Source organism: Muscardinus avellanarius (genome assembly GCF_963383645.1).
Source record: "Muscardinus avellanarius genome assembly, chromosome: 13".
NCBI lineage: Eukaryota > Metazoa > Chordata > Mammalia > Rodentia > Gliridae > Muscardinus > Muscardinus avellanarius.
In genome coordinates, this window is record NC_137799.1 from 29,866,461 (window position 1) to 29,927,408 (window position 60,948).

Here is a 60,948-nt window from a genome sequence, read left to right on the forward strand (position 1 = left end):
AGAGAAATTCTTGACTGGTTAGTAACTGAAATGTTTCCATGCCTTCAAGCTACTACAAAAGCTGATTATGTGTTAAAAGGTGGGAATGTAGAGCTTTCTTTGACTAGGTTTTTGAGAGAAGATTTTCCCTACGGATTTGTAACATTTAGGATTAAAGAACTATTCATTTTCCAGAAGGCGAAACTAGTGAAAAATAGAAAACCCTGCAGTCTTAGGATCGTGATGAGATGGGTGAGATTTTAGGCTGAAGTGTGGGAACTCATTCCAAGTGTGTTTTCCAGATTTAGCTTTGGTACCCAATCCACCCAATCCACTGCTGACCTATGCAGTATCCTGCCCATTCTTTGTGGCTTAGGAACAATGGTTTGGAGTGGCAAATTTAAATGAGGAGGAGCACAACCTGTTAACTACTAGCATCCTTAAAAAAAAAAAGAATCACTCTAATTAAAAGCAGTCAAAATACTTGAAATTAGAGACTCTAATTTCCTTTCTAGCAAAAAAAAAAAAAAAAAAAAAAAAAAAGTCCTGAAAATTACAAAATACTTCAGCTACATTTAACCATTGTTCTGTTTGGTGAAACAGACAACTCCTACAAGTAAAGATCTTTCTGGAAGGAAAGACCTTGAGACACAAAGAGCCTCAAGAGAGGTTGCTGGGGGAAGGGGAGGGACCCTTTGGAGGCAGGCATTTAGCAGATTGGTGCTGATGGTTCCTGGGAAAATAGAAGGGTAAAGTAACAACGAGATGCATCTTGAACTTAGAAGAACCGGGCTCCAAAGGCTGATGTCAGACATGGAAGGTTTTATTTTTTGGAGATAAGGCACTTTCCAGATATAAAGGTATGAAGGTAGCCTAAAAATTCTGTATAAGAAGGAAACACTCCTTTTTTAACCCCACTGTCATTTAAGGATTTCAATCTGAACACCAAGAAATGATCTAGGGAATGGCAGAAATATCCTAAAACTTAGTTTCACTGAGGCACTGTTTCCTGTCAAGCATCTCAAGTGGGTCATAGATGCTGCTGGTGATGTAGGCAGTGAGAGGAACACTCTCGGGCTTACACCTCAGCTGCTGCTTGCTCATGCTGCTCCTTTCTGGTCTTATTTACAATGATAAAATAAGGGGTTAAAATGATGGTTGCAGCAAAGCCCTTTCTAGTTTTTAAGATTCCAGAGCAGGATGGTTTTTATTGAGTTTTAGGTTGTTCTGAGGCATGATGGCAGATAGTCTGTACCTGCCAGTCACGTTTCAGGGTTTGTAGCTAAGAAATCAGAAAAACCTGCTATCCCCCTGCTCTGTCATATTTTGAGAACTGTTGTTTTATTCCAGGGGCCAGATGTCACTGGCTGCAGGAGAGGAAAAGTGCTTTGTGCGTAGAGGACAGACTGGCCACTTGGTTGTCAACTAAGAAAGACTTTGCTTCTCAGAATCTCTGGAGACTTCTGTGTGCCTAACTACCAACACGTCAATTGCAAGGCTTCCAGATAAACCAGGCAAACTGGAACAGAAAGTGGTCAAATCAGGAAGAGGACTTCTGGAATACTCAGGAGAGGAAAGAAAAGTGACCTGATGAGGTATTGATGGTGGATACACCTAACTCTAGGTCCTCCGACACTCAACAGAAACGTTAAGCAGCACAGGATGAAGTATGGTTGAGTCAGTATCAGAGGCAAGCCTAGCTCTAATTTCCCCAAGAGAAGATGGAACCAAAGAGCCTATAAAGCCAGGAGGAAGATGGGAAAGGCATTTCAGCAGCCTCTGGTCTATGCAGGGAATGCTATCGAACCTCTTGATGGGGCCAAGATATCTTGGGTTTTAGACACTCCCAGACCTCGTATGCCAGAGACAGTCACAAGAGAAATAACCTGAACAGGGTTGGGTAGACTCTCCTGGCAAACAGTAGGAGTCTCAATTTGAAATTGGGAGAAATGTGAAGTATATAGATTTTTAATATTTATTTATTTATTTGTTTACTTTTGTGGTACTGAGGATTGAGTCCAGGGCATTCTGCCTCTGAGCTATATCCCCAGCCCTCTTTTATTTTCATTTATTTAATTATTTTTTGTGGTACTGGGGACTGAAACCATGGACATCTACCGCTGAGCTACACCCAGAGCCTGATTTTCTTTATTTGGAAACAAGGTTTCACTAGGTTTCTGAGAGCCTCACTATGTTGCCAAGGTTGGCTTTGAACCTGAAATCCTCTTGTCTCAAGTACTGGGATTACAAGTATGTACCACTACGCCCAGTTTATTTTATGGTACTGGGACCTGAACCCAGGTGGCATTCTACCTATAAGCGATACCCTCAGCCCTATTTTTTTTTTTTTTTTTGTACTGGTGGTGGAACCCAGAGGCTTTCTACCTCCAGGCTATACTCCCAGACCAATTTTCTATTTTATTTGGAAACAGGGTCTCACTAAGTAGCTGAGAGCCTCACTAAGTAGCTGAGGCTGGCTTCGAACCTGTGCGATCCTCCTGTCTCAGCCTCCCAAACACAGGGATTACAAGCGTGTGCCACCACGCCCGGCTTCAGCCCTATTTTTTTAATCTTTATTTTGAAACAGGCTCTTTCTATGTTGATGAGAGTCACTACTTGCTGAGGCTGTGATCCTTGCCTCAGCCTCTCAAGTACTACGATTACAGGCATGTGCCACCATGCCCAGCTTATTTTTTATTTTCAAACAGAGTAAGTTGTGGAGGACTTAAGTCGTTGAGGCTGACTGTGCACCTGCGATCCTCCTGTCTTAGCCTGCCAAGTACTGGGTTTACAAGCATGTACTACCATGCCTAGCTTATATTTGTGAAACATGGTCTCGCTAAGTTGCTGAGGGGCTTATTATATTGCTGAGGTTGGCTTTGAACCTGTGATCTTCCTGTCTCGGCCTCTCAAATACTTGGATTACAGGTGTGTGCCACCACAACTGGCTTACACTTCTAAAAGCTGAGCACAAGCAAATGGTCCTCTCATGTAGGGTGGATTTTACCTAAGAATATAATTATCACTTGCTATATTGCTTTGGGGCATAAAAATAAAACACGAATTTCATTTAAAATTTGAGTTTGTATTCTGCAGGCTGATTTTTCTAGCAAAGGGAAAGATGATTATGTCCCCTGTCAACTTGAAAACAAGTTTGCTGGTAATCTAAAGATTCGTGAACACTTGCTTATGTATAAAAAGACCCAATGATTTTGCATTGAGAACACATCCTTAGAGAGATAGACTGTCAACTATCATTCATCAAAGAACATTTTCGTGTTGTTTTTAAAATTTAGAGTGGGGTGGTTGTAGGTTATGTAACATTCCCCAACTTTGTTTTGTGAAATTCTGTCAGCTCATTCCCTCAGATGTTGTTTTCCATTTCTCAGACTCCTTTTTCATGTTCAGTTTTAGAAGAAAGTCTGCCAAGCTAGTCTGAAAAGCAGTTCTAAGTACCACAGATAAGACACAGGACTCAGTTTCCTTTCCCAAAGAAAAAGATAGCAATGCTTGTTAGGCCTGAATTGTCCTTTACCATTCACTTAGAATACACCCTTCAAGTAACTAATGAGGAGCTGGGGGAGTCAGAGCCATGTCAGCCCACTTAGGGATGTACCTCAAGGGGTAAAGGAAGCTGAAGGGTTCCAGAGGGGGTGATACTTGATGAATAATACTTGTAATCCCCTCGCTTGGGAGGCTGAGACAAGAGGATTGCGCAGGTTCGAAGCCAGCCTCAGCTACTTAGTGAGGCTTTCAGCAACTTAGTGAGACTCTGTTTCAAAATAAAATATAAAATAGGGCTGGGAGTATAGCCTGGAGGTAGAAAGCCTCAGGGTTCCACCCCCAGTGCCACCAAAAAAAAAAAAAAAAAAAAAAGAGAGAGAGAGAGAGAGAGAGAGAGAGAGAGAGAGAGAGAAGGAATAGCAAGGTTTTGCCATTTAAATGAGTAAACAGTCCAAAAGTTATGGAGCTGTGGTTGATGAATAAATACAATGAAGAGTATACTTAGAAAAACTAAGAGTTATTTCTATTAATACTTTAGGGCCAACATTAAAATCGGGAGTATATAAGGACAAATTGAGAAAATATAAAATGCCCATGAGTAGCTTATATTTCTACCTAACAGAGTGGTTGGGAATGAAATAAGAAAAATGAATTTTGTGAAACCATGATTCTTCTGACATCATGTCTGGTAGTGTGTTCTTGTTTGAATAACCTGTCAACAAGTGCCAGCAGGTCAATGAAAAAATTCTCACAATGGCTGGGAGTTTAAACATCACATACAAGTGTTGGCTTTCACCTCACATCAAATATGAACAAAGTAAGTGTATAGAAATATACTTATCTTGACAAGGTTTGAAATAGGCTCTCACCTTCCCATACTAAACAATGCCCCATGCTTGAAATCCATTCCACATCAGAATGCTTGTAAAATATACCTGCTACTATCTTTTTTTTTTTTTTTTATGCCACCTAAAGTCTGATCACTTGAAATATTAACTCAGACTCTATAGTCTTTTTTTTTTTTTTTGCGGGTCTGGGGATGGAACCCAGGGGCATTTGACCTCTGAGCTAGACCCCCAGCTCTATTTTGTATTCTTCATTTTCAGTTGTGAAGGGCCTCGCTGAGTAGCTGAGGCTGTCCGCGAACTGTGATCCTCCAGTCTCAGCCTCCCAAATGCTGGGATCACAAGCGTGTACCACCATGCCTGGCTAAGACGCTATAGTCTTAATGGTATCACTAACATACCTGTTTTTTTTTTTTGGTGGTACTGGGGGTGGAGCCCAGAGGCTTTCTACCTCTGGGCTATACTCTCAGACCTATTTTCTATTTTATTTGGAAACAGGGTCTCACTAAGTTGCTGAGAGCCTCACTAAGTAGCTGAGGCTGGCTTCGAACTTGTGCAATCCTCCTGTCTCGGCCTCCCTAGCACGGGAATTACAAGGGTGCGCCACCACGCCTGGAGCTAACATACCTGTTTAAATGCTGAAGACAGGTATATACTATTATTATTTTTTGAGCGTTTTGTTCCTTCGCTTTGCCTAATAAACTCCTCTTCTGGTTTAAACATTACTAAAAACCATTACATCATATTCTGCTTCAGCTTTTCAAAGCATGGGAGTTTTCAAAGGAAAACTGGGATGCTTACCAAAGGGACAGAAAAGAGGCAGGCATCTGATCATTCATCTCTCTTTCTCCACTGTAACTGAGTATTTTACCTGGCACATTGAAACTTCTCAAGAAATACAGAGAAAAATAAATCAGAAGGTTCAGGAGTTCGGGCTCTTTCTAGCTTCAGATTTCATTTATTTTTTTGGCTCCCACTTGGGTTTGACATGCACTTTTTTTTCCTTCTTGGTGATACTGGGGATGGAACCCAGGGGCCTTCTACCTCCAGGCTACATTCCCAAACCTATTTTATATTTTATTTGGAAACAGAGTCTCTTAAGCCAGCTGAGGCTAGCTTCGAACCTGCATGATCCTCCTGTCTCAGCCTTCCAAGCACGGGGATTACAAGCGTCTGCCACCACGCCCAGCTGACATGCACATTTTTAAACAGTTGCCAAGGTTTTCTTCAGTAGAAAACTTCTCGTACTTCAACCTAGTATCTCAGTATAACTGGATAACCTCATCCCACTCAGAGATAGGCCAGACTCCATTGGGCTGCACGTTGGGGGGGGAGTTCTTCCAGTCCCATGTCTTTACGGGAATTTTCCAGGTCTTACCATAGTTGGCTTCAATGTATTCGAGGGTTTCACAGGGCACATGGACCTTCATGTCCACAAACTCCGTCCAGCACAGTGTAAACTTGGGAAACAGGTATCTATAAGTAAAACAGAAGCAATGTGTGGAGGGGTTTGTCTTTGACAGTGCAAGGCTGAACTAAGGAACCCAGTGGCTCGTGAATTCTCAGCTGAGGTACAACCTTCTCCCACAACATAACTTTTTTTTTTTTTGGTGGTACTGGGTCGGAACCCAGGGGCTTTCTACCGCCAGGCTATACTCCCAGACCTATTTTATATTTTATTTGGAAAAGGGTCTCACTAGTTGCTGAGAGCCTCACTAAGTAGATGAGGCTGGCTTCGAACCTGTGCGATCCTCCTGTCTCAGCCTCTCAAGTGCAGAGATTACAAGCGTGCGCCACCACGCCCGGCTCCACAACTTTGAATAGACTGAGTGGACCCTAGTCCACTTAGGAGAGCATCCCTTTCCTCTTCTAATGTTAATGCCACCCCAGTTTCTTCTCCTATTTTCAGTCTACATGGTTGACAAGGGGTCAGCCTCATCCCTAGACTCTGGAGATGGGTTAAAAAAAAAAAAGGAAAACCCAACCCTAGACAGTAAATTATAGTGACTGGTTCAGAGATGGGAAGATACTCAAGTTATGCAAATCAAAGTCTGGCCTGGAATTTCTGTTAGGATCATGCGGGTCTCTTTCTTTCTTATATAATCTGGGTTCCCAAGTTGACTCAAGTCCCATCCTCAGGCTGCCCCTTTGGTCCCACATCTAACATCATCCCACTTGTAGTTTTTGGTTTTTCTTTCCTATCAAATGCTAAAAAAGAACTTTAAACCAACCTAAGAAATTATTAGCTATAAAGGACTTTACTATATACATTGCAGAACAACATCAATTAGTAAAGGTACGTTTTAGGAATTAAACTAAAACATGTTTATTTTTTTTCCTTATCTTTTGGTACTGGGGATGGAACCCAGAAGCATTCTACCTCTGAGCTACACTTCTCGTCCTTTTTATTTTGAAATAGGGTCTCACTAAGTTGGCCCAAGGACAGGGATTACAGGTGTGCGCCACCACACCCAGCTCAAATCATGTTTCTTAAAGATATCTTGGATTAAATTTGACATATTACAAAGTAAAGCTAAAACTAGGTCTGTTTGATGTGTTTATCTTTTAGCCCTATATTCTCTGTTGGTTTTTCTGACAAATGTCTCTTCTCTTCACAACATGAGAAGAATGTTCAGTAATGAGATCTGAAATGGCAACAACAGAGTCCACATAAGTTTAAAATACCAGAAGATTAAAGGAGAAATGGGGAAAAGCCAGATTTTGTTATAATCATATTGTAGAAATAGGAACTGAGATGTTCTCCAAAGAAAGACTGGTTCTTATTTATTTGCTTCTGAATATCATGTTTTGCCACCAAATGAACGTGAAGCCATAAACGAAATCAAGAGGCCAAACAAATGATAAAGAAAGCAACAAGTGCCTTCTACAAAAGCCAATGGGTGCTGGCAGCTAACGGACAGTCCCAGCTAGCTTCTGTGAAAAGATGGCCACAGCAAATCTCATGGCTGAGAAGAAGTAGGATATAGCTTACACCTACCATCTGCTGGTCCCAAGTTGATTCTGCACACTCATATTCAAGGACCTGCTTATTTTGTCATGAGACATATCCATCCATCATCAGCTTCCACCCTCCCCAGTCAGATGCTGGCCAGCAGAACATTCACCTGTCCTGTGCTATCCTAGCAAGTTGACACACTGAAAACCGAGTCGAGACAGAAATAATAGTCTACCTAGTAACAGAGGCCAGGAAACCTCTCTCTTAAGAATTAGCCTCTATGGTCTCATCAAAGGACTGAAAAGAAAGCTAACAGATCTAGCATAGAAAGGACAGAGAATACTACAAGTTTTACAAAAGCAATGTTTTGAACAGAGAGGGATTTATGAGCAAAAGCAAAACACTGAAAATATATAAACAATGTGACAATAACACAAAGACTATTTAACTCAAATTTCCCTTTTGTTCCTTAACAGAAATTCTCTAAATTCTCTGTGGTTTCCTTTTCCTCAATTATTTTTCAATCTACTCAGTAGAAAGAATACCCTAGCTTCCTAGGAGAAGAGGAAAGATAAACAAAGCTTAAAATGTGAAAGCTGATTGTAACACGGATTATAGAGGGAGGACCAGGGACACAGCGCCTGCCACGCACTCTGTCCAGGCTACCAGTAAACAACACTGAGACCAAAACACACCCGGTGTTGGCAATGTTACCTTGGGTACTAAAGCTATGATTAAGTTTGGCTAAGCAGTCTGTACTGAGAAGCCTTAGGATAGGATCCAAAATGTGAACAGATTTAGACTAAAGCAAATACAAGTTTGAGGGATCTTACTATCACCAAACAATTCTTCCATCTAATGTGTGTGTGTGTGTGTGTGTGTGTGTGTGTGTGTGTGTGTGTGTGTGGAAACCAGGGACATTCAACCTCTGAGCTACATCCCTAGCCCCCACTTTTTTTGCAGTACTGGGGATGGAACCCAGGAGCATTCTACCTCTGAGCTACACCCCCTGCCCTATTTTTTATTCTTTATTTTAAAACAGGGTCTCACTGAGTTGCAAAGAGAGCCTCACTAAGTAGCTGAGGCTGTTCATGAACTGTGATCCTTCAGTCTCAGCCTCCCGAATGCTGGGATTACAAGTGTGTGCAACCATGCCCGGCTTTTATTCTTTATTTTGAAACAGGGTCTCACTAGGTTCATGAGCATCTCACTACTTGTTGACGCTATCCTTGAACCTGTAATTCTGTCTCAGAATCTCAAGTACTGGGATTAGAAGCCACCACACATGGCCTCTTCCATCTATTTTTATTTCATATCACTTTTATTTCATTTTATTTTTGCTCAAAACAGTAGTTAGAATTAAGAGTTAGTTGATGTAAAATATTTTTTCCTTCACAGATATTCTTAAAATCTGTATAGCTAGTCAGGCATAGTGGTACAAGTTCATCTCAGTATTTGGGAGGCGGAGACAGGAGGATCACAGATTCATGACCTACCTCAGCTTCTTGGTGAGACTCTGTTTCAAATAAAAGAATAAAACATAGGGCTGGGCGCTCTGAGGTAGAATGCCCTGAGCTTTCAATTCCCAGTACCGGGAAAAAAAAAAAATCTGTACAGTTATTTGGTGGTAGTTAAAGTAATGCTTCCCCCCTTTTTTGTGGTACTTGGGATTGAACTCAGGGGCATTCTACCTTTAAGCTGGTATGCTGGGTGTAGCTGCACATGCCTATAATCCAGTACTTGGGAGAGTGAGACAGGCGGATTATAGGCTCAGGATGAGCCTTAGCAACTAGTACTGGGAACTGAATATGGCTGGAGGTGTAGATCTGAAGTCGAATGGCCCTGGGTTTAATCCCCAGTATCACAAAATCAAAACAAAGCAAAACAAGGATCTGGTGCTGTCCATCCACAAAATTTTATACAATGATTTGCTTTGTTTTTTCTTTTTTATTTTCTGTTATATAATTAAGGTAGTCTATTTTGTGAAGGCATGGTAAAACTTTCCTGTAAGTTTTTTCCTGTAAGTCTTGGGTTGTTAGAGCTAGATATAGAATGGCCCCTTGAAGAGCTCATAAATTGGTGTTTGGAACTGATGTAACTGAGTCATGAAGGCTGTAATCCCAGCAGTGGACCATGCACTGTAATGGATTTACCTGGGTGGTGTCGTAGGCCAGCAGGGTGTGGCTGGCGAGGTAAGTCCTTGGGGTGTAGGTGTAGGGATGATGTGGCTCCACCCCTCCTGGTCTCTGGCTTGCTTCCTGGCCTGGTGGGGTGAGGAGCTCAGCCCATGCGCTCTCCTGCTCTACCTCCTGCCACCACCCCGAGACCCACAGTCCCTGGCCTCACATGGACAGAAGCCAAAACTAAGAAAATAAATCGTTCCTCTAAGTTTCATAGTCAGTCTTTTAGATTGTAGTTCTAAGAATGCTGACTACAGCATAGGTGTTGGTGTGTGATAGGAAAAGGGGGAAAATAATTTCTGATTAGAAGTTCAATTTCTTGAATGTATATAGCCTATCTGAATCATTTTGAGTTAATTTTGGTTTGTATTTTTCTAGAAAATTTTGTTTGCATATTCTACCCAATTGTCACATTTATTGTCCTAAAGTTATACATAGCATTTTCTTCTGAGAATCAGTGTAACACAGCTCAGAGCATAAAGAACCAGAGATCCCGGATTTGGACACTGAATATTATTATGTTTATTGTCTCTCTCTTTGTGGTATTGGGGATTGAACCCAGGGGCATTTTAAAATTTTGACACACGGTCTCACTAAATTGTGGAGGGCCCCACTTAAATTGCTGAGGCTGGACTCGAACCTGCAATCCTTCTGTCTTACCTTTCCAAGTACTGGGATTACAGGTATGCTACCATGCCTGGCTAGAAGAGATTTTTAAAATCTATGAACTAAAATTTTTAGTTTATGAACTAAAACTAAAATCTAAAAACTTTTAGAACATCCTCCTTAATAACCAATGAGTTAAAAAGGTAATTATAAAAGATTTTATGATTCAGCCAGGCATGATACTATCAAAGACCATAAATTCTTCAACAACAAAGTAACTTTAAACTAGTAAAAAATAAAAAATAAAAAATAGGCATCTAGGAATACTGATAAAAAAAATTGAGGCATGCCGGGCGTGGTGGCGCACGCTTGTAATCCCCACGCTTGGGAGGCAGAGACAGGAGGATCGCACAGGTTCGAAGCCAATGTCGCTGGCTTAAGAGACCCTATTTCCAAATAAAAATATAAAAATAGGTCTGGGAGTGTAGTCCGAAGGTAGAAGGGCTTCCAGGAACCCTAGTACCCAAAAATAAATAAGTAAAAATAAAAATAAATAAAAAATTGAGGCATAATTAAAGATATTTAAGATATCTTTATGTTATAAAATATGAAGGCATTAATAAAGCAGGAAATATGAGAGCAGCTTAGAAAAGTCAATGCTTCAAATATATTCACTTAAAGAAATTAATCAAATTTTGCCTTTTTAGCATCAGAGCTTTAAGTACTAAGAGATGAATGTGTTGTTGTTTTTTTTGAGAGCTCTAATACAGTGTTAATTTATGAAGCTGAGAGAGACAATGATGGAGGATTCCACACCTAATTCTAGTCATCTTTAACTTCTTGGGAGGCAGAGTGATTAAAAAATAACAAGAATGGCTTTAATTCTGCAAAGGTGCTAGGTTAGACCAAGTCTTCACCCTGGTGTCACCATATCTTCCTCACAGAACAGTGTAGGCTACACTTAAAAGTCCCTGATTGAATTTCAAGTAGAGCTCAGATCTCATGCCGCGTGGTATGATGGACCAGGACTGATTTTATAAAGACAGGCAAGTCAATGAAAGTACTCCAACAAAGCTTGAGAGAGGTAAAAGAAAAAAGAAATCTATGAAAATTCTGAGGAAGAGATTATTTCCAGATAGAGGAACTAGGAGTGATTTCAAAGAGGAGACATCTCCAACACTTTTGACTTGGCAAAACTGAGACGGTGATGATGCACGGTAATCTTGGTCTCACTAGTGACATGCTTAAAATCCTGGACTAAAATCAAGCTTCAAAAGACAGGTGTCTAAATGCAATGCAGTATCCTGGATTGGATTGTAAAACAGAAAAAGGATACTAGTGGGAAAATTGGTAAATATAAAGACTGAAATTTACACTTGATCTTCGTATTATATAACACAATGAAACTGCTAGAGGCATTACAGGAGAACGTCTTCTACCTTGAGATAGGACACATGAAGTACTAACCATCCTATGTACTGAACCACAAATACACTGAAATGCAAATACTTCAAATACAGCTTGTGTTATGAATATTTATTCTTGTTACTGATAGTTTCAAGATGGTTATACATGTTTTCAGAGCTATGAGGAATTTACAGTAGTTCAAGCTAAATGAAATCAATTGTCCTTAAACTGAGAAAAAACACTTCAAATACATTGAACTACACTAAAACTAAGAATTATCAGTGAACAAAAATTCCCAGAGAATGAAAAGAAAAAAAGCACAAATTGGGAGAAGATATTTTCAAAATATGTAAGCTACACACAGTAAAAAAAAAAAAAAAAAAAGAAAAAACTGAGAGGGTATTCAATAAGTACCTCACAAAAAAAGATTAAGTAAAGATATAAAGTAGAAAAAGCTGTGGCCCTCAGCAAGTCTTTAGAAAATGAAAGTTAAGGATAAATGAATACAACCAACTTTGGATTATTTTGATTTGCAAGCAAAACACTGAAGAAGAAAAAGTTGAATACCCCAATGAACAAGCTACCTCACACTTTATGTCTATAACCAATGGAAAACTCTTGCTGTGGTCTGAATGTTTCTGTCCCCTCAAAGTTCATCCGATGAAATCTAATCCCCCGAGGCAATGGAACTAAGAGCTGGGGGCTTGGGAGGTGGGACCCTCACGAATAGGATTAGCGTCCTCCTAAACGAGGCCCAAAGGAGTTTACTTGTTCCTTCCACCACGTGAGGACAGGTTTGGAAGCCCTCACCAGAACCCAGTCATGCACGGGCTGATCTTGGACCTCCCAGCCTTCAGAACTACTCCAGAATTACATTTCTGCTGTTTATGAGCTACCCAGTTTATGGTGCTTTATTACAGCAGCCCAAGTGGGCTACGATAAACACGCACAAGGGCAATAGAAAATATATACAGGACATTCACTACAGCACCATCTGCAATGACCCCAAACAGTCAACTACAGTGAAGCTGATAAATATCTGTACTATAGTTATACAGCGAAGAAATGACCAAAAGAGCTACAATATCCAAAAACATGAGTAATTCTCACAAACATGGTAAGTGAAAAGACACCAGGAACATAAGACTTCATTTAGATAAAATGGAAAAAAAAAAAAAAAAGTAAAACAAGCCAGGCGTGGCACACACTTGTAATCCCAGTACTTGGGAGGCGGAGACAGGAAGATGGCGCAGGTTCGAAGCCAGCCTCAACTACTTAGTGAGGCTCTCTGCAACACAGTGAGACCTCGTTTCCAAATAAATTATAAAATAAGTCTGCAAGAGCCGGGCGTGGTGGCGCACGCTTGTAATCCCAGCATTCGGGAGGCTGAGACTGGAGGATCGCAGACAGCCTCAGCTACTTAGTGAGACCTCTGCAACTCAGTGAGACCCGGTTTCAAAACAAAGAATAAAAAATAGGGCAGGGGGTGTAGCTTGGAGGTCAAATGCCCCTGGGTTCCATCCCCAGACCCACAAAAAAAAAAAAAAAAAAAATAGGTCTGCAAGTGTAGCCCAGAGGATGGGCCCTGGGTTCCATCCCCAGTAACACACACACACACACACACACACACACACACACAAGGGAAAAAACCCAGGTAAAACTAGACTATAATAGAAGAGGTCAGTATAGTTGTTACTTGCAGGAGATGCAGGAGAGAGGAGCTAGGATTGCAAGGGCAAATCGTGTAAGCATCCCAGGTGCTGGCAAATGCCTCTTTTTTTCTTTAATTCTAGGGACTGAACCCAAGGCCTTGTGAATGCTAGGCAAGTGCTCTACCATTAAGCTATATCCTCAAGCCCTATTTTAATCAATAAGCAATCAACCGATTCATTTGTGGTACTGGGGCTGAACCCAGGTGCTTTCTTACTCTGAGCTACACCCCCAGCCATATATATATATATATATATATATATATATATATATATATATATATATATATATATATATATAATTTTTTTTTTTTTGGTGGTTACTGGGGTTCCTGGAAGCCCTTCTACCTCCGGCTACACTCCCAGACCTATTTTATATTTTTATTTGGAAACAGGGTCTCTTAAGCCAGCGTGGCTGGCTCCGAACCACGCAATCCTCCTGTCTCCGCCTCCCAAGCGCGGGGATTACAAGCGTGTGCCACCACGCCCGGCTTTCATTTTATATTTTGAAATGGTCTCACTAGGTTACTGAGAGTCCTGCTAAGCTGCTGAAGCTGGATTCAAACTTCTGTTCCTCCTGTCTTAGCCTCCCAAATACTGAGATCCCAGGTATGTGCCATCATTCCCAGCCCTTTTTACTTTGAGATAAGATCTTGGCTAAGTTGCCCAGGTTGGTCTAAAACTTATGATTCTCCTGCCTCAGCCTCCTGAGTAGCTGGGATTACAGGAATGTACCATCACACTAGACCCAAATATTTATTTTTTGATTGGGATGCTAGTTATTTGTTCATTTGAAACTTAAGTTATATATTCTGTGTGTTATATTTCAATTTAAAAAGTTAGCACAATTATCTTCTATTTTCTAATTTTTTCTAGCTATAAACTAAGGTTCTTTTGGAGCCTAAGAGTTTTCTTGGTCTCCCCTTCAGACTCAGGGCTCCTTTGTTGATTGCCAAAGCATGATGCTAAGTTCTTTTAACTATTTCTTCCAATCACCTCATGCTTAGTACAGGTTCTCATGGGATTACAGATACGTGCCACCATTCCCTGCTGAGACTATCTTTTATTACATCAAATAAAAAACTCTGCATTCCAACACTAAGGTTTCCTGTCAATTAACAGGTTCACCAACATTCAATATCATCTTCCCTACACTCCATTAAATCTCTATTCTTTGAGCCAAACCAATCTAAATTAATAGCAATCCCCCATTCAACAATATCCATTCAAATTGTGCTGGCTCAACCCTTACTTCAGCACTCAATTTGTTTTATTCCTATAAACTACATCTCTCTGCAATTATGTGTAGTATAAGTTTGTATTCATCTTTGTAACATCTGGTAGATTTAATTCACTATTATGTGATTTTTTTTCTAATTTCTACATGGCAACGAGCCTTTCTAATTAGATTTCTAGGGTTTGCCTGCTTAATTTAAAATCAGTAAACAACTGAGACTCAATTATGTACCAAGCACTGAAATCAGGTGATTTCACATATTATTTAATCTAAGAATTTTATGCTGTGAGGTGCAGACTGTCATTTTCATTTTATGGAAGAAAAATCCAAAGCTTAGGTTAGGTGACATGAAAACAAGAGCACAGATTTGAGTCCAAGACTCACTCATCTAAAATCACACCTGTACAAAAATTAGATACAGAAGTCCCTACAGAGTGTCTACCAAATATTTAAAATGAGACATTCAAAAACACTGCATTATTTAACAGATGAATTTTGAAAAGACAATTGGAAGATGAGAAAAAAGATGTGCTTTAAAATCCTAGAAGCCGCAGGGCGTGGTGGTGCACGCTTGTAATCCCAGCATTCGGGAGGCTGAGACCTGAAGATCGCGGTTCGCGGACAGCCTCAGCTACTTAGTGAGGCCCTCTGCAACTCAGTGAGACCCGGTTTCAAAATAAAGAATAAAAAATAGGGCAGGGAGTGTAGCTCGGAGGTCGAATGCCCCTGGGTTTCATCCCCAGACCCGCAAAAAATAAATAAATAAATAAATAAATAAATAAATAAATAAATAAAAATAAATAAAATAAAATCCTAGAAGCCAGTGGATGTTTGAAAAAGTTACTAGAAAGGTAATGACTGTTAATAACTTATGACCAATGACTAACCTGTTATTATGATGGAAGATACCTTGGGTTAATGAAAAAAAGTATAAAAAATGTTAAAATGTTAAAAATGTTAAAAAGTATAAAAATGTTATCAGGAGAGTCACAAATAACTGTAATTATAGTGCAAAACCTAGTAACATGTAACAAAATTATCCCTCATTCACTGCTGGTGACTGAAAAATTTTGGATAATTTTTTTGGGAAGGCAATCTGGCATTATATATAAAAACTCTAAAACACTCACTCTCTTATTTCAGAATTAGAAAATGCCAGGTAACGCTCATATCCATTCATTAATTTGTTCAACAGATATACATTGAACATGAGGCTTACCTCAGGGGAGAATAAATGATAAACGTGACATGTTACTGCTTATGATTTGAATGCAAGGCTATAAAATTCCTATATATGATCCAATGCCATATGAAGTCATCTTAATCTTATTTACTTTCATTTTGCTTATTTACTTATTTTCATTTTTTGCGGTGCTGGGGATTGAACCCAGAGGCATTCTACCTCTGAGTTACACCCCCAACCCTATATTTTTATTCTTTATTTTGAAACAGGGTCTCACTAAGTTGCAGAGGGCCTCACCAAGTAGCTGAGGCTGTCTGCAAACCTGAGATCCTCCTGTCTCAGCCTCCCAAGTACTGAGATTATAAGTGTGTGCCACCACACCCGGTTTTTAAATTTTACTTACATATTAGCTATACATATTTATTTTTATTTTTTGTGGTGCTGTGGATTGAACCCAGAGGCATTCTACCTCTGAGCTACACCTCCAGCACTATTTTTTATTTTTTTATTTTTAAACAGGGTCTCATTGAGTTGCAAAGGACCTTACTGAGTAGCTGAGGTTGTCTGTGAACCACGATCCTGTATCAGCCTCCCAAATGCTAGGATTATAAGCATGTGCCACCACGCCTGGCTGGCTAGCTATATATATTAATGGAGCTTACTGTAATTGCTCAAATCTAGCGTCTCTTTATCCCTGAAGGTAATAACTATTTACATTCAGGTAAACTCTTTAAAAACTTCCACATAAGAGAATATAGAGCCAGGCATGGTAGTACATGCTTATATACCCAGTACTTGGGAGACTGAGACAAAAGGATGATAGGTTTGAGGCCAGTTGCTACAACTTAGACCCTGTTTCAAAATAAAAAGAATAAAATAGGGCTGGGGATAAAGTTCAGAGGTAGAATGTCCCTGGGTTCCATCCCAAGTACCACAAAAAAAGAAAGAAAGAAAGAAAGAAAGAAAGAAAGAAAGAAAGAAAGAAAGAAAGAAAGAAAAGAGAAGAGATACACACAGTACTTATTTCTCTGTGTCTTCATTTAACTGTCTTCTAGGGCTGTGTGTTTTACTGCAAATGAGATTTCATTCCTCTTTATGGCTGAATAATATTCCATTTTATGTGCCTGTGCAAGTTCATACCTTTTTTTTTTTTTTTTTTTGCCTGTGTTCTACAGAAACTGAACCTAAGAGCATTCTACTTCTGAGCTATGCTCCCAGCCCCTTTTTAAATTTTTTTTAATTTTGAAATCATCTTGCTAGGTTGCTGAGAGTCTTGCTATGTGTTAAGTCTGTCCCTGAGCCTGCACTCCTCCTGTCCCAGCCGCCTAGGCACAGGGATCACACCACCTCACACAGCTAAACTCACAGCTTTGACTCATAACTGCACTTCGAGATATATATTCAAGAAAGTAATCCTTAATAAAGCTTCTTTGTACAAAGGCATTGGCAGAATTTTTTAATTAAAAATGGGAAAAATCAAAGTTGAAAAGTAGTTAACTAAACCCAGTATTAGGACTTTCTCCTAAATCGACTAACTTGTCTATATTTAAGTCACATTTCCCTGTCACTGCTTCTAGACAGAGTTGATTTGGCACCTTTACTACAGGTGAGCCAGAGTTTGATTACTGTATTGCTGATAAAGTACTTTAATGTTTGTTTTATGGCCTATGTTATAAGATTCTTGAAAACAAAAACTAAGTTGTATTCATATCAGTATCCCTAGCACATAGCAGTTGGAAATAAATTTTACAGAAATGAAGTAATAAACTACAAAGACACCACACTTAGATGGGAGTGTATTCCACAGAAGATGAATCTAAATTCTCTGAAGACCTATCTAATAAGCAGAAACTGCAAAAATAAGAAGGTGTAAGGAACCTACTGCTGGCCCAAGGGATAGAAGATTTCCTATTAGAGGTTGTAGCAGTAGCTGTTTTACTGACAATGTTTTCATGAAGGGATATTAAAAATATGATAGAGACCATGGAAAAGAACAAGGGCTCTGAAGTGACACAGATCTAGGTCTAAGTCTTATCTGTCCCTAACCTTATCCATAAAATAAATGAGACAATAGTAAGTTCCCCTTACAAACTTGTTTTGAGGGTTAAACAAGATGATGCCTACAGAAGTGTGGCATAGTGCACACTGCATACGTAAGTATTCAACAGAAGTTAACTACTGGGCTGGGGCTATAGCTCAGTGGTAGAGCACGTGCCTAACTACTGTGATCACCTCGAAGACTTCTGACCTGCACCTACACCAGCCAATTCAAATGGTAAGAAGTAACCTGAAGAAACCTAAGCATCACCTGTGGGAACTGTGAAGATGTAGCAGAAACCTAAAAGATGGGAAACATTCTGTATCTTTAAGTTTTTCTCAACGTGAGCTACCCAGGAATACAAAATGGAGTACTATAAATATAAGAGGACCCTTCCAAGTGTACTACAAAGATAAAAAGACCCTTACAGCTGCACGTGATGGCGCATGCCTGTAATCCCAGTACTTGAGAGGCTGAGATAGGAGTGCAGGTTTGAGCCTCAGCAACTTGACAAGACTCAGCAACCTAATGGGACCCCATTTCAAAACAAAAAAAGGGCTGGGTTATAGCTTGGAGATAGAATGCCCTGGCTCAAATCCCAGTAGTGTACAGACACACACACACACACACACACACACACACACACACACACACACATAACTCATATACTCACATATACTCCTTATATTAGTTTGTTTTAGAGGTTTTGGTTTTCCCCCCTAGGAATGGTGGTGTTAAAAATACTACATTTCTTTAAAGTAAATAGTACTGAAAAGAATGAAAATGGCATATGGCTGGGAGAATCTTCCAAAGAAACGACTCCACACAGCCATCTCCTGTTCTTTTCTCTGCCTTTTAAGGTCACGGTAACATGGTAGAAATCTGGGACTCACACCATCTGTCCAGACACTTCTATCACTGCTCATTTCTCCCGTTAACCAGTCAGAACACTTCACACTCCCCAAACACTGCTACTGTAGGGAGCAGCTGAAGCAGAGAGAAGAAGCTTTTTCTATCCAGAATGTAGTGGCAGAAAAGGAATAGTTCTTTTGAAGGTTTTAGGTTTCAGATTATGTCGGTGAGAAGAAAAATTCATCCTTTAGGAGAAAATTTAAGAACAAAAGGACTCTAATATTAGTTCTAGAAACAATCTAAGAAAAAGGGTGATGCCCTTGTATGAGTTCTCTAAGAAGAGATATAGCTGGGCGTGGTGGCGCACGCTTGTAATCCCAGCATTTGGGAGGCTGAGACCGGAGGACTGTGGTTTGCAGATAGCCTCAGCTACTTAGTGAGACCCTTTGCAACTCAGTGAGACCCGGTTTCAAAATAAAGAATAAAAAGTAGGGCAGGGGGTGTAGCTCGGAGGTCGAATGCCCTTGGGTTCCATCCCCAGACCCGCAAAAACAAAACAAAACAAAACAACAACAACAACAACAAAAAAAGATGTAGTACACAGGTCTCAAATCTGTAAATTTCTCATAAGACTAAGAAGAGGAAATAGTTTTACAGTTGCCTAATATCAATAATAGCAGCTAATAGTTACATAGTACTCAGAATATCTTGACACTCTGCAAAGCCTTTTTTTGTATATTAACATATTAATCCTTAAAACCACCTATAATCAAGGTGGTGACACATGACTGTAATCCTAGTTCTTGGGATATTGAGACAGGAAGATCACAGGTTCAGAGCCAGCCTCAGCAACTTAGTGAGGCCCTGTTTCAAAATAAAAAAATAAAATAGGGCTGGGGTATAGCTCCAAGGTGGCATGCCCCTGGATTTAACCCCCAGATCATAAAAAACCAACCAACCAAAGAACAAAGCACTCTATGTGGTATTTTATATTGTCATTTCCACTTTATATTTGAGAGAATTTAGGTAGAGAGATGGTAATATAGCTGGTCATTCGGATTCTAAAGCAAGCAAACTGGCTCAATGCCCTTAATTTTTATGTTATATTTTCACAGTTTTTCAAAAAGTTCCTTATTTATACATTAGATTTGGTATCTCTACAATATTTTAAATAAATAAACTGAATTAAAAAACACTCACCTCCACATTCACCTAGCCACAATGACAACTTCAAATATATATTCATTAATTTACTTTTTTTTTTTTGCAGTACTGGGGATGGAACCCAGGAACATTCTACCTCCATGCTATACCCTCAACCATATTTTGTTTTTTATTTTGAAACAGGTTCTCACTGAGTTCCAAAGTGCCTTACTTAGTAGTAGCTGAGGCTGACCTCAAACCACGATCCTATCTCAGCCTCCAAAATGCTGGGATTACAAGTGTGCACCACCATGCCTGCCTAATTGACTAATTTCTAAATGTTAAAATTAGAGTTTTCCGGGCGTGGTGGTGCACGCTTGTAACCCAGAGCTTGGGAGGCTGAGAGGAGGACTGCACAGGTTCGAAGCCAGCCTCACCTAATGAGTGAGGTTCTCAGCAACTTAGACCCTGTTTCCAAATAAAATATATAATAGGTCTGAAAGTATAGCCTGGAGGTAGAAAAGCCCCTGGGTTCAACCCCCAGTACCAAAAAAAAAAAAAAAAAAAAAATCAGAGCTTACTCAGCAGAAGGGAGTTTGTTATCACTCAGCAAATTAATTTTTTATAATTAATAAGAGTTTCAAAAACCAAGAACAATTTTTATTGCTGTTGTTAGTGGGGATGAAACTCAGGAGCATGCTGTCTTCAAGCCACACCAGTCCTTTCTATTTTTTATTTAAAAAACACGGTCTTGCCAAGTTGCTAGGGCTGGTCTCAAACCTACAATCCTCCTGTCCTGGCCTTCTATGGGCTGGGATTACAGGCGTATGGGCATATGCCACCACATGTGGCTAAACAAAAAATTTTTTTAAAGTTTCAAGAATATGCTCTGGGATCAGTGTCAGTTTGGGGACACTTTATGATTTTGGAAAAAAGGTTGGATTACTCTCATACCTCTAGAACAAGTTTAACGTTACACAAAGCCACAGATGAAAATGCAGGGATCCCAGTAGGGTGGGTCAAAGTACTTAGGAGAAACAGTATGAGTCTGGAAATCCTCTCCTACCTTTATAGAATACTCTATGTTCAATGGTTCAAATTTATTTACTATTAGAAGCTCCAATCTCAGGAGCTTGAAGTAAATATATGTTGGTGAAATAAATGTATGTCACTGGTCACACGATTGTCACAATAATGGCATCAATAATAGTAATCACATTAATAATCATAAAGTTAATAATATTAAATAAAAATAGCACCGGGCATGGAGGTGCATGTCTGTAATTCTACTACTTGGGAAACTGTGATAGGAGGATCACAGGTTCTCAACCAGCCTCAACAAATTAGTGATTCTGTTTCAAAATAAAAAATAAAATAGGTCTGGACTATAGAGGGAGAATGCCCCTGGGTTGCATCTCTAATACAACAAAATAAATAAATAAATAAATAAGAAACAAACAAACGACTTCCGGGAAGATGGCGACGGAGGAAAGCGGCACTTACAAGTCCCGCTAACAATCCAACTCTACTACCACAAAACCAGCGCCTTTCAGAGCCAGAAAACACCACCAGCAAAAAAATAAAAACGGTAACTACAAGGGATAGAGAAAAAGGGCTGGAAAAACAAGACACCAGAAAAAAACCAGCCCGAAGTGCCGCGCCCGCGCGGCTTGGAGCGGCCAGAGCCGCAGCGCGGATTGGGGGGAGCCGCAGAGTGGAGCGGCCTGCCGCGTAGCAGAACTGCCAGAGCGGCTGGAGGGACCAGACCCGCGGTCCAGAGCAGCCGAAGCCGCGGTTCAGAGCAGCCGAGCAGAGTGGCCAGAACAGCGGGAGCAGCCAGAGCCGCAGCCCGGATTAGCTGGAGCGGCGGCGCGGAGTGGCCGGAGCCGCAGAGTGGAGCGGCTGGAGCGGCGGCGTGGAGTGGCCGGAGCCGCGGAGTGGAGCGGCCAGAGTAGCCGAGCAGAGCGGTCAGAACAGCCGGAGCGGAGTGGCCAGAACAGCCTGAGCAGCCAGAGTCGCGTCGCGGAACGGCCGGAGCGGCCGGAGTGGCCAGACCCGTGGTGCAGAGCAGCCAGAGCCGCGGCGCAGAGCGGCCGGAGCGGCGCGGCCTACATCTCCCCTAGCAGCACCAGGCTCCAGAGAGGTGGGAGACTCAAAACAGAGCTCAAATCCAGAGAGGAGGTACTTTGGCCTCGCGGCCTAGGACGCAGAAGCAGCGTCTTACTGCTGGCGGCAGCGGGAACATCTAAAGCTCCCAAGGGCCGGGCACAGCACAACTGGCAAGGACTCAGAGCGGAGTTCAAAACCAGAGAAGAAATACGCCGTGGCAGTGGTGTCAAATTGCCAGTGGCGGCAGCAGCGAATCCACCGAGTTCACTACAGCTCCATCAGCACACTCAATAACCGTGAGTCAAATTGCAGCCCCTAGGGGAGAAATCCCAGTACTGCACTCCCAGGGACTTGCGCAGATAGTCTCCCTGGGTCGGAGATTTTTGCAGTGCAGCCCAGTGGGGGAGTGGCAGTGGCAGAGATATCATACCATAGTCACAACTCCCCACTGGAGAACGCCCAACTTGGCACTCCCCACGGTCTAAGCAGCCTTAATTGACTCCCTGGGTCTGAGACTTTGTGATACAACCCAGTTAAGGAGTAGTGGTGACTGAGATACCTCAGACACGAGATCCAGAGCATCTTAAGTGAACTTGTAGTGACTCAGGGAAGAACCCAGAGAAGGCACAAACTTCCAAAATCATGGGAAAGAGAAATAACAATGGAGAAGTGAATGCCAACAACCCCACACCATCAGAATCTGATAACACAGAAACCCAAAGATCTCTAGAAGATCAAATTAGGAAAATAACTTTAGAAATAATAGAGGACTTTCGAAAAGAATTTAGAGAGAGTCAAAAAGAGATAAAGGATGCAATTAATGAAGTAAAGGCCTCAATTCAAAGTATAAACAACAGATTAGACCACATGGAGAATAGAATCTCGCTTCTTGAAGATGATCATTCTAAAAATGAACGCATAGTTTCTAATTTAGAAAAAAAAACCCGACAGCAGGAATCTGACATTGAAGAAATATGGGCCCATTTCAAGAGAGCTAACCTAAGAATAATTGGAATAGAGGAGGGAAAAGAAGGTGAAACCAAAGGGATCAACAATCTCTTCAAGGAAGTAATAGCAGAAAATTTTCCAAACATAGAGCAAGAGGTCGATACACAGGTCCAGGAAACTTATAGAACTCCCTTTAGACAGGATCAGAGAAGAGGATCCCCACGCCACATAATTGTCAAAATGACTAATGTGGAAGCCAAGGAGAGAATCTTAAAGGCAACAAAAACAAAAGGCCATGTGACATACAGAGGCAAACCAATTAGAATCACTCCAGACTTCCCAAACCAAGTTATGAAAGCCAGAAGGGCTTGGAGTAACATATTCCAAACTCTGAAAGAAAACAACTTCCAGCCAAAAATTTCCTACCCAGCAAAACTATCCATCAAATTAGATGGGGAAATAAGAAGCTTCCATGACAAACAGCAACTGAAGGAATTTATGTCTTCAAAACCAGCGCTAGAGAAAATACTCAAGGAGATTAACTGCAAAGAGGAAATGGGTAATACACGCCAGAACCAAAGAAACAAGAATTCCCATCCAGCAGACAACTAAGCAAAGAAGAATAAACAGTATCTTAAACAGAAATAAGATCTTAACATGTTGGGAATTAAAAATTATCTCTCTATAATCACACTGAATGTAAACGGCCTCAACTCCCCAATAAAAAGACATAAAGTGGCAAAATGGATTAAAAGCCAGAATCCATCCATCTGCTGCTTACAAGAAACACACCTTACAAGTAAAGATAGGAACAAACTCAAGGTAAAGGGCTGGAGCAAGGTAATCCATGCTAATGGCACTCGAAGACAAGCAGGATTAGCAACTATGATATCAGACAAGTTAGACTTCAAACCCAAACTTATTAGAAGAGACAAAGAAGGTCACATCTTACTGGTGAAAGGAATAGTCCAGCAAGAGGAAATAACAATAATCAACATCTATGCCCCAAACATAGGGGCAGCTACTTTCATAAATCAAACTCTTTGTGATATGAAGTCACACATAAATCCCAACACAATAATACTGGGAGACTTCAACACACCTCTCACAATACTAGACCGATCGTCCAGACAAAGGGTCAGTAAAGATGTCTCAGAACTAAAGAACACCATTAACCAAATGGACCTGTTGGACACATATAGAATATTTCACCCAACTACAGCAGAGTTTACATTTTTCTCAGCTGCTCATGGAACCTTCTCCAAAATAGATCACATCCTGGGACACAAAATGAGCACTAGCAAATTTAAAAAATGTTACATACTTCCCTGTGTCATTTCAGACCATAATGGAATGAAACTAGAAATCAACTATAAGAAGACCCAGAGAAACAACATAAACATGTGGAGACTGAACACCACACTTCTGAATGAAGAATGGGTCATAGAAGATGTAAGAGGTGAAATCAAGAAATTTCTAGAAACAAATGAAAATAAAGAAACAACATATCAAAACCTCTGGGACACTTTGAAGGCAGTATTAAGAGGAAAATTTATAGCACTGAGTGCTCACATAAGAAAAACAGAAAATCTTCAAATAAATAGCCTTATGACACACCTCAAAGCCCTTGAAAAGCAGGAACAATTGAACCCCAAAGCCAGCAGAAGACGGGAAATTATTAAAATTAGAGCAGAAATTAACGAAATAGAGAATAAAAAAACAATACAGAAAATCAACAAAACCAAAAGCTGGTTTCTTGAAAAAATTAACAAGATTGATAAACCACTAGCCAACCTAACTAAAAAAAAGAGAGAATCAACCCAAATTATGAAGATAAGGGATGAAAAAGGAGATATTACTACTGACAGCGTAGAAATCCAGAGGATTATCAGAAACTACTTTGAAAAACTATACTCCAACAAAATGAAAATCTAGAGGAAATCGACAACTTCCTAGATAAATACAACCTTCCTAAACTGAGTCAAGAAGATACAGAACACTTAAACCAACCAATAACAATCAAAGAGATTGAAATAGCAATAAAGAGCTTACCATCAAAGAAAAGCCCAGGACCAGATGGTTTCCCAAGTGAATTCTATAAAACCTTTATAGGGGAACTAATCCCAATACTACTCAAACTATTTCGGGAAATAGAAAAAACCGGGACTCTCCCAAATACATTCTATGAAGCCAACATCACACTAATACCCAAACCGAATAAAGACAGTTCAAGGAAGGAAAACTACAGGCCTATATCTCTGATGAACTTGGATGCAAAACTATTAAACAAAATACTAGCAACACGCATTCAAAACCACATCAAGAAAATCATTCACCATGACCAGGTAGGGTTCATCCCAGGGATGCAAGGCTGGTTCAATATACGAAAAACAATCCATGTAATTCATCATATAAACAGAATCAAAGACAAAAACCACATGATCATCTCAATAGATGCTGAAAAAGCATTTGATAAAATTCAACATCCATTTATGATAAAAACACTGCAGAGAATTGGAATAGAAGGAACATATCTCAACATTATTAAGGCAATCTACAATAAGCCCACTGCCAACATCATATTAAATGGGGAAAAACTTCAAGAATTTCCCCTAAAAACTGGAACGAGACAAGGATGTCCACTATCACCACTTCTCTTCAATATAGTACTAGAGACTCTAGCCAGAGCAATAAGGCAAGAAAAGGAAATCAAAGGAGTACAAATAGGAAAAGAAGAACTTAAGCTTTCACTATTTGCAGATGACATGATACTATACTTAGAAAACCCAACAAACTCAACCAAAAGGCTTATAGAACTGATCAACAAATTCAGCAAGGTATCTGGATACAAAATCAATCTTAAAAAATCAGAAGCTTTCCTGTACACCAACCATAAATCCACTGAAAAAGAAATTCAGAAAACACTTCCATTCAGGATCTCCCACAAAAAAATAAAATACCTAGGAATAAACTTGACCAAGGAAGTAAAAGATCTCTACAAAGAAAATTATAAAACACTGAAAAAAGAAATCGAAGAAGATCTTAGAAGATGGAAAGACCTTCCATGTTCATGGATTGGCAGAATAAATATCATTAAAATGGCCATCCTCCCAAAAGTGATCTACAGATTTAATGCAATGCCCATTAAACTACCAAGATCATTCCTCACAGACATAGAAAAATCAGTCCTTAAATTTATCTGGAATAACAAAAAGCCCAGAATAGCCAAGGTAGTTCTCAGCAACAAAAACCACGCAGGAGGAATCACAATACCTGACTTTAAACTATACTACAAAGCCATTGTAATAAAAACAGCATGGTACTGGCAAAAGAACAGATATATAGACCAATGGAGCAGAATAGAAGACCCAGAAACAAGTCCACACACTTTCAGCCAATTGATTTTTGACAAAGGGGCCAAAAACATACACTGGAAAAAAGATAGCCTCTTCAACAAATGGTGTTGGCAAAACTGGTTAACCATATGCAGAAAATTGGATGTTAATCCCACTTTTTCACCCTGTACAAAAGTCAACTCACGATGGATCAAAGACTTGGAAATTAAACCAGAGACTTTGAAGCTCCTTGAAGAGGGCATAGGTCCAACACTACAACACATAGGTACAGACAAACATTTCCTCAACAAGACCCCAAAGGCACAACAAATTAAAAGGAGAATCAATACATGGGATTGCATGAAACTGAAGAGCTTCTGTTCAGCAAAGGAAACTATCAAGAATCTCAATCGAGAGCCAACAGAATGGGAGAAGATTTTTTCCACCTACACCACCGATAGAGGACTAATATCTAGAATATACAGAGAACTCAAGAAACTCAACACTAAGAAAACAAAGCATCCAATAACAAAATGGGCAAATGAACTAAATAGACACTTCACAAAAGAAGAAATTCAAATGGCCAATAAATGCATGAAAAAATGCTCAACATCACTGGCAATCAGAGAGATGCAAATCAAAACTACCCTGAGATTTCACCTAACTCCAACTAGAATGGCCATCATTCAAAACACAAACAACAACAGATGCTGGCGAGGATGTGGAGAAGTGGGAACTCTAAGACATTGTTGGTGGGATTGCAAATTAGTGCAACCACTTTGGAAAACAGTATGGAGAATCCTCAGAAGAATGGGAACAAATCTTCCATTTGATCCAGCAATACCACTGTTGGGTATCTACCCAAAAGAAAAGAAACCAAACTACCAAACTAATGCATGTGTATCTATGTTCATAGCTGCACAATTCACCATAGCCAAACTATGGAAGCAGCCAAGATGTCCATCAACAGATGAATGGATTACAAAACTGTGGGATATGTACACAATGGAATTTTACTCAGCCATCAAAAAAAACTCAATTACACCATTTTCAGGGAAATGGATGGAACTGGAGGACATTATGCTAAGTGAGATCAGTCAGGCACAAAAAATAAGAAATCAGATGCTTTCCCTAATATGTGAGAGTTAGGGAGAAATGGGTCATAGGAGGAACTCTTGGAAGAGGATCAGTAACTTTTAACTCTGTTTACATTGTCTTTGGATATACAATATTTTTTTTATTTTTTAGGGAGTTTATTTACTCTTTTGTTGCCTGTGCCATTGAAATCATATCCAAGAAATCACTTCCAATTTCAATGTTGTGAGGTTTTATGACCCAGATTTTCTTCTAAAAGCTTATAGTATTAAGATTTATATTTAGGTCTTTTATCTATTTTGAGTTAATATTTGTATATGTGTTAGGTAAGGGTCCAATTTTATTCTTTTTCATTTATTATTATTTTTCAACAATATTTAGTTAAAAGACTAGTATTTCCTCCACCAAAAGTTCATGGAAACCTTGTCAAAAATAACTTGACAATGTATGGAAGAATTTATCTCTAGGCTTTTAATTAGCTCCAATGGTTTATATATCTGCCTTTATAACAGTACTACACTGTTTCAATTATTGTAGCTTTATATGGTTTGAAATCAGAAAATATACATCTTCTAGCTTTGTTCTTCTTTGAGACTGTTTTGGGTATCTAGAGTCCATATTCCATATCAGGATAGATTTTTTTCTGAAAAATAAATAAATAAATGTATGATAGTTTCACCTAAAAAAAAAAAAAAGAAAAAATATTCTCTGGTAAGAAAGAAAGCAAAAAGAAATATTGAAATGTTATCTTTAAGTCATCAAAAGTTTGGTACCAGACAAATGAAACTGTTATGTGAGATTATCAATGTTAATATTGTATAAATTGCTATAATACTGGATGTCAACCAGTAAGCCAAGCGTGGGAAGGAGGGATGGGGAGGGAATGGGGTGGGGATCGGGTAGGGGCTAACTGGGCGAGATGTGCATGTATGTCCACAAAAGTATTTTCTTTATACCACTATGATGTATGAATACATTGCACCAATAAAAAATAAATTAATAAAAAAAAAAAAAAAAAACTAAAAAAAAAAAAAAAAATAACAGCAAGTGACTCTACGCCAAGACATGCACATGAATATTCATAGCAGCTTCATCTGTAATAGTTCAGAACTATGAATTACTCAAGTGCCCAGGAACATGTGAATACATATATAAAATATGATATAGATTAAAAATATAATAAATATATTACTCTACAAAAAATAAACCAGTACTTACAACTGCATAAATATCAAAAATAATATGCTGAAGTAAAGAAGACAAACACAAAATAATACATACACTCTTTATGCTTCTACTTAAGTAAAATTATACAATAGGCAAAACTAGTCTATAGTGATGGGAAACAAAATAATAGTTGCCTGGAATTGACTGGAGAAAATGGCCAAAGGAATCTCTTGGGGGTGATGGAAATGTTCTCTAATTTGATTATGATGATGGTACGTAGAGATGGGTTCATTTGCCAATATATTAAGCCTAAACTTTATTTCAATATATTTTTATGAATGCATTGTAATTATACATCATAAGAAATAAATACATTTAAGAAGTGTGTTGTTCACCCCTATTTACACAACAGAGATAAACAATGATAAATATCTTAAAATATGTAGTATAATAAAATGTTCTGTGGCCAATAAAAAAAAGAAAAAAGAAAAAAGAAAAAACCGGGACTCTCCCAAATACATTCTATGAAGCCAACATCACACTAATACCCAAACCGAATAAAGACAGTTCAAGGAAGGAAAACTACAGGCCTATATCTCTGATGAACTTGGATGCAAAACTATTAAACAAAATACTAGCAACACGCATTCAAAACCACATCAAGAAAATCATTCACCATGACCAGGTAGGGTTCATCCCAGGGATGCAAGGCTGGTTCAATATACGAAAATCAATCCATGTAATTCATCATATAAACAGAATCAAAGACAAAAACCACATGATCATCTCAATAGATGCTGAAAAAGCATTTGATAAAATTCAACATCCATTTATGATAAAAACACTGCAGAGAATTGGAATAGAAGGAACATATCTCAACATTATTAAGGCAATCTACAATAAGCCCACTGCCAACATCATATTAAATGGGGAAAAACTTCAAGAATTCCCCCTAAAAACTGGAACGAGACAAGGATGTCCACTATCACCACTTCTCTTCAATATAGTACTAGAGACTCTAGCCAGAGCAATAAGGCAAGAAAAGGAAATCAAAGGAGTACAAATAGGAAAAGAAGAACTTAAGCTTTCACTATTTGCAGATGACATGATACTATATTTAGAAAACCCAACAAACTCAACCAAAAGGCTTATAGAACTGATCAACAAATTCAGCAAAGTATCTGGATACAAAATCAATCTTAAAAAATCAGAAGCTTTCCTGTACACCAACCATAAATCCACTGAAAAAGAAATTCAGAAAACACTTCCACTCAGGATCTCCCACAAAAAAATAAAATACCTAGGAATAAACTTGACCAAGGAGGTAAAAGATCTCTACAAAGAAAATTATAAAACACTGAAAAAAGAAATCGAAGAAGATCTTAGAAGATGGAAAGACCTTCCATGTTCATGGATTGGCAGAATAAATATCATTAAAATGGCCATCCTCCCAAAAGTGATCTACAGATTTAATGCAATGCCCATTAAACTACCAAGATCATTCCTCACAGACATAGAAAAATCAGTCCTTAAATTTATCTGGAATAACAAAAAGCCCAGAATAGCCAAGGTAGTTCTCAGCAACAAAAACCACGCAGGAGGAATCACAATACCTGACTTTAAACTATACTACAAAGCCATTGTAATAAAAACAGCATGGTACTGGCAAAAGAACAGATATATAGACCAGTGGAGCAGAATAGAAGACCCAGAAACAAGTCCACACACTTTCAGCCAATTGATTTTTGACAAAGAGGCCAAAAACATACACTGGAAAAAAGATAGCCTCTTCAACAAATGGTGTTGGCAAAACTGGTTAACCATATGCAGAAAATTGGATGTTAATCCCACTTTTTCACCCTGTACAAAAGTCAACTCACGATGGATCAAAGACTTGGAAATTAAACCAGAGACTTTGAAGCTCCTTGAAGAGGGCATAGGTCCAACACTACAACACATAGGCACAGACAAACATTTCCTCAACAAGACCCCAAAGGCACAGCAAATTAAAAGGAGAATCAATACATGGGATTGCATGAAACTGAAGAGCTTCTGTTCAGCAAAGGAAACTATCAAGACTCTCAATCGAGAGCCAACAGAATGGGAGAAGATTTTTGCCACCTACACCACTGATAGAGGACTAATATCTAGAATATACAGAGAACTCAAGAAACTCAACACTAAGAAAACAAAACATCCAATAACAAAATGGGCAAATGAACTAAATAGACACTTCACAAAAGAAGAAATTCAAATGGCCAATAAATGCATGAAAAAATGCTCAACATCACTGGCAATCAGAGAGATGCAAATCAAAACTACCCTGAGATTTCACCTAACTCCAACTAGAATGGCCATCATTCAAAACACAAACAACAACAGATGCTGGCGAGGATGTGGAGAAGTGGGAACTCTAAGACATTGTTGGTGGGATTGCAAATTAGTGCAACCACTTTGGAAAACAGTATGGAGAATCCTCAGAAGAATGGGAACAAATCTACCATTTGATCCAGCAATACCACTGTTGGGTATCTACCCAAAAGAAAAGAAACCAAACTACCAAACTAATCCATGTGTATCTATGTTCATAGCTGCACAATTCACCATAGCCAAACTATGGAACCAGCCAAGATGTCCATCAACAGACGAATGGATTACAAAACTGTGGGATATGTACACAATGGAATTTTACTCAGCCATCAAAAAAAACTCAATTACATCATTTTCAGGGAAATGGATGGAACTGGAGGACATTATGCTAAGTGAGATTAGTCAGGCACAAAAAATAAGAAATCAGATGCTTTCCCTAATTTGTGAGAGTTAGGGAGAAATGGGTCATAGGAGGAACTCTTGGAAGAGGATCAGTAACTTTTAACTCTGTTTACATTGTCTTTGGATATACAATATTTTTTTATTTTTTAGGGAGTTTATTTACCCTTTTGTTGCCTATGCCATTGAAATCATATCCAAGAAATCACTTCCAATTTCAATGTTGTGAGGTTTTATGACCCAGATTTTCTTCTAAAAGCTTATAATATTAAGATTTATATTTAGGTCTTTTATCTATTTTGAGTTAATATTTGTATATGTGTTAAGTAAGGGTCCAATTTTATTCTTTTCCATGTAATTATTATTTTTCAACAATATTTAGTTAAAAGACTAGTATTTCCTCCACCAAAAATTCATGGAAACCTTGTCAAAAATAACTTGACAATGTATGGAAGAATTTATCTCTAGGCTTTTATTTAGCTCCAATGGTTTATATATCTGCCTTTAGAACAGTACTACACTGTTTCAATTATTGTAGCTTTATATGGTTTGAAATCAGAAAATATACATCTTCTAGCTTTGTTCTTCTTTGAGATTGTTTTGGGTATCTAGTGTCCATATTCCATATCAGGATAGATTTTTTCTGAAAAATAAATAAATAAATGTATGATAGTTTTACCTAAAAAAAAAAAGAAAAAAAATAGTCTCTGGTAAGAAAGAAAGCAAAAAGAAATATTGAAATGTTATCTTTAAGGCATCAAGAGTTTGGTACCAGACAAATGAAACTGTTATGTGAGATTATCAATGTTAATATTGTATAAATTGCTATAATACTAGATGTCAACCACTAAGCCAAGCATGGGAAGGAGGGATGGGGAGGGAATGGGGTGGGGATCGGGTAGGGGCTAACTGGGCGATATGTGTATGTATGTCTACAAAAGTATTTTCTTTATACCACTATAATGTATGAATACATTGCACCAATAAAAAATAAATTAATAAAAAAAAAAAAAGAAACAAACAAACAAAAAATAATGAGAGGCCAGGCATGGTGGCGCATGCTTGTAATCCCAGCATTCGGGAGGTGGAGACGGGATTGCGGTTCTCAGACAGCCTAAGCTACTTAGTGAGGCCCTTTGCAACTCAGTGAGACCCTGTTTCGAAAAATAAAAAAAGACTACAAAATAGGACCGGGGGTGTGGCTCAGAGGTAGAATGCCCCTGGCTCCCATCCCCAGTAACCCCCCCCACCCCCGACACGGAATGATAACTCCCAAATGCTGCTGCTAACTTACTAAGTGCTAAACACTGGGCTAAGGGCTTCAACTGTCACATATATCATAGGGACAGTGTAGAATAGTGGTTAAAAGTATGAATTTTAGCTGGGCGTGGTGGCGCATGCTTGTAAACCCAGTACTTGGGAGGCTGAGACAGGAGTATAGGTTTGAGGCCAGCCTCAGCAATTTAGTGAGACCCTGTTTCAAAATTAAAAAAAAAAAAAAAAAAAAAGATAAAATAGGGCTGGGGGTGTAACTCAGAGTAGAATGCCCTGGGTTGAATCCCCAGTACCAAAAAAATAAAAACAAAGTATAAATTTTAGAGACATCTAAAGTATAAATTTTACATCATCAGACTGCTGCCTGATGACTTTACTTATTTGTCGAGTGATCTTGAACAAATAACACTAAGGTTCTCAGTGCCTCAGACTATCCACCTAGGGTTGTGAGGACACGTAAACTGTTGAGAGCAGTACCTGACACACAGCTATCACCTACATTTAGTGTATGAGGCACTTAATGTTCAGAAAAGCTGAAGCCCACCAATTAGGTTTTTTTTTTTTTGGTGGTACTGGGGATGAAACCTAGGGCTATACTCCCAGACCTATTTTTTGTATGTTTGGAAACAGGGTCTCTTAAACCAGCTGAGGTTGGCTTCAAACCTCTGTGATCTTCCTCTCAGCCTCCCAAGTGCGGGGATTACAAGCGTGCGCCACCACGCCTGGCAGAAGGCCACCCATTAGGGTGGAGACAGCTTCCCAGGTCTGCCTGACTCCAACGCCGAGGCTCTTTGGCGTCCATTCTCACTCTCTCGGAACAGAGGATGGGTCAACTGCATCACGAAAGAGAACAGTTACTCTGTCATTTCTGCCTTATCCTATCCAAGTTTAAGGAGGAAAGCATTAAGAAAAATAGGCTTATCAATGCCAATTCAACACACTGAATTTCATCATTTCTGAGACACATTTCTCCCCCAATTTTTCCATCTGGGAATCATGGGTCTTATTCCTGGCAATGTTTTCAAACCAGCCCCTCTTCTGGCCATATAACTGGCAGGCTCCCACAGCTCGAAGGGTGTCTTTTGGTTTAGGCTCTGGGCTTGATTTTTGTGTACTTTGCTTTGATATTCTGTTTTTGATGACTCAAGAGCTTTGGGCATGACTCCTCCCATTGGCAAACCCACAGGCATTTCCTCCTCCCAGACAGTCCTCACAGGAGGCTTCTATTCACAGGTGTAACTGGACTTCTGGGTAAGCCAGGAAAGTGTTAGCTAACAATGGGTCTTGACAGATGGGGGTTCCTTTCCCTTTCAGGTACTTCGTTAACTGTACATTTGGAAATTACTTCTCTAGTCCCTTTTAAAAAGTACTTATCTGATTCATACTTAAATTTTTTTCCTGTTTTGGCCTGAGTGCCGCCATTCCATATATGGTCAGTCTCTTCATAGAAGAAAAAAATATCAAGTTTTACATCATCTTTTCCCTGGAAGGATAATTCCAAGCTATCTTCCACCTAGGGGAAAGATAAAAACCTTCAGACTGAAATAATGTAAATATACTTAAAGTGATTTTTTTAAAGAAAAAGATTCTTATCCTTTACATATATAAAATATTAATTCTAGGATGTGTGTTTTTTCCAGTTCAACCTCTGAAACTAAAATGCATCAACAGCATACCATTGTTTAATTTTCCTAAAGTGCACATAAAATAGTATTTCTTACAACTAAAGATAAATGACTTATAGTTCAAATTATCCCAAAGAAAAAAAGTTCCTTTCTGACTAAAGAAGGAACCAAATAAAAATGATTTCCATATAACCAAGAAAAGCTATCAGGAAAAAAAAGTCTCTCGTCACAATCAATCAATAATTACTAGGTAAAGTGGTATTATACATAGTTACATTGCATACATGAAAAAATAAATAAAAAATTAAGGTACAGAAAAAACATTGAGAGCATTTCCCTAAAGAAACTTATCCTACAGGTAATTACATTCCCATTGGATGGGAATCACATAAGATTTTATGTGTTTTCTCTCCCTTCCAATTAGACAGTGAACTCTTCAATTCACTGCTGTATTTCAGGGGCAGAAGTCAGTGCCAGACGTACAGTGAATTTTTGCTAAAGGACGAATAACTAAAGCTCTATAGTTTTGGACTTTGACCTCAGGAAAATATTTTATTAAATATTTTTAGTAAACTGAATAATTATTTTTGATGGAAGAAATAATTTGCTACTTGCATTGTAAAACAGAACCTTCTTGAGAACAAGTAAATTAAGAACAAGATGATTGTAAGTGACCATGGACTCGGGGCTAGGAATCAAATGATCTAAAGCAAAATTTCACCTCGGACACAATGGTCCATCTCTGACTGACTTCTAAGGAAACTGTTATGACTCAGGGCATGTGAGATAAACAGGAAATTGATGTACTTGTTTAAAATGATTCCATATTTCTACACCTCAGCAGTCAATGAGATAATTATAATTATAACAATTCATAAGTAACCATAAGGCTAAATGTTTCATGAGAAGCAATATTACTTTGGATAGGGTGGGTGGGATTTCTATTTCTTACATTAATTTTATATTATATTGTTGTCCAATATAATAGCAATAAATTAATTTATAAGAGTCCAAAATCCTTTGTGATTGATTAAAAAAACAACAAACAGATTTTCTAACTTTCCTTAAATAGTACAGAAATAACAAGTGGTAACAAACTTCTCCTGAGTCCCTCCTGATCACTACTGGTGATAACATTATGTAAGCAGAGGTCTTAACCATGTCTGAGTTGCTTAGTATGAACTCTAAAATTGAGACATACCACTTAAGAAATTAAACTGATTTTTGTTACTGACCTTCCCAAACTTGTGTTTGAGTGGAAGTCCTGCATCCTGAAATGCTAAAATAATATCAGATTTGTAATCTTGTATAAAAATTCCTAGATCAACATCTTTGCTATAAGGAATAATATTGCACTGTCGATACCATCCTAAAAAAATAAAATTAAAAAAAATTTTAAATTTGGGAAAAAGTCATTATAATGGGATGATTTTTATAACAATATATTTTATTTCACACAATTATATGTAGGGTGTTTTAATAAAACTATTATTGCATGCTATTATTATTATTATTATTATTATTATTATTATTATTGTTTTGAAACAGGGTCTCTCACTAGGTTACTAAGGTCTTGCTAAGTTGTTGAGGCTGTCCTTGAACCTGTGATCCTCCTATTTCAGCTTCTCAAGTACTCTAAATTATTTTATTTTATTTTATTTTATTTTTTGTGGTACTGACTGGGAATTAACCCAGGAGCATTCCACATTCGAGATATACCCCCAGCCCTATATTTTCCCTCTATTTCAAAACAGGGTCTTATTAAGTTGTAGAAGGCCTCACTAAATAGCTGAAGCTGGCTGCAAACCAGTGATCCTCCTGTCTCAGCCTCCCAAGTACTGGGATTAAAAGTGTGAGCCACCAGGCCTGGCACCATATAATGATAATAATAGTTATTATTTTGTGGTACTGGGGATTGAACCCAGGGGCATTCTCCCTCTGAGCTACACCCCTTGCCTATTTTTTATTCATTCTTTCTTTAGTTTTTCTTTTGTGGTACTGGGGATGGAACCCAGGGGGATTCTACCTTTGAGTGACACACCCAGCTCTGTTTTTTTTTCTTTCTTTGAAATAGGGTCTCACTGAGTTGCAAAGGTCTAAGTAGCTGAGGCTGTCCGCAAACCGCGATCCTCCTGTCTCAACCTCCTGAATGTGGGGATTACAAGGGTACACCACCACGCACAGCTTATTATTCTTTTTATTGGTGGTACTGGGGGTGGAACCCAGGGACTTTCTATTTCAGGGCTATACTCCCAGTCCTATTTTATATTTTTATTTGGAAACAGGGTCTCACTAAGTTGCTGAAAGCCTCACTAAGTAGCTGAGGCTGGCTTCGAACCTGTGCAATCCTCCTGTGTCAGCCTCCCAAGCGCGGGGATTACAAGTGTGTGCCACCATGCCTGGCCTTTTCCTTCCCTTCCTTTCCTCCTTCCTTCCTTCCTTCCTTCCTTCCTTCCTTCCTTCCTTCCTTCCTTCGGGGATTACAAGTGTGTGCCACCATGCCTGGCCTTTTCCTTCCCTTCCTTTCCTTCCTTCCTTCCTTCCTTCCTTCCTTCCTTCCTTCCTTCCTTCCTTCCTTCCTCCTTCCTTCCTTCCTTCTTCTCTCTCTCTTTCTTTGCAGGTCTGGGGATGGAACTTGGGGCATTTGACCTCTGAGCTACACCCCATGCCCTATTTTTTTTATTCTTTATTTTGAAACAGGGTCTCACTGAGTTGCGGAGGGACTCACTAAGTAGCTGAGGCTGTCTGCGAACCGCGATCCTCCGGTCTCACTCTCCCAAATGTTGGGATTACAAGCATGTGCCACCATGCCAGGCAATTATTCTTTATTTTGAAACAGGGTCTCATTAAGTTGCAGAGACCCTCACTAAGTAGTTGAGGCTAGCCACGAATTTGTGATCTTCCTGCCTCAGCCTCTCAAATACTGGGATTACAAGGGTGTGCCACCATGCCCAGCTCTAAAATTATTACTATTTTTTAAATACTAAACTAAAATACTTTGCTATAGGAATCACATCTTGAAAAACCAACCTTCCTTCCTTTTCTGGCCTGAGTATTCAGGTTCCTCAAAAATTTGCATGATATATTTTGATTTCTAGATAAATCATTAGCTTTAACAGCAGGCTAACTGGGCCATCCATTAAAAAAAATTAAGTTGCTGTTCAGAATGTTTAATCATTAACATCTATTGATAGAAACTACCTTTAAGATACACTAAAAATAACTAATTTTCTTAATCAATATGCCTTTTCTGAGCCAATAATTTGTAGAACTCTATAGAATTTGAATTAATGTTTGTTTAAATAGTTAAAATTAGCCGGGCATGGTGGCGCATGCTTGTAATCCCCATGCTTGGGAGGCGGAGATAGGAGGATCACTCAGGTTTGAAGCCAGCCGTGCTGGCCTAGTCAGTCATAAAAAAATAAGAAATCAGATGCTTTCCCTAATATGTGAGAGCTAGGGAGAAATGGGTCATAGGAGGAACTCTAGATGAAAAAGGAAATCCTATAGAGGAGCAAATAAGACAACCTCAAGGAGGAGAAAGGAGGGGGGAAGAGGAAAATCTCTAAAACACACAACATACTTAAACATAACGAAGTCAACCACTAAGCCAAATAAGGGAAGGAGGGCCGGGGAAGGAATGGGGTGGGAATTGGGTAGGGGTTAAATTAGTGATGCGTACATGTATGTACACACAAGTTTTTTACCCCAATATGATGTATGAATATAATGCACCAATAAAAAAATTTAAAAAATAAATAAAAATAAAAAGAATTAAATCTCGAAAAAAAAAAAAAAGAAAAGAGATCCTGTTTCCAAATAAAAAGTATAAAATAGGTCTGGGAGTGTAGCCTGGAGGTAGAAGGGTTTCCAGGAACCCCAGTACCACCAAAAAAAAAAAAAAAAAAAGGGTAAAATTATGAAACAACTAATACAGCTATAATCTACTACAGTTATAATTAACAGGGAATAAAAATTAAATAAAATTTAAGATTCTATATTCCAAAGAAGTTTGATATAATGAGTAATGGTTAAAGACCTAAAAATCTTTCTCAGATTAGAATCATAACTTGCCTAAGGATTATAGAAAAAATGTATCTCCCCATAGCAAATGATCGGTATTGTCCAATCAATGATACTCTCAATGACCTTGCAAAGGTTTGTAGCAGATATGCTAATATTCCTTTCAGTCTTTCTCTCATTAGAGACTTGGTGCAGCTGCTTATATATGTAAGTTAAAAACCATTTTTTAAAAAGGCAGTAAAAATTACACAATAGGATATAAATAATAAAATTGGGATAAAAATAATAAAATGGCAGTAGGGCACAGTGGTGCATGCCTGTAATCCTAGTAGTTGGGAGGCTGAGACAGTAGGATTACAGGTTTGAAGCCAGCCTTAGCAATTTAGAAAGACCGTTTCAATATAAAAAAAAAAAATAAAAAGGAATGAGGGTAGGGCTCAGAGATAGAATGACTCTGGGATCGATTTAAGAAAAAGAAAAAAAGGCAGGCAGGCAGGCCAGCAGAAAGGAAGGAAGGAAGGAAGGAAGGAAGGAAGGAAGGAAGGAAAAAAAGAAAGAAAAAAGAGAAAGAAAAAAGAGAAAGAGGGAGGGAAAGCAATTTAAGCATCACCTATAGTTTATAATATAAATTTTATATACATTACTTAATAATTTTTGGTAAACACAAACATGACCTTCCTAAAATTCTATTTTATATATTTCTTAAATTAGTTTATTTAAAGAAATCAATAGATCTTTGCTCCAAGCATTAATGTTTATTTTGTCCATAAAGATTACACTTTGTCTCTCAAAACAATCATCTCAAGCAATCATCTCTAAATCAAAAAAGGGTGGATAATATTACAAGAAAAGCAACACAAATTTTACCTAAACAAGTTCCACTGCTTAGCCAGAATCGTACTCCCAATTTATTTAGTGTTTTGGCTGCTAGCTGCAGTAATTCCTTTGCACTCTTCCGAAAGGCCATAGCTTCTGCAGTGTTATCATCAAGGTACTGCTACAGGTTGAATAAAGTCAGCTATTAGAGTCACTTCTAACTTGCTAGAAACATTTGTGTGACAGCTAAATTAACACCATTTTACATATTAAATAACACCATGCTATTTGTTTTTCTATTATAAAAATCAACGTTTAGTTATTTCTAAGTTCCATATTAAAAAAGAATATAGGAGTAGATTCTAGGAAAGATCAGCTAAAAAGAAAGATGTATAACTATGATTCTCAAAGAATGCAACTTATATCTTTATCAACTTCCTCTGCCAAGTCACAAATGAGCAGGTTGGGCAACTATGCAAAAAGAAGTCTATGAGAGCTACAAGCAGAACTGAAACAAAATAAATGATATTTTTATTATTCATTGATGCTACTGGTTGTTACAAACTGTGTAATACAGTAGAAAGAGCTGGGATTTTAAATCGAGTTATCTGTGTCTACATGTAGGTCCATTTCTTCTTAGCTATGACCCTGAGCATATGATTTCAAAAGAATATAAACTCTTTAAAGAAAGTTACTTCATTTTATTTGAAGATTTGTGTGTGTGTGTGTGTGTGTGTGTGTGTGGTGGTACTGGGGATGAAACCCTTCTACCTCTGGGCTACACTCCTAGACCTTTTTATATTTTATTTGGAAACAGGGTTTCTTAAGCCAGGGAGGTTGGCTTCGAACCTGCGTGATCTTCCTGTCTCCACCTCTCAAGCGCGGGGATTACAAACATGCGCCACCACACCCGGCTGTGGTGAAGATTTAAGGACAAAAATGTCTAGCAAATATGAAATAAATCAACAATATCATTACTTAGTCATCTTGCTTTTCTGATTTTCTTATTTTCAGAGTTTTGGAACTGAGGAAAACATTGTACATGCTTTTGTGTATAATGCTTCACTAATTATGGGACAAAATCTAAACTACTTGGCCTATGGGACGAGGACATCATGTTCTAGTTCCTGACTATTGATCGAGCCTCATTTCCACCCTCCTTACACTTTATATTTTATCAATAAAATGTAATTTCCCAAATATTCTTCAGCCTTTATTTGTGCCTATACATTTTTTTTTTCCTTTTTTGGAGTAGGATAAGCTCTTATCACAATCTTTCAGGTTTCAGCTCTGGCTACTGAGAAACATTCCTTGATTTTTACAGGAAAATGTGTTAATTCTATAAGTATTCCTATTTAGTTCAACATTTATAGAGCAAAGAATTATACATGGTGCTAAATAGAAAAAGATAAGCAAAATAATCTGTTCCTCAATGAGTTTATAATCATATTATTTTGCACACACTTTTACTATAATTCTTATTATATTTAATTATAACTGTTGATTTTATATATATGTATGAATGGAGAATAAATGAAGTTTTTTTTTGAGTACTAGAGATTGAACCCAAGGGCATTCTACCTCCATATTTTTTATTTTTAATTAAAAAACACCTATTTTTTTATTCTTTATTTGAAACAGGGTCTAAGTTGAAGAGGGCCTCACTGAGTACTGAAGGTGGCTGAGAATCTGTGATCCTTCTGTCTTAGCCTCCCAAATACTAAGATTACAAGCATGCATCACCATGGGCCTGGTGAATGTTTTCATTTTTGGAAAATACTAAATTAGTTTGTAGGGAATCTGGTCTATAGCTTACTACCAAATGGTTCAGGAGAAAAAAAAAATGTTATTTGTACTATATTCACAACTTTTCTATAAGTCAGAAATTGTTCTTTAAAAATCATTATTATAAGCCAGGTATGGTACTATAACCCCAGTACTTAGTAGGCTGAGACCAGAGGATCACAGGTTCAAGGCTAGCCTTAGCAACTTAGCAAGACCATCAGCAATTTAGAGAGATCCTGTTTCAAAATAAAGAATAAAGAGATGGGGGTTTCACTTGTAGGTAAAATGCCCTTGTATTCAACCCCTAGTGCAAAAAAATATTATTATTACTAAAGAAGAAACTTAAAAGAGATTGCCTTATAAAAGTTGATTTGTGCATTGTATATTTTACACTTGGCATTGTATTTAAGATTATTTGGCGCCACCAAGTGTTCAAACATATGCTATTCCCTTTCATTTGAAAAAGGACCTTCCAGATATTTGTAATCATAGTTCTAACATAAGAAATGATGAGGAGTGAAATATTTAAAAGGCCAAGGATAAAAAGCTACCAATTCTATTAGGCATTCTATGCCAGTAATACCAATATGTTAGCAAAAGAGAAAAATAAATTAGAAATCATAATTCGGGTCTCGCTTCAAGTGAAGGATACAGAAAGTCATGCTGAGTGAATATAAAGTTCTACCTGATCATGTCATGAATATAAACATCCAGACAGCTCTTTAGGCACTAAGATTATAAGGCTATACGCTGATCAACATTCTGTACATGTTTCATCTATTCACTTTACTAAAATCCTGATTGAGTGTCTGCCTTAACATTTTAAAAGCAGAAGTAAAAAAAAAAAAAAATTAAAAAAGTCGACACTATCCACACCACTTCTCAGTGTTTTGAAACATTTACAATTTCATACTGCTTCCTCAGAAATGAGAGGAGCCTGCCGAGGGGTTAGGCTGGTGCCGGGACCAGCAGTCGGCATCGGAGCCTTCCGTGAGGCAAGGCTGCTACTGAGGCCTCTGAGGAGGAAGCAGAGCTTGCCAAGGGGTTAGACTGGGGCTGGGGCCAACGAGGCCATCATCGGAGCCTGCCGTGAGGCAAGGCCGGTGCTGGGGCCTCCGAGGACGGGATTGGAGACTACCGAGGGGTTAGGCCGGTACTGGGGCCAGCAAGGCCAGGATCGGAGCTCATCGTGAGGCAAGGTAGGTACTGGGGCCTTCGAGGCCGGGATTGGAGGCTGCCAAGGGGTTAGGCCGATGCTGGGGCCAACGGCCAGCATCAGAGCCTGACAAAAGACAAGGCCGGTACTGGGGCCTCCGAGGCTGGGATCGGAGCCTGCCGAGGGGTTAGGCTGGTGCTGGGGCCAGCAAGGCCGGGATCGGAGACTGCCACGAGGCTAGGCTGGTGCTGGGGCCTCTGAGGCTGGGATCGGAGCCTGCCAAGGGCTTAGGCCGGTGCCGGGGCCAATGGCCAGCATCGGAGCCTGCCGTGAGGCAAGGCCACTACTGCGGCCTCCGAGGCCAGGACTGGAGCCAGCTGAGGGGTTAGGCTGGTGTCGGGGCCAGCGAGACCAGAATCAGGGCCTCCCATGAGGCAAGGCCGCTGCTTGAGCCAGCGAGGTCTGGATCAGTCCACCGGGTAGCCAGGCCACTACTGGGGCCGTCAAGACTGGGATTGGTACTTGCAACGCGGCATGCACAGAGAAATATCGCAGAAAATATAAATCAGATGCTTCCCCTAATCAGCAATAACAAGGAGGAAAGGGGCAACAGGAAGAGGTTGAGCTATAGAAAGGGCCCTATAGTGAAGCAACTAATGTGACCAATCAGAGGGTATGGAATAGTGGAGGACAGAGCCTCTTTAAAACGCAGGAGGTACATAAACAAATGTATCAAAGTTAATCACCAAACAAGCATGGGATCGAGGGAAGGGGAGGGAATGGGATGGGGGCTGGATGAGGACTGATTGGATGATGTGTGCTTGTATATCCTCTCAAGTCTTGTACTCCAATGTGATTGATATATGACTACAATGCACCAATTAAAAATAAATAAATAAATAAATAAAAATAAAAAAAAGAAATGAGAGGGGCAAATGAATCTGGGCTTATTAGGCAATGCCAATATTGCAAGGTTGGAGGAGTTTCAGCCAGTATCCTTTGATTCAGAAGCATCTTATTCTCCAAGCGTTTTCCCACAGTTACAGGATGTTGTCTATGCTCCAGGTACAATGATAGATACTGGGGCTACAGAGGTGAGTAAAATAGGATCACTCATGAAGAAATGCAGATAACTTAGTAGGGGACAAGACATACACTGTGATAGTTGCTATGACAGAGGTAGCAACCAGAATAAACTACCTTTGGCAAGAGTGAGTGGTTAAGTTTAAGCACCAAACTCCAGTTCTTCTACTTCTGGTTATTATGTGGCAGGTTATGTTGGCAGCCCTTGCCTACTAGAGTAAGCGCACCCACACATGTGGTTTTCCAGCTTTTCAAACATGAGGCTCAGTAGGTGTTACAGCCCTGCAATTAAAAATAGAAAGGAAGAGGGCTAGAAAGGCCCACTGGAGCTGTTAGGCCTAGGTCTGGGGTGCCAGCATACCACACCAGAGAAATCTTGCATCTGTGGGTCTTTGGCACTTGGCAGCAGTAACAAAGCGGGCACTTCGTTTTCCCATCCCATTCCTGTCCTTCTGTATAGACCTCTGGAGGCAGAGAACCCCAGAAAATAAAGGGTAAGTGCAAGGATTAGGGTTTTAAAACTCCACTATCAGATTCCTCTGTTTTCTGGTTTCATGTCATCTCTCAGAGCTGAACTTTTATTCCCTTCAAATCATCTTAATATCCCCAGGGTCAGAGGCCTGGAAAATAGGCCTTCAATAAATGTTTACCGACTTGAAAGCTAGAGCAGCAGAATAAAGTTCAAAAAGCACTGGGTCTTTGTGTTGCATTTATCTTCAAAAATCTTCATAAACACAAAACTATTTTTCATGAATCTTTTCTTTCTTTCTTTCTTTCTTTTTTGGTGGTACTGGGGATCCTGGAAGCCCTTCTACCTCCGGGCTACACTCCCAGACCTATTTTTTACATTTTTATTTGGAAACAGGGTCTTTTTTTTCTTTTTCTCATGAATCTTTTTCTAAATCTATACAGTCTTTCTTCTAGTGGCTTCATTCTTCTGGGACTACTTCAAAATGAGAATTTACTGTGTTTTATGAAGTTTATGAGCTCCAGTAACTGAAGGCAGAGCCAGTGGCAAATCAATCAAAGCCTACTCCAATAAAACAATAAATAAACATCAACTTATCTATTTATGGAAGAAAATATTTTTAAGGCTAATTTAATCTACTTGTTAAAAATTAAACAAGGTAGAAAAATAGGTGATTAAAAAAGATGTTTTAACCTATTTTCACAATCCCTTCTTTTCCTCCAAAATATTAAAAATAAATACATTACCTTTAGTTAAAAAAAATACATTATTTGATTGTTTCTAACCTGAAAGAATGCTCTAGCTTCTTTATACCTACACTCAATAAATCTAGAGTGTGGTATTTCTTCTAGAAAGTACACTGGATCTTTCGGAATAAGAACTTCTAGTTTATCAACAGTAACTTGCTGTAACTCTGTCCTGAAAAGAAAAGTTAAGATTTATTATAAGGATCCTAGACTACTTGGCAGCCTCCTTAAAATATTACATATTAGCAAAATAGCTACTAAACATCAAGTTTATTGTCTTCAATTATCTCAAGTATCAACTAGCAACTTTAAGAAGACATTGTGAAACTCTGACAACTTGCTAAGGCTGTCCTTAAACCTGTGATTTTCTTGTCTTAGCATCCCAAGTACTGGGATTACAGGTGTGTGCCACCATACCCAGCTTCTTAAAATGTTTATAATACATACATATATATATATATACACACACACACACACACACACACACACATACATACATACATAATTTGGCATACATTTGAACTTTTTTTTTTTTGTAGTACTGGGGATTGAATCTGGGGTATTCTAACTCTTACTTACACTCCAAGTCTTTTAATATTTTTTATTTTGAAACAAGGTCTCCCTAGGTTGCTGAGGGTCTCACTACATTGCTGAAGCTGTCTTCAAATCTGCAATCCCCTTGTCTTAGCCTCCCAAATACTGAGATTACAGGTGTTGGTTATAGCATTTGGCTTATAATTGAACTTTTTATAAATATAACTATACCATTTGTATTCTTTCTGTCTGTGTCAATCACTATCGCAGGATTCATCCATGCTGTTGTATAGAGCTGAAGTTCATTCATTTCCCTGCTATATAATACTTTACTGTATAAATTTATATATACATAAATATATATATTTTTTTTACTCAGATAAGAATAAAATTAGTTGTTGAAAGACATGTGGGTTGCTTTAAATTTGGGAGCATTAAGAGCAGTGTTATTATAAACATTCATGTGAATTATACATTAAATTTCATCACAGAATGTAGGAAAAGTTAAGAATTCATGTGGAGGCAACACTCGCTTTGCATTTCCCCTTCTAAGTCTGAACTTACCTGTCAAAAGCCCCAGGATAACGACCAAATTGTAACTTTCGAAATGGAACAAATTTTCTGTCAGCGTGTCCTTTGAGCCGTAGATGGCCATGCCAGAGGTAGTTGCCACTTCTTTCATGAAAGACCACCAAATGGATGGCATGAGTGGCCAATTTACAGATATAGTGCAGGGGGATTTCAGTTCCAGAAAGTGAGTCTATCCCATCCAGCCGAGGGTCTTTGCTCTCAGTCTTCAGACACTGAAATCCCATATTCTCAGCTACTCGAAACCAGGCTTCCTAAGAATCAAATAAACATCAAGCTTAAATATTTACAATCAAATATTAATAGCAAAACTAAAGTGCTACATTGAATGAAACCGTATTTTTGTGCTAACTGCTCTTTGTCAGAAGATTTAAACTGAGGGTGATGAGCAGAAGGTAATGGTAAGAGAATAAAGGAAAATGGTAAAGAGAGACAGTTATGTAGCAAAGTAGATATGTTCAAGGACTTTATGAAAATTAAAACAAATTTCTTCTTCGGGATGAGAATGCTCATTTGAGTATTCTCTGGTTAGTTTCTATAAAGTAAACACTAATATCAGAAGTGCTTAAAATTAACATAATTCTTATATCCAAACACTTAAAATGCTATGATGAAGCCCCATCATAAGGCAAATCATTAGAAAATAGACTGAAGCATATTGTAAGACAAAATACATTTTTCAACATAAGAATACAAATCTCGGCCGGGCGTGGTGGCGCACGCTTGTAATCCCCGCGCTTGGGAGGCAGAGACAGGAGGATCGCGCAGGTTCGAAGCCAGCAGCGCACGCTGGCTTAGGAGACCCTGTTTCCAAATAAAAATGTAAAAAAAATAGGTCTGGGAGTGTAGCCCGGAGGTAGAAGGGCTTCCAGGAACCCCAGTACCACCACCAAAAAAAAAAAAAAAAAAAAAGAATACAAATCTCATGTTACAAGATTAACTTATATGGTAGATTTTTTAACTAACCTCAAAAACTGTTATAGGTTATTAAATATAAAGAATATCCTAGCCGGGCGTGGTTGTGCACACTTGTAATCCCAGCATTCAGGAGGCTGACACCTGGAGGATCGCGGTTCGCAGACAGCCTCAGCTACTTAGTGAGGCCTTCTGCAACTCAGTGAGACCCGGTTTCAAAATAAAGAATAAAAAATAGGGCAGGGGGTGTAGCTCGGAGGTCAAATGCCCCTGGGTTCCATCCCCAGACCCGCAAAAAAAAAAAAAAAAAAAAAAAAAAAATCCTATATTTAACTTGGAATTTATACTTTCCAAAGAACTTTACTTATATTATTGCATTTGACCATAATATCTACGCTATCAAGTAAGCAGCACAGGTATTATGGATAAGGAAACAGACTCAGAGAGTCAAGTTTCCCATCTAATGAAAGAACAAATAAGACCCAAAGCTACTGTAGGTATTCAGGTCTTATTCAACCAAATCCAACATTCTTTCCTCTATATAATACTATCTCTTTAGCTTATGCTTATATAATGTATATCAAGCTTCTTCACATTCATTATCTCATTTAATACTCACACAAATCATGTTGAGGTCAGCAAGAAAGATAATATTATGCCTGGTCTACAGTAAGGTGAATAAAGCTCTAAGGAGTAATACCAGACATTAAGATTATAAAATGATGGAGCTGTGCCTTAAAAGTTTGTCTTACTGATCATAGCACTGAGTAGTTTTCAAGAGTACTCTCCTCATAACTTTTTTTTTTTTTTTTTTTTTGGTGGTACTGGGGTTCCTGGAAGCCCTTCTATCTCCGGACTACACTCCCAGACCTATTTTTACATTTTTATTTGGAAACAGGGTCTCCTAAGCCAGCGCGAGCGGCTGGCTTCGAACCTGCGCGATCCTCCTGTCTCTGCCTCCCAAGCGCGGGAATTACAAGCGTGCGCCACCATGCCCGGCTCCTCATAACTTTTAATGCTGTTCTCGTCATAACTTTTGAGTTAGTTATACCTTTATTTATGCTCTTGTTAAACATACTGGCCTCTTTTATACTACTTATTGTGTTGTTTTGTTTTTAATTTGCTTGTTGAAACTATCAAATTCCATTAATATGCTTCAAGTTCTTCAACCATGGGAATCAAATGTCTAATATTCAACAAGTGGTCAATATAAGTATCATGTACAACTTCCAGGTCTTTCCTCACAATAACTCAAAAGGCCTTCCATGGTCTACTTCTGTCTGTATGTAGGAAAGCAAAGAATTCCAAGATGAGGGAGCTACCCAATGAAACAGCCTGGATCCGAGTCACTGCTCATGGGAAAGCTGTCTAGGAATATCCCTGATCAGGAACATCCACAATAGATTCTGTTGCAAGACAAATACTCCCTTCTTTTGCTAAGTCCATGAAATTTTGAGGCTTTTATGTTTTTTAGCAACAATGTAATTTACCCTAACTAATGCAATTTCACTTGATTCTCCTTTTATTAATTAGAACCATCAACTGTACAATTCATTTTCCTTACATTTTGGCACCACTAAGAAGTAGAAAATACTAGTTGAGGGTGAGGGTGGCCAATTTATAGAAAAACACTACAGTTAAGAAGGCATTACAACTGATAAATCCAGGAAAAACTAAACAGGCCAGTCAGACCTTGAAAGAAATCTGACCTTGGTTGAGGGAGGAGAGAAAAGACTGACAGAGAAGGCAGACCTACTAAGGTTTGCCTTCTTACAACCATGAAAGAAAAGTCAAGAACAAAGTAGTTATTTGATTGAGCACAATAGAGGCCAAGGTCAAGAATGTGCTGCACTAAACTTCCACTTGCCTTGGCAGTTGACTGTTCCCTTTATGAAAATGATGTTCATAATGAAAAATCACACGCAAATTGAGCCCACAGTAATTAGGTCTAAAGAAGTCTAAACATTTTTTTTTATTGATGGAAGTTGTTAAACATTTTTTTATTGGTACATCGCAATGGTACAATATGGTGAGACTCAAGTGACACATTTACACACGCACATAACATTATTTGGTCTGTTTTCTTCCTGGGGAAGTTTGGAGAGGACTACCGGAGGGCTTTGTATGATATCCTCTGTGTGAAAGGATAAACTATTTTCTTTTCTTTTCTTTTTTGTTTGTGGTACTGGGATGGAACTCAGGGGCATTCTACCTCCGAGTTATACCCCAAGCCCTATTTTTAATTCTTTATTTTGAAACAGGGTCTCACTGAGTTGCAAAGGGCTGAGGTTATCCATGAACTGTGATCCTTCTGTCTCAGTTTCTCAAATGCTGGGATTACAAGTGTGGGTTATCACACCTAGCTTGTTTATAATTATCCTGAACCTATATTTTCCAAGAATATAATAGCTAAGTCAATGAAGGACAAACTTTACTTTTTTTTTGTTGGAAACTTATTTACTTCTTTGAAAACTGCATTACTAACAAAAATATCAAGTTAGGCATGGTGGCACTTGCCTGTAATCCCAGTACTTGGGATGCTGAGCCAATAGGGTCACAGGTTCTAGGCTTGTCTCAGTAACTTAGCAAGACTCTCAGCAACTTAGTGAGACCCTATTTCAAAATAAAATAAACAAATAAAATAGGGCTGGGGATGTGGCCCGAATGTAGAATGTCCCTGGGTTCAATCCCAGTGCCAACATCCCCCCCAAAATCCCCAAACTAGCAATATCATTTATAGTGTGAATCTGTATTTGTAGCTATTCTACTGATTGCACTTATCAATAAAAGCATCTGAATTATGATGTCTTTTTATTTTTTTGGTGGTACTGGGGGTGGAACCTAGAGGCTTTCTACCTCTGGGCTATACTCCCAGACCTATATTTTATTTGGAAACAGGGCTTCACTAAATTGCTGAAAACCTCACTAAGTAGCTGAGGCTGGTTTTGAACCCGTGTGATCCTCCTGTCTCAGCCTCCCAAGTGCGGGGATTACAAGCGTGCACCACCACACCTGGTTGATTATGATGTCTTCTAAATGTGGTTATGTCTGAGCACTTGCACACTGACACATACATTATTTCTTTTAATTTCTACATTATATTGATTTGGAAGATTGTGTATACGGGCAAGTTATAATTTCTACAAACTTCATTTTGAGAAAATAAAAGAAAATTATACTTTTAGCTGGGCTTCTCCAATGAAAAAGCTCATATACTCTTATTACTCTATAGTAAAGTACACCAGTTAATGAGACCTAATAATTAAAGGAAAGCTTCCAATTGGTTTATAGTTCTTAAATACAAAGATCAACAAGCATTATAGAAAACCTGTCAGAAAACAAACATTCACAAAGAAGAGATTCAGTAAAATAAATGTAGCAAGGATCAAAAAAGCTTTTAGGAAACTTTAGGGATTCCTGGAAATCCTCCTACCTCCAGGCTACACTCCCAGACCTATTTTTATACTTTATTTGGAAACAGGATCTCTTAAGCCAGAGAGGCTGGCTTCGAACCTGTGCGATCCTCCTGTCTCCACCTCCCATGCTATTACAAGCTCGACTATTCTTTTTTTTTTTTTTTTTTAAATAAGGTCTCACTAATTTGCGGAGGGCCTCAGTAAGTAGCTGAGGCTGTCTGTGAACCGCGTCCTTCCATCTCAGCCTCCCGAAAGCTGGGATTACAAGTGTGCACCACCACGCCTGGCTAAATTTATACATTTTCATAATACAATTTAGGAGGAAAGAAAAATAAAGCAAAGGAAGTCATGGGGGGGTGGGGAGAAAAAGCCAGTTCATTCTCTCGGTGGCCAGTGCAGTGTTTGAGGTGAGCAAGGATACATGCAGCCTACAGGGCTTCCTCAGTTCATCCTGTCACACTGGAAAGTGAGCCCCACCTAGCTGCTGGGGTTTAACATACGGAAAACAGATACCACTGTGGAAGTAATGCCCAGGTATCATGGGTGGCTGAATATCTAAGATGGTTACATTCATTTAATCTGATGCATATTTCTGCCTTGAACAAAAACAAGTTAGATTAGATACTTAGAAGTTGTATCAGTCCATTTTGCGTTATCATAATGAAACACCTAGGCAAGCTAACATTACAGAGGAAACCAATTCACGTGTAGTTTTAGAGTCTGAAAATCAAAACTGTATAATTCTGAGTCTGGCTCAGATCCCCAAAAGACAAAAATATATGCAAGAAGAAATCACATACTGAAATAGAAAAGCCAGAGAGCTGGCCTGCTCCTTTAATAATAATCCTAAGAACTCAGGGCTCACTTATGATAACTTAATCCCTCTGGAGCAAGGCCCTCAATAACTCAAGGACCTTCTAGTAGGCCCCACTATCTCAATTTTCCAATATACAACCCTTTTGAAGACACATTTAAGCCATATCCAACCTATGGCAATGGTACTCCAAATAAAGAAGTAAGCAAATTTTGGGTATATTTGATAGAAACTTTTTCCTTCCTTGTTGCCTGCTGTGATTTTTGGCTTATAACCATAAAGCAGGATATATTCAAATTCTTTGATACATCTATAAAAGCACTCCATGTGAGTATCAAACCAGCAGTATGCATTTATGTAATAATAAAAATTGCCTATGTCTATCTTATGTAGTATATACTGAAAGTTCATCAGCAGATCCCTTCCTGCTTGTCTGCCCACCTCAATGGAGATGCTACACTGCCGTGTTCTAAGCATCTCTCAACTCAGAGACAAGTAAATACAGTGCTGGACAGTGAACATTTTCCTTCAAAGGATGGATGTTATCCTTCATTCTCATCTTCCTGCCTTGAACATGGATGCAACACCTGGAACTAGATAGCTATCCTGTGATGACCAGGGAATGAAGAAAGACTGAGCCCTGACGTCAGTGGATAGTGAGACAGACATCAACAGCCACCAACCTTCTCACCTCTTGTTATTCAAGAAAAAGACACACCTTATTTTTTTTCAGTAACGGGGATGGAACCCAGGGGCATTCTACCTCTGAACTATACCCCAACCCTATTTTTTATTCTTTATTTTGAATCAGGGTCTCACTGAGTTGCAAAGGGCCTCACTAAGTAGCTGAGGCTGCCCTTGAACCACGATCCTCCTGTCTCAGCCTCCCGAATGCTGGGATTACAAGCGTGTGCCACCACGCCTGGCTAACACCCTATTTGTGTTCCATTACTCATAGCTAGAAAATTCCCGATACACTACAATTCATTAATTTAATCTCATATGATTTTGTCAGACTTATATTCTACGGCTTACCTGGCTCTTCCGTACATGATATTGTAGGGCAAAGGCAGTAAAGTCTCTGGGAACACAGAAAAATTTGCATTCTGAAGTGAAGCCATGAGAAGTGTTTCTGATTTGTTCAAAGTTTTTATTAATCAGTTTCAGAATCAGAGGATCAATAAGGAACACTGGTAGATCTTGGCTGGATGTTACCATAATAAATTTTTTAACTGCACGCTGTTTGAGAGAAAAAAAAAATCACATTAATACCACTAAATCAATACAATTTATCTTATTAAATTTGTACTCATTAGTTTTGAGGTTAAACCTATTTTATTAAAAATATATAAAATGTATCATAAAATTGCAGAATACTAAGCTACTAATTAACATTAAAAAAGAGAGAAAAATCTTCATATAGGAAGTAGTATCTGATGAAAACTTTGGGTTTACAAATTATTCTCCTGGGATAAGCTAAATATTTTCAAGCAAAAGTAACTGAGGAAAAATCAGGTCTATCAGCTATTAAAAATCAATAATGCCAGGAGTGGTGGTGCACACTTGTAATCCTAGTAGTTGGGGGATTTGATAGGAGGACAAGTTCAAGGACACAGCCCCAGCAAGTAGTAAGACTTTCATCAACTTAGTGAGACCTTGTTTCAAAATAAAAATAAAATAGGGCATGAGGTTTAGCTCTGAGGTAGAATGCCCTTCTATCCCATCCCCAGTAACAAACACATACACACACACACACACACACACACACACACACACACACACACAAAAAAACCAAACAAATAAAAAACAAAAAAACCCCAACAATTACCCCAATATGTGTATAGCTCCTTAATAATCTTTCTAAACAAGAGAATCAGACCCAAAATATACTGCCTGCTTGGTCACTTCCATTTATAGCAAATGTTCTAATACTATAGTGATATCTTGTTTTTGCAGTACTGGGGATTGAACCCAGGGGCATTCTACCTTCAAACTATACCCCTAGTCCTATTCTTTATTCTTTATTTTGAAACAGGATCTCACTGATGCCAAGACATCCTGCTGCCTCGGCATCTATGTGTTGAGACCCCACTCCACATAGTTAATTGGCAAAAAAGCCCCGAGAAGGAGGTATCGTCTCTGGCCAAAGTACCCCCCACTTTTAGATACCCTTCACTATTATTCCTTTTAACTTTCTACACGAATTGCTCCAGTGATGTGAGATCAGGACTATGAAATCGAGTCCGTGGAAATAAAACTTTCTAATAATTTGTCTAAACATCCTTGGCTCTGCTCAATAATAATGAGAAACTGGCCAGAATTCAGGTACTGTGATAAGCACCCCAGCTACAGCAATCACAAATGGCCTCCGACCTTCATCACTATCCATTAACTCCGACAAAGTAGCTCAGTTCAAAGTAACTGTTTACCCTTGAAATCCTGCCTAGAGACAGAGAAAAACCTTATGTGTGACCTTAAAGCAATTTAGTTGATAAACAACTTAGCTGCCCAAATACAATAGACCCAAAGAAAAAGACTGTTGACTGACCGCATAGTTAGAAATGAATATGACTAAATAAAGGACAGACGTTCTAAAAATATATGTATGAAGGAAAGGAAATACTGTAAGAGTAAGAAAAGCATTTTTGCATGAAGAAGAGCTTATCATAAGAAAGTCCCAACTGGGAAAGGAAGGAATTAGAAAGTTAAAAGCAGGCTGCAGAGAGTTTGTGACAGGGAAGTGGATTATTAAAGATGAGTAGGCTTTTAATAGGCTTGTTGTCTAAAGAAGAGTGCTTAGCAGTTAAGGAAATACATCTGACAATTAAAACTAAGAACCTTGTGGTGTTGTTTGTGGTATTTTGTCTGCCAAACTGTGTTGTGAGTATGCTTAAGCTTTCAGACTTAGAAGATAAGGTACCAACACCTGAAGAAACTCCATCACATCCACCTGAATCACCACATTTCCCCACACTTGCTATATGAACTGAGCCCAAAAAGATGGAAAAGTTCCAGGAAAAGTTAAAGAAGATTCCCTGAGAAGCTCCCAAGCCTTGACTATTCTGGGAGGCTGCCACCTGGAACTGCTTATCTGCAAGACCTTGGAGAGAAACAGGAGTTAATTCTTCGAGGGCCAACAGCCAGCTGAAAGACACCCACCCCCCTTGTTCTCTTAACTTTACTGGGGAAGGGTATAAATTTCTTGGGGTTTTTGTAATAAAGTGTCATTGGCTCAAGAAGCCTTTGTCCACCTCAGGTTCTTTCCAAAGCGTCGTCATTTAGGGACCTAAAGAAAATTCAGTCCCTAAAGGAGAAAGAATCGCTGCAGACAAGAGGCTGCAGAACTCCACCTGCCTTTTGCCCCATCTTTCTGAGGATTTGACCGGGAACGGACAATAACGACCCAACTGAGATTAGTCAGTGACACACTGAGTTGCAAAGGGCCTCACTAAGTAGATGAGGCTGTCTACAAACCGCAATCCTCCTGTCTCAGCCTCCCAAATGCTGACATTACAAGTGCGAGCCACCATGCTCGGCTCTGGCAATATTTTTTTTTTTTTGGGGGGGTGGTGGTATTGGGCTACACTCCCAGACCTATTTTTTATATTTTTATTTAGAAACAGGGTCTCTTAAGCCAGCACGACTGGCTTCAAACCTGGGCGATCCTTCTGTCTCCGCCTCCCAAGTGAGGGGATTACAAGCATGCACCACCACGCCCTGCATCTGGCAATATTTTTAAATACATTTCTTCATGCCGGGCGTGGTGGCACACACTTGTAATCCCCGCACTTGGGAGGCTGAGAAAGGAGGATCACGCAGGTTCGAAGCCAGCCTCAAGCTACTTAGTGAGGCTCTCAGCAACTTAGTGAGACTGTTTCCAAATAAAATATAAAATAGGTCTGGGAGTATAGCCCAGAGGTAGAAAGCCTCTGGATCCACCCCCAGTACCATCAAAAAACAAAAACAAAACAAAACAAAAAAATAAATAAATAAATAAATACATTTCTTCTGGATAGTTAAGTAGGGTCCTCTATTGAAAAAGAAAATTTGAAGTTAGAATATAAACAGATTAAATCACAAGAGTAAATAATACCTGAGGGTAGTAAAGATAAATAGAATAAATAGTATACATTATGCTTAAAAGCCTATTTCAATATAAACAATACTAACTTTAAAGGGATGTATGTGAATCAAAAGAATGTGTCCTGGAATTAAAAATGCTTCAATTTGATAAAGACTATGAACAAAAATTTTATTACTGAGTTGTAGCAGTTCTTTATAAATCTTTGACGATTCTTTTGTCAGATGCATGTTTTGCAAATATTTCCTGTTCTGTAGCATGTCTGCCCATTTTCTTTTCTTTTCTTTTTGCAGTATTGAGGATTGAATCCAGGGGCATTCTACCTCTGAGCTATACCCACAGACCTATTTTCGTTTTTATTTTGAAACAAGGTCTCACTCAGTCGCTGAGGCTGGGTTCAAACCTGTGATCCTCCTGTCTCAGCCTTCCCAGTACTGGGATTACAGGTGTGTGGCACCACACTCAGCAAATCAAGTATTTGCTGAATGAATCTCAGGTTGGTATTAAACACAATTTGATTAATACATTTTTGGCTTCATTATAATTATTAATAGAGTATAGATTAAGGCAGGATCAAGGACAAATTCTATGTTTCATCTTCTAAATATACTTTCAAAATTATTATATCAATGCATTTATTAATGCTCCCTGGAAAAAGTATCTGATTTTGTGTGTGTGTGTGTGTGTGTGTGGTACTGGGGTTCCTGGAAGTCCTTCTACCTCCGGGATACACTCCCAGACCTATTTTATACTTTTTATTTGGAAACAGGGTCTCTTAAGCCAGCGCAGCTGGCTTTGAACCTGCGCAATCCTCCTGTCTCCGCCTCCCAAGCACGGGGATTACAAGCGTGCGCCACCAAATCTGGCATCTGATTGATTTTGAATCCAATTAATTTTAAATCAACGTGAATATTTTTTGGTCTTTATATATTTTCACTTATAAGAATGAAAAATGTCTGTTGAACATAAATGCTGAGACTCTAACAGCTAGTTCATCTATGTGTGTATTAAAATAATATCAAAACCTAAAAGGCCTCTTGACAGGACTTATTCTTAGGCCAGTGTTCTACCACTAACCTACATCCCTACACCTGGCCACATGTCTGTGTTTCTTAAGAGTGAGATGGAACCCAGGCATGTTGGCACAGTATGTAATCCTAGTATTTGGGAGCCTGAGATAGGAGAATTGCAGGATTGAGGCCAGTGTGAGCTTACTTGGCCAGACATTGTTTCAAAATTGAATTTCCAGTAAAACACACACACACACACACAGTGGGATGGAAGTAGAGAAGGGTTAGAAAGAAGTCCACAAAATATTCCTTTTTACTTAATCAAGAGTCTGTATAGTTGCCACTAGGTAATATAAATTCTAAGAATATCCTGCTTGGTTAGGCCCTCAGACTACCTAAATTTATAAAACAGTATTTGCTATTATGTGTGTATAGCGGGTAGGTTCTAAAGATTGAACCCAGGGGCATTTTGCCTCTGAGCTGTGCCCCTCATCTTTTTTTATTTTTTATTTTGGTGATGAACCTGTCTCAGCTTCCCAAGAACTAGGATTTATAAGCATGCACCACTATTCTCGGCTACGGTTGCTTTTTTTTTTTTTTTTTTTTTGTGGTACTGGGGTTGGAATGGGCATTCTACCTGTAAGCTATACCCCTGGCCCTATTTTTTTTATTCTTTATTTTGAAGCAGAGTTTCACTAAATTGCAAAGGCCTCACTAAATAGCTAAGGCTGTCCATGAACCATGATCCTCCTGTCTCAGCCTCCCAAGTACTGGGATTACAAGTGTGTGCCACCATGCCTGGCCTACATTTGCTATTTCTAATAAACTAAAATGTCACATGAATATTTCTAGGCTAGGTAACTAAGAAATCTGATACTACAATGTCCTAGACTTAACGTTTGAAATAGTGGTTCAAATCTAGCTGGTGTCAGCAATGGCATAAAATAATCACTACTTGGTTATTTATTTATTTAAGAAACAGAAATGCATGCTTTAAGTGGAAGAAGTAAATTAATTAATTAATTTATTTATTTATTTATTTATTTATGGTTTTGGGGGGTAGAACCAAGGGGCTTTTCTACCTCTGGGCTATACTCTGAGACCTATTTTATACTTTATTTGGAAATAGGGTCTCACTAAGTTGCTGAGAACCTCACTCAGTAACTGAGGCTGGCTTCGAACCTGTGCGATCCTCCTGTCTCAGCCTCCACTGCTAGGATTACAAGCATGTGTGCCACCAGGCCTGGCTACTACTTGGTTATTTAAAAACTCTAATCTAAAGTCTTCTATATCTCTGGTTACAAAGAAGCTAAAGATTAAAGGAACAAGAAATATCTGGTTATTTCCTACAATGTATACTAACAGGATAAATGTAATGTTTTATTAGTAACTCAGCATTGTTTTTTATTCTCAATTTAGTTAGAAAAAAGATTAAGAGTCAAATGTGGTAGTGCACGCCTATCATTCCAGTACTCAGGAGGCTAAAACAGGATTGTGGGTTTGAGGACAGTCTCAGCAATGTAGTGAGATTCTCAGCAACTTGGCAAGATCCTGTTTCAAAACAAAAAATTAAAAGGGCTGGGGGTATAGTCGGAGGTAGAATAGCCAAAAAAAGAAAAAAAAAGAAGAAAAAAGAAAAAAGATTAAGAAAATATATTTTATAAACATGCAGGCTCTGAAATTTATAGGACAAAACAAGGATATAATTCATATATTACTCATTTCTTTCATCTTATAAAGGAATATGTTGAATAGATATTTATTCTTGGTCACTAATTATTCCTTATTCATTACTTAATTTGGACACACACACACACACATACACACACACACACACACACACTTATGCATTTGGGGAAGTATTACACCTCAGAATCAGAGTTCCAGAGGCAGACAGAATCTGGACTCATCCACTCATTAGTCAACTAACCTTAACCTTACTAAGTAGCGGGGCATGGTGGCGCACGCTTGTAATCCCCGCGCTTGGGAGGCAGAGATAGGAGGATCGTGCAGGTTCGAAGCCAGCCGCGCGCGCTGGCTTAGGAGACCCTGTTTCCAAATAAAAATGTAAAAATAGGTCTGGGAGTGTAGCCCGGAGGTAGAAGGGCTTCCAGGAACCCAGTACCACCACCAAAAAAAAAAAAAAAAAAAAAAAAAAAAATAATAATAATCTTACTAAGTAACCAAAGAATAGTATCAACATACTGACTTCTTAAAGTTTCGACAAGGACTAAATGAAATACTCCAGGTAAAGCACTTTGTTTAAGGCCCACTCCTTCTCTTCTACTATCTACCCTATTTCCAAAGCAGCAACTGTTATTATATTCATTTAACAATTACTAAGAAATACATAAATGACTGAACTAAATGAACAATATAACTGAGAAAGTTCTTGTTCATTGCACATACCCACTGTATGCTATCAAATCCAATTCTGCTTCCTTTAGATTTTGATAAACCAGCTCCATTCTAGGAAGATAAAATAATATTTTAGTAAATTTAAAGACCAGCACGCAACATCACATTTAAGGTATTAGAGTGAAACTATCTAATTAGCTCATACTCATTAAACAGCATTATCTAAATATTTGTTTTCATATAGTCAGGAGTTAAAAATGCTATGATTTTATAACAGAACAATTATATAAACTGGCAGACTGCAGTAAGTTAAGTTACTAAACAGTAATGTATATATGGCCAAAATCTCTGAACCAATTAACGTCTATTGATGAATAACAAACTCTCAGGTATCTCTCTGGAATTAGGGTTTGTCCATTTAGCTTTATATGGTTAACCTCAACTTAACTCCACATACTGGATTGGGGTTTATAAATCGTGGTAGAATGATGAGGAAATATAATGATATTTACTGAACAGCTCCTGAGTGACAGGTACTATCTGACACTTCTATATATAAACTCTATTTTCTTATCTCTCACAACAGTCCTGCAAAGCAGGCATCATTACTACTGGTTTACAGACAGCCTGGTGCCCACACTTTTCAAAAATTGCACCACAATTTCAAATGTTAGGAGCTCTATCTATCATCCATCTATCTATCTATCTATCTATCTATCTATCTATCTATCTATCTATCTATCTTGCAGTACTAGGGATTGAACCCAGGGAAATTCTACCACTGAGCTATACCCCCAGCTCTATTTTTTAATTCTTTATTTTGAAGCCAGGTCTCACTGAGTAGGCTGTCCTAAAACCGTGATCCTTTGGTGTCAGCCTCCCAAATGCTGGGATTACAAGTATGCGCCAACATGTCCAGCTTTATTCTTTATTTGAAACAGGGTTTCACTAAATTGCACAGGGCCTCACTAAGTAGCTGAAGCTAGCTTTGAACCTGCGTGATCCTCTTGTCTCAACCTCCCAAGTACTGGGATTACAAGCGTGTGGCACCACACCTGGCAAGAATTATTTTTTAAAGGCCAGTCTTAAAAATACTTAAGTCCATAGAATCAAAAGTAAAAAAAATATCACCAGTTTAAGCTGAAAGAAGATCCAAAGATGCTTCTTCTACCTTCAAAGTGTTCTTTATGTATAAGCTACAAATGAGAGGATGTTGAACAATAATAGTAAATTCATCCTAAAATATGTGGTCCAAGTTCCTAAAAAGAGACTCATCTTCCCACTAAATCACACATTCAAGGGCAGGGACCAAGTCAAATCCATTTTTGTGTCACCAGTGCCTATTGTAGTGCTTGGTTAGTAACAAGTGCTTCATAAGAGCTCATTCATCAGAGGAAGATGGGTGCAAGAGAGTGATGGAATGTACTAAATTAAAGTAGAACCAGAGTTGGTCTCTCCTCACAAGCTCTGAAATTTAGCCAGTAACATTTTTTTTTTTTTTTGGTGGTACTGGGGTAGAACCCAGAGGCTTTCTACCTCCAGGCTATACTCCCAGACCTATTTTATATTTTATCTGGAAACAGGGTCTCGCTAAGTTGCTGAGAGCCTCACTAAGTAGCTGAGGCTGGCTTTGAACCCGTGCGATCCTCCTGTTTCAGCCTCCCAAGCGCGGGGATTACAAGAGTGCGCCACCACACCCGGCTAGCCAGTAACATTTTAATGCAAATGGCTACTTGAGAAAAAACAAGAGGCAGCTTTGCAAGCACAATCTAAAAAGAGATGAGAACTCTGTAATATACCCATTTGCTGCTTACCGTACTTCTACAGTAGAAGTAAAATAAACTTTGATATTTTAACAAAATTGTCAATTAATCCACTCAAGTAAGTGATTATCTGTATAGCCAAATAATTTTTATGTACTTATATCAAAAAATTTCAATGGATTAAATATTGCCAAAACTTGGCAGTTTTGCCTTGAGTGTATCGTTATAAAAATATTTAACTGTAATTTTGAATTGCTTGTCACATCACACAAAGATGAGAATCTCAGTAAGATATATTCCTGCCAAGATTGAAAAACCGATTTATTTTATATATATTGCAAAAAGTATGTTAAGAAAATATTCAGCTAAAATTAAGTCTAATGATAAAAAAGGGAAAAAATTACCTTTGCTGGTAAATAATGCTTGTAGTTGTACAGCTGAAAGAGCAGAAATATAAAACTTGTCAAACCTAAAACGGCCAAAATCATGTTCTTACTGATTCCACTCATTAGTCTGTGGTGTTCACTTGGTTGTCTTTTGAAAATGACCCAGTTGTTTTCATCTTTTTGGATGGGAAAATAATCTTTTCTGTGAACAAAAGAGTATTTCTTTAAAGACAAAAACAAATTTTAATGGGTTGTGGTCAGTTTTTATAAATACCCACGTTTTGTTCTGTTTTTCCCAAGTGTAAAGAATGCCATGATAAACATTTTTGTTCCTTCATTTTAAGTCCTGGCTTTAGTTATTTCTTTAGAATAAAAACTTTAATATAACCTGATTATATAACTTTATAGTATTTACACAGGTTTTCCAGTGTTTGCCTTTATTTTTTCACACATACGTATACCTCTCCACTTGATGTCTAAGCTTTATAAGTCTCTTATTCTCTACCTAAAATATAAGAAATGGCCAAATTTATGAGTTAGTCCTTTTCTTCTTTCAATCCTGACTTTTATTAGTTATTTCTACTTTGTAACAGTCCTATTCCATAATTACACATCTCAATTATTTTTTCCTACTCCTACAGTATTCTCTGCCAATCCTATGGCTGTATTATCTTATTAATTAGTAGGACTGATATTCATTTTCTTGCAGTTTATCACATAGAAATTAAGGGTACTACTTGGGTACTGCATTGTTCAAAGAGTTGTCAATTAGAATTTGGCTCTGAGGTTACATTTTAATTCCCCTAATAACTTACAGGCTTTGTACCACTGTCTTACAGTGCTAAATATTTCCTTGACGGTATCTGATTCCCCAACCCCTATAGGTGACTTTATCTTTATAATGGTATAAGCAAAGGATGTACACATTATTTACCTATGAAATTCAATTTTTGTTAAACTAGATTATGTAATGATGTTGATGATTGCATTATTAGTTTTCGTTAGTCTTTTTGTGTACTTTCAATCTATTAAATCAAGATTTC

General features: G+C 38.5%; 1 protein-coding gene across 2 annotated transcripts; it reads right to left on the reverse strand.

The window, feature by feature from the left end:
* Positions 1–5,590: 5,590 nt before the first annotated feature.
* Positions 5,591–60,028, reverse strand: FKTN (fukutin; the record flags this gene model as incomplete). 2 transcript variants are annotated; one of them, XM_080708576.1, is made up of 9 exons in its annotated part: positions 5,591–5,804; positions 33,723–33,850; positions 35,198–35,331; positions 38,853–38,982; positions 44,080–44,212; positions 45,139–45,416; positions 51,343–51,546; positions 57,808–57,867; positions 59,924–60,028. In XM_080708576.1, 9 exons carry the CDS (start codon positions 60,026–60,028, stop codon positions 5,591–5,593), a joined length of 1,386 nt encoding a protein of 461 aa, XP_080564702.1. The 2 variants fall into 2 exon arrangements, with proteins under 2 accessions (XP_080564702.1, XP_080564703.1); XM_080708577.1 differs by lacking the exon at positions 38,853–38,982 and having other exon boundaries at positions 35,198–35,233.
* Between the last annotated feature and the right edge of the window lie 920 nt (positions 60,029–60,948).